Genomic DNA, 60,267 nt, shown 5'->3' on the forward strand with positions numbered 1-60,267 from the left:
CCTTTTCTGCTGTTTATTTATAGGCAGCAAGAGCTTGCCGTGAGAATGATGGTGCAGCTCTTGTGGGAAAGGTCGAAAATATGCTTTGGTATAAGATAGTATCTGACGTACCAACTGGGAGTGTCAACATTTCGATTCAATTTGTGTTTTCAAGAAAACCAAAGCAAAGCAAAACGAACTAATAAGATATGAACCTGACCCAAATTGAATATGAATTGAATCGAATATGAATCGAACAGAAAACTCGATTCAATTCGATTAAGTTTGGTTTAGTTTTTTGATTTAATTCAATTAACTGAACTGATGTGAAAGAAGAGCAATTACTTTTTAGTTATCTAAATAGAAAACCAAACCGAATCAAATCGAAATTGCATGAAATTTCGGTTTGGTTTTTCGGTTCGGTTTTGACACCCATAGTACCAACCATGATACTTATCAATGCCACAATTGTCAGGAAGACGAGAGAAGAATTTCAAGCATGAATGGATGATCAGTGCTCGATTTTGAGAAGCGAAGTCGGTGTATATTTGACATGTTGCGATAAATTTGGAATTCTGATTAAGTTTGAGCTTTCAAGCGTGTACGGTCTATTATTGGCTAGACTGCATATTCCGTCATAATCGAATAATCGAAAAGTAAGTCCAGAAAATTTATTCGAGGACACCACAAAAAGGCAAAAAGAAAGAAATAAAGCAAGCAGCGGCATGTTCACTTTATCTCGTGCATGTTGGCAACCTCACCCCCAATTTTGCACGATAACGTGGATGGACATGGCATGCACGCACGTAAATGGGTCCCACCTCGCAAAGTGCAAATGCAAAATTTTAATCTCTTTATTTTCCAGGCTTTGAATTAAGTCCAACAATAATCCCACCTCGCAAGCTTGAGCTAATTGCGACTCGTGAGGCCTCCAGCCTAGCCTCGCTGGCTTCTGGCGAGGCTCGAGCTTACCGATCTAGTGAGGTCTCGAGCCTCATTGGCTTATGACGAGGCTTGAACTCGTCGGTTATCATTGTGATCTACCATCAGTCAAGGAAAAAGTAGAAACTAACGAACACTTAATCACTTTAATTTTTCAAGCTTTGAATTAAGCTCGGCAACAATCCTTTCTAGGCATAAATGTTGGAATTTTGCAAGAATCACAACAAAGGCACCATTTATTTTATGAAAATATATATTTTTAAATTGTTTGTATCGTTTGAAATAAAAATTTAAAGAAAAATATTAAAAATTTATATTAATTTTTAAATAAATAATAAAAATATTTTTCATTCATTAATTTTTCTAAATGATACAATCGACGTTAAAAGATATGTCTCAGATTAGCAAATAAATGGAGCTCAAGAGTTCTAATTAACCAAAGGGACTCGGGAACAGCCGGGCGTAGCGGGTCAAAGGTCAAACCCGCGGCTTGCTTCCCGAAATAAAATAGACGTCCACAAAATTCCCCGGCACGCCGCTCGGCCGACCCTCGGCCCCCGCGCGTGCGCGACACGTGAAGATCCAACGGCCGACCTGACCCCCTCGCGTGAGGCGAACGCGCGCGTCATTGTACCGATCCGTCTGCTGCAAGGAACGAATACGATGTCGCCCCGGTTATATCTGGCGCCAAATGGAGGCGTCGTGCGCGAAAGCAACTGTCGGGGGGAGATGAGCTGGTTTGGTGTGTGATCCTGCGAAAAAGCGAGTCGCTAAAAACGAATAAAAAAATATTCCGAAAACATCTCGATCTATGATACGACCGGATTTTATTTTTTATTTTTTATTTTTTTAAATTAGAGAAATAACTAATTGGTTCGTGACCCTTAGCTGTATTCCATACTCCATGATGGAAAATACGCTTCTCTTTGCTTAAACGCAGCACAAGTTGTACAATTTAATCAAAACTGAAATTCCACCATAAAACAAACAATGATCACTTCTCTCTCATGCAAACTCGCGCGATTATATAAATTAATGACATCTGTAGCTTCAGCTCGAGATCAAATGCAATATAAAATCCCCTTTAAGTTTATTGATAATAAAACGCGTTACAAATTAACGTATTAGCATTTCAGAACTCGTAAATTAAATTTGATGCTATGTTTTTTACCTAATGATATTACGAAAAGATTTTTCAATGCATGTGGGCACATATCAATCCATACGGGGAATTGTTTTAAAAGTTCTGTTAATAGAATTTGCGACGAATTTCAATCCTAATCCTATGCATCTTTAGTAAAAAAAATCATTGAGCTATTGGAAATTGTAATTAACCCAGGCTACGCTTCTTTTGGATAGGAAAAAGGTGAAACCCACGTGAGGATAATGAGTTCAACTAAGTCACGGCGACAGTTTATTAATCGATTAATTAATGATTAACGCAGGAATAAAGGGAAAGGACTCAAAAGATCTTTTCGCTTTCCATCAGTTTTTGATTCCGGGCCAAAAAAAAGCTCTTTCTATTTTTATTTTTTACACTTACCTTTTTCACGTTAAGAAAGGAAAATAAAAATAAAAAGACAAGAAAAGGAAAAAGAAACTTCTTTTAAAACTATCATCGTCATCGTCATCATCATCATGATGGTCTCTAAAGACTTCGATTACCATAAAAATCCCAGCTTTGAGTTTCCGCAGTTTCTCCTGTTCACCGAGCGTCCCAAGTCCTCCTTGTCTCTCTCAGCTTTTTCCTCCTTTTTTGCTGTGTCGTGGTTGTTACGAATTGGACGCCATTCAATGCGAAGGAATGTCGCTCGATGGGGGAGTGATTGACGCTTGACTTCCCCCCACAGCAATGGGAAGAGAACGACTCTGCTTTTGCGGCCATGACAGTCATGGGTTCTCTGCTTGTTCTGATCTCTGACCCCTCGAGGTACGTCGAGAATGAGGACTACCCGTTTCTTGATTTGCGAAAATGACGTGCTTGGTGGCCTGGAAACAGGGAGAAAGTGAGAGAGAGAAGGAAAAGATTCCAACTTTTTTCCTAGTCCTGCGCTTTGTCAGACAGAGATTTGGCTCTGCATTAGCTGTTGGAGGTCTTGGAATTTCGCTTTCTCGCGTTCTTGCCATTGCGTGCTTGCCTGATTCATGGGTTTACTCCTTTTTCCGGCCTGAGGCGTCTGGTAGTAACACTGTGTTCATGGGTTTGATGTTTTCGTCTGTATTTTGGCCGACTTCGTGCCAGTTGATCATGTCGCTTTTCTTTTCTTTCCCTTGTTTTACTGTTCGGCATGATGATATGAACCGGATCTTCTGGATTAGTCCCTTCATTGGTCGTGGCTCATCTCTTCCGTAACATGCTTCAGACATAACTTCTGTAGTCTCTTGGGGTCTTTATTCGTACCAAAGGCATGTCTGCAAGCTGCATTGCGACCGAAAAACTGAGTTTTTTCCGCCTTGACCAAACTGAGAAGGCTTTAGCCCCCTCTTTGTTTATTTAATTTTTTTTTCTATTTGCGATCCTATGATTGTAGAATTATTCGGTAAATCTGCCGTATGACACTACTTCTTCATAAGACGGTTGGTATATAAGCGATCAGGGCTATCGTCATTCACCAATATGTTTTAAAATTTGGGCAGATGCACCTAAATGTTGCAATTCTTACATCATACCGGAAATTCGTTTCACTACAGCTGAAAGGATTAGCCAAAATTAACGGGGTATCATGACCATCTGCTTACACTGTCTATGTTGTATCCATCAGTGTCTCTTTTAGTGGCTGAAATCTTGAGGCAGATTGTTAAGTACCCAAGCTTGTGTGCAAGTGCTATAGCCATTTCCTTCCTGTTTTCTTCAGTTTATTATGCATTTTTTGGGGGTTCAGGATTTGTTTTCACAAGAGAGTTTATACACAGTTTTTCTTTTATTGATTGCAAAATTCATGAGCGAGTTGATGCATAAACCGTCCACGCTGCTAGTTATTCTGTTAGGTTTATTGTGTTTGAGAAAAATCGTGCTCCTTTGCATAACTCTGACCTTTAACTGTTTCTGGGTATTCTGTGCCTTTTAGGACTTAAGTCAAAGTGTGAGAGTGTCTTGGCTCGTAATGGGACACTTTGGTGATCAGTGAGGCATAGATGGAATAGGAATATCATTTGTTACTGCAGTGGATGCTCTAGCTGCATGGGAGGCTTATCACATGTTTTTGATCAAAGAAGCATGGCCAGGAAAGTCTTTTCCCAAAAGAAACATGTCGGAGGTAATATGTATTTCCTCTAGACAAATCCTTAAATTTTATCTTGAAAGAGGCATACTCTGGGAAGTCTTATTGTTTTGGGTGGAGGCACATCTTTCTGACTCTCTCTTCAAGGCTTTAACAATTACCAGCAATAATTTTTATCTAGTTTCTGAGATGGAACAAATCTGACTGGCAACATAACAGTTTGTTTTTCTCGTCAATCACCTAATGCGTTATGGCAGTGATGTTTGACATGGATAGAGCGCAGAAGAGTGAGGGAGTTCATTGATGCTAAGTTTAATTTCTGTTAGTCATTGGGGAAGTCACAATGTTTGACGCATTATTTACAGAGATCCTATTTACACTACTTTAGTCATTGAGTCTTGATTTCTGGGGCCATGATGTTTTTGTGAAGACTGGGCTCCCACTATTTACACGAGAGCTTTGGTCATTAGCCTTATTGCAGTTTTTGACTTCATGAGAAAGTTATCTTGTGTGAACTCTGTCCTGTTGGTCCTGATGAAGGGTGGACATCAATCGAAGTAACAAACTAATTCTACGATTTCTTCTTCTTTTAGGGAACTAATTCTTCTGAATTGAACCATTTTGCAGGTCATGAAGCACCCAGGAATAGTTTAGAGCTGCAAGCAGAAGCTTCTGAGGGCTGTTGTGCTATAGGCGATATGCCGGTATCGAACTTACTACAAAATCTTGCTGTCACTGTGATGCATTGACATATTAATATATCCTGTTTTTCCATTGATTAGGAAGCTTTTCATTTGGCCAAACATTGATTAGGAAGGTGGTCTACAAGTGTTTCAACTTTTCTTTTGTCATATCTGAAAATTTTTTGACTCACTTGACTGGCTTTATTTAATACATGAGCCTTTGCTTGGGATTCTCATGAACCTCTTATAGATGTCCTCAAAACTTCAATATTTGGTGGCTTAAGCTGCGATTCCATAGTAGTGAAGAACATTAACCTTACCATTTTCTTCAATACCTCTCTCTGTTTCTCGAGTCAAAAGTGGTGTTTTATACTCCCTATTTGATCAAACTGGTGACAGTCTTTGATTTCTTTAAGGTTCTTGCCCTGGAAAATTCATATGGTGTCTTAGTGATACTACAGTGAGATGACTGCTTTATATGCCTAAAGATAATTTTTCACTCTCTTGACATTTGCATCCCCTTTGTCCGCTAAGCATGTATTGATCCAATAGCTTTGAATACCAGTATTCTTATGGCATGGATCAAGATCGGTATAAGATGAAGCGTCATCCAGTTGAGGCTCCAATGAAGAAATTGATAAGTGAGGAGATGTCCAGCAGATCATTTAACAGACAAAACTCACCAAGCATCGTGGCTCGGCTAATGGGGATGGATATCTTGCCACCAGATAACAATTCTCAAGCCCATTCAACTGAGAAGAAAAAAGAGAGCATGAAAACCAACTTTTCAAGAAAAGAGAGGAAGGAAAGGGGCTTGATGTCTCACAGTTCATCTAACTCTGGTTCTTTGGGGCACATGGAGCTTTGCTCATCCTCTCATAATTCAGATAGGGATGTTGACAGAGGGAGAAGCGTCCAAAAATCAACAAAACAGAGGCGCCGAGAACATCCACAAGAGGAGGAACTGCAGAAGTTCAAGAAAGAATTTGAAGCTTGGCAAGCAAATAGGCTCAGGGAATTTACAAAGTTTGTCGAGCTTGATGATGCTCCTATGCAGTTGGCTGGTGGTCAAGAGAGCTGCAACTTAAAAATGATATCACTTCATGCAAATCATGAAAAAAGCATGATTGAGAAGCCCAGGAGAACTGATATAGCAAAAGCGAAATCGATTGAAAGAGACCCTTCATTACACAGGGAAAAAACTGGACTCGTCCCGGCTAAGCAGTACGAGTCTTGTTCTTTGATGAGCAAAAGTCTAAACAAGGACATTGAACAATGTAGTGCAGTGATTTCTGGTGAGAAACTGGACTCTTATCTTGGCCCTACGAGGATAGTAATATTGAAGCCTGGTCCTGATAGGTTCTGGCATGAAGAATCATGGCCCAGTTCCTCCGGAACGGATGAAAGGGGCAGCATAGAAGATTTTCTTCAGGAGGTGAAAGAACGGTTGAAAAGTGAAATTCAAGGAAGGGCAGTTAAAAGGAGTTCCGTGGTCAGAGGAAGTGGAATTGAGACCCCTTTCAATGAAAGACCATCTGATTCAAAGCAAATAGCACAGAACATAGCAAAACAAGTCAGAGAGAGTGTTACTAGGGATCTTGGGGTGAATTTGCTCCGTTCAGAATCAACTAGATCTTATAGAAGTGAAATTCAGTTGAATCCACCAGGTTCCCCAGAATTTATTAACCGAGATACAAGGAAGTTCTTGACAGAGAGGTTGAGGAATGTTCTGAAGAGTGATAGTCTTTTGGATTTGCCCAGAGAAGCAAGTGACAGCTCCAGTTCGTCCTTGTTAGGCGATGAAAGGCCTAGCATAAAACACGTGGACAATGCTTTGAGAATGATAAATGAACCTTGCTACTGGGAAAATGTAAAAGATGAACATCAAATGCAAGCTAGATCATTCAGACATGGGTCAGATGATGATCGTGTTCTCCACAGGGAATTATCCCCAAGAAACCTTGTAAGATCCTTGTCCGCTCCTGTATCAGGAACATCCTTTGGGAAACTTCTCCTTGAAGACCGCCACATTTTGACTGGTGCTCATATCAGAAGAAAGCATGAAGTTGTTGAAAATGTGCCAATAGATGCCAAGAAAGTGAAAAAGGAAAAGCTCAAGTTCAAAGAGAAGGTCCATAACTTCAGATACACATTCACTCTGAGAAGGAGGCTGTTTGGCAAAAGGGTCCAATCCGTAGCAGAATCATATAACTTTGAGACTGACTTCATGAAAGACATTATGAGTGGGCCAACAGTCGTCATGAACTTTGGCGAGTGGCATGTAAGAATTTGGTTGTCCTGTCGAAACATTTCCATACAGTTAGTGCTAGTTTCTTCCGTCTTTTCTTATACTGTACTGACTAGTTTTTGCCTTCTCGTGTCATCCTAGGAGAATTCTACTGAAGTGCCCCCTAGCCCTGCGTCTGTGTGCAGCAGTTCTCAAGAAGAGCTTTGGAGACCAAGTAACAACCTGAGCCCTATGTCAACGCCAGACAGGACTGTCGGAGAAGAAGATGTGGTGCCACAAGTTTTCAGAGAAATCAGCTTGAATCTGAATGGTATGAAACAATCCTCCCGCTTCCAGGTTCACGGACGTGCTATACAATTGTGCAGCTGCAATAGCGTGATCATGTTCAAGTAGTGGCACAACTCACCCTTTTGGTATTTATTTAGCCAAAGCATGTAGGCTGTTTGCTTTTCCTCTTTTATTGCATGATATGAAGGAGCAGCATGGTCTCTCCAGGCTGTTGGGAGTGTCAGTCTTTCATTTTTGATAGATTGCAGCTTCGACTACCTCCTTAGTGTTTAGAAAATCCAGATAGTCAAGGCGGCTTTTGTCCCAAATTGATTTACTTTTGTGGTGTTGAGATAAATATATATTTACTCAGACAAACTGACAAATATGTAAAAGTTTGAAAATGAATAAGATAAGAAGTCATATTCCTGAAATTATGTATGGTACTCTAGAAATTTTCCGCCAAGTGGTAAGTTACGCCGTATCTGCAAACATGGTGCTGAAGGGCTTCTTCACAAGGTAGTCATGAGCCTATGGCTTGCAACATTGCTTTTTATGAGTAACTTAGATTGTATATTGCCTGGACTAGCTGAAATGACCAAATTCTTAAGCTGCTAAAACACGATAGGGTTTCAGGATTATGTTGATATTGCCTAACAACATCATCCCATAATGTGCAGAGCTGAGGAGGCAACTAAATCAGCTTGGATCTGATGAGCCTCTGGAGACAACTGAAGAGCAGCCTATTGAATGTAAAATGGTCGAGTTAGAGGACAAGATGGAAGAATACATAAGAGATCTGCTTGTTGCTTCTGGCTTGTACGACGGATCATCTAATGTGTATCTATCCAGAGTAGACACACTTGCAAAGCCTATCAGTGACTTGGTATTTGAAGAAGTGGAGGAATCTCATGGGAAGTTGGCCAACCAACACGGCACTTCAGTGAACGACAAGAATGAAAAAGGAACAGAGCACAAGTTATTACATGATTTGTTAAATGAAGCACTTTCAACAATTCTTGGACCACCGAGAAGAAAGAATGCTGGTTCATTCAAAGTGCTACATCCGCGAGGAAGGGAATTGCTGAGATCGGTTTGGGAGATCATACGAGTTTGTGTTTATCCTCCAATTGACAGGTCATATTACTCACTAGATAATATGATGGCCCGGGATCTCGAATCAATCCCATGGCTCAGTTTGTTGGATGATGAAATGAATCAACTAGGGAAAGAGGTGGAAAGTCTAATAATTGGAGATTTAGTTGAGGAAATTGTAAAGGACATGTGTTAAAAATGTGCACGAGGAAAGATCTTTTTCTTTATATATAACGCGAGACAATTCTCTCCGTCAGGTCAAGCATTGATAGGAAGGAGAATGCGGAGGTGCATAGCTAGTGCTGTTGATTAGTACGTGATAGTGTGGGATTTGGGTGTTGCTATGGGCATTGCGTGTGCATTTGTACATAATTTTCGTCGATGCTTTTGACGTTGGAGTTGCAAAAAGAGGTTCGTAGCCAGGGCAAACTGTATATGATTTACAATGTACGTATTTAGACCCTTTTTGATAATTTGATGATATACCTGGAAGTCCGAAGGTCTGGAAAGTCACTGTCCATTCTTCGGTAAGGAGCATATTGAACTTGCTCAGCCCAAAAAAGAAGGAAATAAAACACACTTCACCCGAAATACATAATGCTTTTGCCGCTCTGATCACTCATGTTAATGGTATACCAAACACAATCAAGAGAACTGCAATATAAGAACTGAATTATGCAGTTGCATCCAAGCCATGGATTGTACTATTATATCGCACTCTGGGATCTAATCTCAGTTCAAAGATATTAGTACGTTTTTCTTATGAACATTTTGCCCACAATTAAGAAGACGTGTATTCAACGCAGGAGAACAAGCCCTGTCACTGAGGAAGCGACAAGGAAGTTCTAATTTTTTCCAGCCAAGAGAAAGGATAAATAAGGTTGAGTTTGCAAGTGGCATTATGCAAAATTCGCAGGCCGTCATTTTCTTTACAAAGAGGAGAAACTATACTCAAAGCTACCTTCAACCAATGGCTAGACAGTTCAATTAACAGTCTTGATGTTGAGAATTGAAATGATGCATCCACTTGATCATTAGACAAAATCTTCATTGAGCAAATACAAAATTTATTCTAAAGGAAAACTGAAATCCAGCTGCATCACAATGAGAACACCATTGACATGATTTCAACTTTATTGCATTGACAAATGCATAAGGGAACTTAGCGGGTGCAAACCGTTACCCCGCAACTTTATGTTGATTGGTACAGTTAAATTGATTGTGCTGTAACAACAAATCTATACGCTATACGTATCAACTAATATACAGAGTAAACATTCTCGTCTAGTCATAACGCACTATCTTGAAGCCACATCTAACCGCTTTGCAGCACGTTCCAGACTTATTTCACACCGACGCAGTCCATGCCACAAATCATTTGGACAATCATCTGGCAGGCACAGTCTCTTTACCTGCTTATGCAATGCCTCCAAGTCGACAAGGGGAACCGTGGTAGGTCGTCCATGAGCACACTGCACACAAACTCTAAGCTGTCATGCTAAAAGGAACTTGATAAAAAGGATCTTCCCAGACCACATTACCAGCATATATGCCAAGAAATGACTGACTCACCTGGAAACAGAGTGATGTCCCTTTAAGCTCCTCTACGATAAGGGAACACTCTGAAAGAAGCAGAGTGTCCCCAAACATAATTGCTCCTTGAAGATCACATGAAAAATGGAGTTAGAGAAGTATAGGTGAAGATCCAGAATTCCTAAAGCATAATTATACATAATAGATTAACCAAGTCAATGCTGTTCCCTTATGTAGTGGGAGAACAATCAGACCCCACAAAACTCATAAATGAAGACCAACCAGTCCATCTTCTCCATAGAATATGTATCCATATTGCACATGTTTTTTTGTTAACAAATTATATCATGCATAATCCCTAACCTGAGCCTTCTGATTTACTCCAAAATCAATATTCACTAACAAAAACCCCAGTGCTCAACAAAGCAGATAGATATAAAGGGGATGGTTGGAGCTTGGAGATTGCTGCCTGCGGGCTTGGAACACCATACCCAAAAACTAATCTAGGCAATAAATTAAAAGAGAAAAGAACAATATCTTATACCTCTGCATGCTTTAAAGTTAAGAACATGAAGAACGGCTGGAGGCATAGTTGATGCTCCATCTGTGTCAGCAAGCTGCACATTAAATCAAAGAGGTAGGTTTAGCAGTGCACCTGCATCCAAAAGGTGCATAGACATGAAACAAGAAAGCCTAGCAGGACGGAGATATACCTGTTGAAGATATTCCAGGAGATCCACATCATTCAGATCTACACCTAGAATGCATGGTACCTGCAAGGATATATATGTAATTTATCTGTAAATGCATCTTGGAAAATAAGTTAGCATCACACCTTCAAAGTCACAAAAAAAGACAATCAAGAGGCTGGTGGAACTGGGGAACGGGGTTTAGCTTGTTGGGGGTTGAGTAACATCCAACTAGAACAGAAAGATAAGATTAAGAGAATGATACTTCACCGCAAAAAGAGTGACATCAGTTGGCTGCCTCTGGAGAAGGTTTATATTCCTGCAATCAAGACTCAATAAGATCAGGTGAAATTAACCAATGTAAATAACTACGTGATGGCAGCTGACCTATGAGACTCTTAATCAATATCAACTCTGTACTTTTTCCACAAACTTTCACAGAATAGATGAAGAGGTACTTGATATAGTGCTTTGAACCTCAGGCTATTATAATCCATATCTTAGGTCAACTTTGATTATGAGGACCTGATGTGCAAATGGTTAAGAAAAAGTCGCACAAATGGAACCCGATAATTACTTGCTAAAGGACCTTGAACCTTGGCCATTGATATTACATATCCATCCCCAATCTTTTATCTGCTCACCATAGTTGAGCAAAAGTTGACATCCAATCTCTGGCAACACCTGCACTTCAGATGTTTAAAATGGTAAAAATAATAAAATTGATAATTAATGCCATAAGTAGAGGTCCATCACGGAACATATCAGTCGATAGGCCAATACCAACTCTTTTTCCGACTCCAAATAGCTAATTGTCTTCGCTTCTCCAGATAACACCTATAGATCAACCAGTCTTAGGAGCTCGAAGTAAGAGGGATTGTTCAATCTCGAAAGACAAGCACCTGTTTACCTTTCGGCGCAGTTCTTCCAGCCGAATCCTTTCATCTGCAGCATGCTGTTGGAAGAGAAAGTAAAATAAAATGCTGTTAGAAAGAACTCTTGGTGCTTCATCTTTGCAAGGGCTGGATATGTCAGTTTGTGTTATCTCAAGTATTCGCTTGTTTGGAAGCATGCATGCATCTCTTGAGTATAAAAGGGGCATTTTGAATTCTTGTTTGAGACTCTTAATCACCTATATAAATACTATACTACTTTGCAGCTAATGGTTAACATCTCTAATTCACCAGCTAATGGTTAGATCGTCACCATATACCAAAGAAAGGAAACTCATGTCAAACCACAGAACCACAACAAAAAAGAAAAAAAGAAGGTTGGCAAACTGAACCTGGTCGATGACAGCAAGAGTTCCACCAGCTACCACTGGGATGAACTTTTTATCAACCTGCTGAAGGACTCTGGCATTCTCAAGGCAATTTCTACTGATGGATGTTGGTACTAATGAATCACCAGCAAGATGCAAGAATCCTGATGCGATATCCAGCACATGGGTCTGGCCCAGAATCTCAGATGATCCGCACTTTTTCTGCACGAAAAAAGGCATTCAATCACTGAATAATTAAAAACACTAGACGGAAGAAAGACTGCCAAGCTGCTCAACCGTAACCTGTAGACAACTATCCCGCCATTTAGTCCCGTAATCTCTTGAGTCTTGAACACTCCCAGAGATAATATCTGAAACGTAAAGCACAGAAATAGCAGTAAACAACAATTTAAGATGGTGTCAGGTTCAATTAAAGCTTAGGCAGCCAGCTCTCCATGGTGTTTCTACTGGATCCGTAGATACTAAGGTAGAAGGCATTTTGTCTTTTGACCATATTCACATCTCTAGGGACCCAATAGACGATAAAATGGACTAAATCCTGCAATCTTACATTTTAATTTCCATGTGTGCTCCTTCATTTCTCAATGTTCACATGTTAGATTTGACACAAGTATCAACAGATCACCATTGACAAAGGTCAGTGGGACCCTAACAAGCACAAGCATAATTAAAGCGATTGCTCAAAACTCCCAAAGTTTAGATATCAAATAGATTGAAGTTCAAACCTTCATGAAGTTCCTTGATTTTAAGCTCATTGTCATGCATCTTGTCAATATCTATCCTGGAACGCCAATCAGAGTGAGTATTTTGTCAACCCCACATTTTACAGAGTCAAAGTCAGGTGGGACATACATAGAGTACCTGTTACCGTAGAATGGGAGCTCTACAGAACCTTCTTCTCCAGAAGACAAATGACATAAGCTACTAGATAGTTGGGAATGTTTCAGTTCACCAGCTTCTGCACAGATCGGAGGAAAATCAGTTCACATTCACTTTACTCTTCGCACCATTATGCTACAATCAAGAGAGTTGCCTGTGCAGCAAACCTAGATAAGCCTTAGAAGCATGGTAGGTCTCAGCATCAGAGAAGCCTGGGTCTGCCAGTGGAAGATGATTTAAGGAAATGAAACTCCTCCTCTTTCTATAAAATGGAGGAGCAGAATGGCTTCTTGATCTTTCTCGATGAACATTATTTTGCCGAGCGTTGTTATCACAGATCGGTCCTTTTTGGGTTGCATCATCTCTTGTTGCTTTGTAATGGTAATGGCACAACTCTTGACAAAACTGTGCTCTTTCATCAGCTAATATATCATAACGTTTTGAGGGAGTCTTTAGTGAACTGCTAGCTTTTTGTTTGCTTGGATCTACACTTAGACTAGTAATGTTTTCTATGCCACATTCTGCGGTCATATGGGTTGTGGTGCACATCTTGTTGCTGGGGCTCTTTGAGATGCGATTGTACGTGCCTACATTCTTTCCTTCATTAAAAGGAGACCTGTAACTAGCCTTTTTGTGGCATTCTGAACTTGTTTCCAGTACAAAATTGTCAATGCTGTGTTTCCCACGAAAAGGCTTTGTTTCGCCTAAGGGGCTCAAAATATCAGAAAACAAATCAAAATCTGAAGACCAACAATCTAAGCCAGGATTTTGCAATTGAAAAAATCTCTTGAAGAGAGACCATCCTCCTCAATGAAATCATCTGTGTAACATGGAACTGACTTATGAGAGGCAGCATATGGAAAATCAGTATCAACAGGCTTTCTCTCCTTGGCTGTATATTTGGGAACAGGGTGAGAATCACTGCATACTTCATCGGGCCACAGAGCCCCAGAAAAGGAACTGAAGCTTTGTTTACTATGACTATATCTCCAAAAATTGGGGTCATCATAAAGGCTAGACTGTTTTTGTTTGATTTGGAAGATGTCACTTTCAAATTCAAATCCTTCACAACTAGCAAACTTCAGAGGACTGAATCTCAAATTATCACGTGAGGAGCAACTCTGCAGGCAGGGTCTCTTTCTACAAGATCCAACCTCGAACTTGTCACTTCCTTCCAGGATAACAGAAGATACCAAGCTCATTTTTGCTCCATTGCAGCCCAGAGGATCATTGTTAAAGGATTCATTTTCAGATGTTGAAGTAAATATATCACCCCCTACAATATTTTCAGATCTTTCATCTAGGCTAAAACACTTTACCAAAGTATCATCTTCTGCATACAAGACATCATTTTGAGTGTGCTGCATACCATTATCTGGTGACCACTGATAATCATCATCCTTGGAGATCACACCCAAGACGTGATCAGAAAAGGAATTGTCTGATTGTGGTAGAGGATAACCATCTTGTAGAAGTGAATCTATTTCATTTTGTTGGGTATTGAATTCTACACCTTTATGGCGAATCTTTCTAAATTGAATTTCTCCCTCAGTCACCGTACAGTTATGATGGCTCTCTTTGCCTGGCATCTCTAGAAGGAATGATGGAAGATTGAGAATGCCCTCCTCATTGAATCTGCGCTTTTTCCTTGCCAGTGCAGAGTAATCTCCAACTATAAGTTTAGTTGAGGAAGAAAGGAAACACTTCAGACACGATCCACGTGACATCATAAAATAATGTCATCAGAGTCATATGTCGTTCCAATTCTAAGGCCTATTTCAGTTAGGTTATATGCAAAATCAGGTCACTCGTGCGGCTGAGGGGAAGGTAACTCAAACAGGTCGAAATGAATCAGGCTAGAAAGCCCAATACCTGGTTTTCCTGAGAGGCTTTTATGTTCTTCCTCAAATTCCACATCTTTTCCTAGCATATCAAAATTTTGCTGAGAGCACATTGCTGCAAACAACTCAAGAAAGTCAAAGAACTTCAGAATCTCATACATAACATCACCCAACATTAAGTTCATGGAATGCCCTACCTCCACTTGAATTTACTTTCCAGAAAAGCTGAATTTCCTTCTCAATAAAAGCAAGTATGGCAACCCAATCCTTTTTGCAAAGAGAGAGAGACATATATATCAGCAATGGCTCCCGAAAAATCTCATAGATGTAACATCTGACTATTAGAAACTGTAAAACGCTGCCAGTGCCAATAAAGAAAAGGAGCCATAGACTTGGACTGATGGCATAAAAAACAAAGGCATAGAGCATTACCCTTCTGGCACTTCTATAACTTGCACTAGGGGAAAAAAAAAAAAAACATTTCCATCCTTACTAGTGGCAAACCAATAGAAACAGAAGAGTGCTTGAAGTAAAATCATCAAATCAGTTGCATGGAAAGAGAAGCAAGGGTTCATTAAAAAGAAACCGAAAAAAAAGAAAGAACAATTGTGTCAGAAGCCACAACTTGCAGGGGGACAATCATTAACTAGTATAAGTAGAATGGAGATAACAAGACCATGATTCACCTTAATCAGAAGCCACAACTCCCAGGGGACAATCAACAACCAGTATGAGCATAAGGGAGATAACAAGACCATGATTCACCTTAAACTGAACAGATGTCTTTGATGGCTCGAAGCTTAAGTCATAGAGGGAACGAGGACAGCTCAGCTTCAAAATGTAAGCTGGACCTGCGCAAGACCTACTTCTCTTGCCCTTCTGCAAACCGTCGATACTCCTTTGTGCATTTACATACTCAAACTCTTTGGCAAGTTGATTGACCAATTTATGAATAGGGCTCTTGCAAACAAACCGTGAGTTTATGTCTACTCCAGTCAAGTTCAAATCAAATGTGTCAAGTGGAACAATGCTTGCCAAACCATCTCAGATAAGCTAGTAATAACACTACACTATTTACCAATACACAACGGCTGGATACATACATACTGGAAGGCCTGCATCAAACATGATATAGAATGAGGTCCTAAGAATAGAAAAAGGCCTCTCACAGAGAGAGAGAGAGAGAGAGAGAGAGAGATTAGAGTAACCTTAATTGCAAAAGAGTCACATGGACCAGACAAGTAGCCCATAAGCTTTAATGATCCTTCACGAGCATTCATCTCATGAAGAAAACTGACAACCTCATTTCCAAAAAAGCTTCTCAACATTGACAAAGGGGTGGTGGAAGCACGCGTACAGAGCAGCTGGTCGTCACTGTAATATTTCAGAATCATGTGAGGACAAGATGATCTCACATGATAAAAGTGATCTATGTGATAGAAAGGTACCTTTCAATATCAACAACTTGAAAGGATATCTCTGAGTAAATGATCGCAACATGGAATACAGACTTCTTGATGGACTCCAAGACCTTCTTGGGACTTTTAGTTTGTAGAGAAATTAGAGGTTCATCAGGCAGATGGTAATATTACGGAAATCATATACCTTACGAGGCCATTCGGTATCTACTAAATAAACTGAAAGAACTCAAGGAGAAGGGAAGTTAAACCTCGATTGTATAGACTTCCTCCGAATAGGTTGATTGTAAAATAAATCACGAACTACAACTGCAAGGAGCCAATGTGAATCAGAGTGAAATCTGAATATAATCAAACAGCCCAGACAATCTACTTAAGCAGACAAAATCTGGTGTATTATCCTATGTGCACGCAAATGAGTAGTAAGCAACAAATGCAAGTAGAATAGCAAGTCAATTAAATGGGGTTCTATTGATAATCAAGATTAAAATTCTTCTAGATAGGCCACGTAGCTTGGCCATTGCTCAACACAGTATTGATGCCTATGATCAATGAGGTCCATCAAATGCAACTGGAGGCTGGGTAGTCTAAATCCCTATTAGATTAGTCAACTTCTAGCATCCCAAAATGATATTGACAAGGAAGTACATTCCAGGTGATTTCCATTTGCAAGGAAGGTGCCCATCCTCCAACTTTCTTATCTGATGGCAAAGCCACCTTACCAATTAATGTCTTACCCGATGTGCCTGCATCTTTTCTGTCGTCATCAACTCCAAGATGCAAACACTTGGATCCCTAAAACAAGAAAATCAACAAAACTCATAATCTTCAACAAACAAGAAGGAATTAGGTAGCATCCTTGTAAAGTTCCACATTTAACCCATTAATGAGCTATCAATACCTTTAAAACCTTGCGATATCCATTCGGTTTGCCAGGAGCTTTGGTTATAATTTCCAGTATGGCAATATCAGAAATTGAAGCCAGTGCTTCTCCCCGAGAACCAAAGCTCCCAGAACAAGAGTCAATGTCATCCAGTTGATGATCTTTGGATGTCACTAAAAGCAAATCATAAAGATCAAACTCCGAACTAAAAGGCTGGCTACTACAATTGGAAAGCAGAAAATGCACTAACCCAGCATACTCCTATCTCTCACATCTAGAAGGCCCTCTTCACACAGCTCACCTACAGCACTTAGGTACATCAATTCTAGCTACTAAGTCTCCAGATGACAGCCAGTATACCTAGTCTTAATATCTAGATATCACTGTTCATCCTACACTTACTTTTGACAAATTTATGGAACAGGCAAAGGATTCAGAAGATCCACTGATGGCGTATTAATTAGGATTTTGGTACATAAGGTTGATAAAAGAATATAATGAAAAAGATCATTTTGTTTTAATAGCAAATATTCCATCTCGGCCTATGATATGATAAAGATTAAGATCAATAATTCAAGTTGTTCAAGTAACCATGATTTTAGCAAAACAAAACACCAATGTGCAATGGAAGTACGTACTATCATCTACCCCACATTGATCAATTGCATGCAAACCTGTGACATGCATAGACCGTTCAAATTAATGTGAAATCCACAGAAAAGTAATGAATAGCTCACCATATCTTTCTCCCAATAACACCAAGCCATCCCGAGTAATGCCAGATCCTACATGTGTATCAAATAAAAAGCAAAATAAATTGGGTAAAACAGACATGGTATACAAATTCAACTCAAAAGAGGAAATCACTACTAACCATCATCAACCACTTTCACAAAACAGTTGCTGATACCCACAAAAACTGATACCTGGAACCATGCATAATGTTAAGGATCAGCTTCCGACTTAAAAAGACCTTTATATGCTATATAACCAATGGTAAAGTGCATTCACATGGACAAAGGGTTTTTGCAACCAAACATTATGTATTTCATGCTATCATTGCTTCTACTTCTTTTCTGGAAATATACTCTCATTCTCAATATGTGAACCTCTCTCAACAAATATATGCATGTAAACATAAGAATGACAATCTGTAGATCACACACTTCAACATAGAGTTACAAATTAGTAGTCTATCCCATCTTGGCATTTGGAACAAGCTAACTAATTTAGTACGAAATCGAGTTTTCCCTTAATTATTTGATGAATTATCATCATCACAACAGGAACATGATAAACATGATCTTCATTGTACCAATCAAGCTGTCATAGTCACTAATGAATTTTTTTCTCTTCAAAATGAGATTATCACCATCCCAGCCATTGTGTGCAGAATGAACAGTTCGATTTCCTCACTTATAGAGGAAAAATCAAAATACACAAGTATGCACAGGTTCACTACGTCAAAGAGACGGAGAAGGAAAAAAGAAAAACAAATCATGGACGACAATGTCCCTTTTCTCTACCATCCTAGATGGGACGTGGGAAAAAAACAAGAGCTTGTAGGTAGAGATATTCTGAATTAGTGCTAATAACGAGTGGTTCTGGAATGGTGGGAAACTGGCCCTATCCTAGGACTAGGATTGCTTTTTTTATATTTTGAATTTAAACCCATCTTGTGATACCTTGGAATCTCCCAAAACCTGTGGAACGACCTCCCGGGTGGGTTCCCGGTTTGGAAGTAGTTGCCGAGTGGGCATCACTCGGTGCCACAGATTCTGGAATTCTAACAATCCAAACATACCATCTACTCTTCTCCCTAATAAACAGGTTCAGCAGAACCTCTGCTCTCTCCCGAGGAGGGCTCATCGGCACACCCCGAGGGTCCACCGCTACAGACATTCAAGCGAAGCAAATTACCTTCTTGGCACCGGCATCCACGCTGTTGAAGACTAGCTCTTCGACCACACTCGCCAAGTCGAACAAAACCACCCCAGAACGCATCGAGCTGTGGACGGCACCGGACAGGGGCTTCACGGCACTCATCAGTCCTCAAGCTGACAAATTCAACCAGCAGAAACTGACGTAAACACCACAACCATTCTCCGCAACAGCTCGACAACCGTAATGTCCAAAAGACCATCGTACCTGTAACCGCGACCGCGCTAAATCACGGCAATGTCGCATCGACCCCGACGCCAAGTTGAGATTTTGCTCCCGAACGCGAATTCTGGAGGGAAAAAGAAAAAATGGGTCGGTGGATATTCAGGGTCTTGATGACGAAGACGATGCGATTATAGGGTTTCGATCGAACCTCTGTGAAGTGGAGAATTCAGGGGGTTTCGAAAAACCCAGAAACGCAGGAGGGAAAGATGGCGGTGGCAACTGCATCTCCCGCGTCCCGCCCAGCCGCCGCTCTAGTTTTTAACCGAACCGTAGAAACGACGATGCTCGATCGGTTAACGCATCGCGCGATGCCATCTTCGACCGACTCTCGCGGATTGAAATTTGCAGCGCCATTGAAGGGCGGTAAATGGTTGAATGAAAACTATCACTTTGCAGTCTCGGAAAGGGCCATATCGGACGGCCCAGACCGGACCGGCCGATTTGGTCCGGCTCTTAGGGTGCCGGTCCGATTTTCAATTACATAAAAATGAAACTAGTGTTTTTGATCCAATTCTGATTCTCAGGGGAACCAGACCAGATTGAACCGATGGATCAAACTGACTTTTTTAAAAAATGTATTTTTAATTTGTTAAAAATAATAATAAACTCTCTGATTTCTAAGTGGAACCAGATTAGATCGAGAACCAATCACCTTTCGTTTCCACTAACACTTAATGTTGGGACATTTAAGATGGGAGATAAATAATTCTATAATTAGATACGTTACTCCCATTTCCCTTTCCTTAATCCAATCAATCCATGGGGCTATGAATTCTTGATCAGTCATGGTTGGTTGAGTTAAATGGGTTTGAAAATGGATTCGAATGGACATAGGTAAAGACATAAAATGATGGAGTAAAATATCTCACTCGATTGATTAAGCAACAAGATAAGCACACTCAGCTTGAAATATATAAGCATTTCCTGACAAGTGATTGCCATATGCATGTATGTGCATATATATCATGTGAGACATTGATATAGTATTGCTGTACATCTTAATCGTAATGCACTTTCAAATTTGCTGTAGAGGAGCAGTGTATTCAAGCCTTTTTCTTATTTGTCTATTTGAACATTCTTATCTTCATTGCGGAATATAATAGTCTAATAGCTTGAAAAACTTATAACCTTGAAATCGTGAGTTCAAATCTTGACTCTTCATTGTTGTTGCAAAAAAAAAAAAAAAAAAAAAAACAATTTTCTCTCCTCATCATCTTTAATATATATATTGGAGACCGGGCAACAAGTTAGACCCTTTCATCCAATTATCATGTCAACCTTTTGGGTGGGCTTATGCAATTTCATTTAGGAGTGGAAAAACTCAACCTGACTTGATCCTAGCCCACTTCACTTAAAAAAATATTGTTTCTATTTCCATTGATAAATAATGTATGGACCTGAATGATCACCTCCATCCCATTACTTTAATATTGTTACATTCTCAATAGCGTACAAATTATAGAGCTGATCACGAGCCCCATAGTTCGCTAGGCTTGCCTATTTAATGTTCAATGTCTTTATCTCTATTATATTTTCAAATCAAATATCTCCATCACTCATTTCAGTCGACTAAAGTAAATGTGGCTGACAAATCATGTTTCAGTATGTTGCGGAAAAAGCTTCTCATGTTGGCTCATCTAGCAAGGTAATTATGAAGGTCATTTTCCACAATCGCGTGTCTCCGGAAGTTAACTTTTTTTCCATGTCACATTTCAATACCTTCCAACACCCGTATCCACTCAAACCGTCAAAGTTAATGCTAAGATTTCATTAGAAAAACTTACAAAAAATCGAAGGATCTAGATAGATAAATTCAAAGTCCGAAGATCAAAAGTCGGATTAAAGAAAACGACGTCGCACGTCTCGAGAAAATAAGAAATCCTAAGCCGGACCAAATATAAATTCAGCCACATTTGCATCTTGCAGTTCAACCCACAAAACCCGACCCAACATCTTCATCACACTCCATTGAAACCAATCAAAAAGGAACAGAACAAGATCTCCATTTCCTCCCTCTACAAGGACCACCACAGCCATCTCTCTCTCTCTCTCTCTCTCTCTCTCTCTTCTCTTCTGCAACCTCCAAAAACCCTAATCGCCTGCCCTCCTTCCCGACCCCCTCGGCACCTGTTGACCGCCTTCACCCTCGTTGTGGACAGGGAGAAAACCGAGACAAGGTAATCGTGGCCCTCCCCCCAATCCTAAGTGCGTCTCGATCGCATCGCGATTCCGAGCGTGTGAATTCCGTTGGATCAGCTCCGTTCCGTCTTGATCGTCCGTAGTTTCGACCGTCTGCGCCCACGTTCGCGACAGGGGCCGGAGCATTGGCCGGCTTTGGCCCCATGCTGCGGCTCCCGGTTTCATGTTCCATCGTATGGAAGCTATCGTTTTTAAGATAAATCTGTTGTTTTCCGGAGGTTTTCATGGATTGTCTATTGGTTTTGGAGTCTGGTTTGTTGTTGAAGAAGTTAAATGAGATGATGTGGAAGAGGACATTCATGTCTGTCACAACGTTTTTGTTGAGTTTCTAGGAAGTAGATTGCGAATGCGAGCCGAGCTCGATGAGTGGAGCTGGATTTGGTTATCTGTTGATTGTTTTTTCGTGCTTTTTTCTTTGCGCCGGCGTGAAATGCTAACGACGGAGGAACGCATTATCGTTAATCATGGTGATCATGTGATCTGGCTTGGTAGCAACTGAGTTCTTGTATAGGAATTGCATTGAATCTAGAAATGTGACTGAATTTTGTACGTGCATTTTATGGATCAGACCCCCGTGACATGTTTGTTTGGCAGATTGCTGCGAAAGGTTTAGATCTCGATGTCGTTGGTTACAGCACCGATGTGGATGGAGCGGTTCACATTGTCTGAGTTTTGATTGTTCGACTGAAGAAGGAACCATGGAAGCTAACGGATGTGTAGTCGAGCGAGCGGATGCTGATGTGTTGTTGCCTCCTCGGAAGCGTTTGCTTGCCGGAATGAAGAAACAGAACTCAGATACCAAGGGGGCCTCGCTTGTTTCTTCGCCTGCTGAATCTCTATCGCCGTCGTCATCGTCAAGTGTGTATGATGCGCACCTGAACAATTTAATAAGCATTCATAGTGATCCGAACCTTTCGCCCGAGGAAATCGTGGAGGCCTCAAGATTGGCAGCTTTAGCTGCTGCTGAGATTGCAAAGGCTGCTAGAGCAGCTGCTGAAGAGAAGGCGGCCGTTGCAGTTAAGGCAATTACCGCGGCCAAGAGCGCTTTGGAGATAGTGGCCTCTTTCTCTGGCGAGGGAAATCAAAGTCAGATGTCTCTCAAGAGGAACAAGCTGAAGAAGCGCGTCCCGGTTCACTCGCTGTACAAAAGGAACAGGCTGATTGCGAATTGCAAGACGGACGAAGAACTGGCTCGGAGACTGCACCAAGTCATGAACAGCTCTTCGAGAAACAACAATGTACCAACTGCACAGAGAACTAAATGATCGATATGAATCTCGAATTAAAGGAAAACTAGTCTTTGTGTAGCGGTCCTCCAATGTCAGTTGCTGTCTGTCAGGGTTGCTGCTTTATCTTTGCTTTTACAATTTAGAGGACCTAAGTTTCATCCTGATAGTAAACACTGGGTGTAAACAAAATCAATACCCAGTCCGTATTATTTCCATGTTATTTTAACTTTGTGGAATGATGATTACCCAAAAGAATTTCTAGACTATGATTGAGGAGATAAATTGCCTGAGAGGCTGCAGCCTAATTGATCAAGGACCCATTTGATCACATACCTCAAGAAGAAAACGTCAAATCTTGAACATATTGACCGCAAAGGTACTCTGCAAAATTCCAAGACGCCTTTGCTTGGTTTCGAATTCTTAAAGAAGGCAATTTCCACGCTGTCGCGATACCAAATCGAAAAAAGATTTATCGAAGATTAATCCAAAGCTAGGATCTTTGGTGAATAATCTGAGGAGCAAGATTGAAGCTTTTCTTACATCTCAGAATGACCCAACATTTTCTCTGAATCAAACATCAAATCAACATCAAACCTCTATGTCCTGCATGACGTAACACCTCAGAATCAAGAAGAAAACACGTAATGGAATCTCCCCAATTCATCAAACTTAAATTACATCGAAACAGTTCACTCATGCACTCCTCTGTCCCCGACGAATTCCAGCAGAAACGCAACCCCAGGAAGGTAATTTTACCCCGACCCATCTGGCAAAATCACTCACTCCAGCTCCTTCACCACCTGAATTCCCATGGAATTAGCAGTTCCGATGATGGACTTACAGATGGACTCCAGGGACATGTACTGGCAGTAGGGATCCGACTGCTTCACCTTCGCGATCTCGTACGCGTGCTTCAGGGTGATCTTGGACGCGGTCTCGTGGCCGGGGCGGCCGCTGCCGGACTCGATCCCGGCGGCCTTCTTCAGGTACCACGTGACGCTCGGCGACTTGACGGTGAACTCGAAGGTGTTGTCCTTGAAGGCGGTGACGGTGACGGACATGGGGGTGTCCTTCTTGTACTTCTGCGTCCGGGCGTTGAAGTCCTTGCAGAACGCCATCAGGTTCAGCCTGTACTGGCCGAGCGCCGGGCCCACCGGCGGCATCGGCCGGGCCTCGCCGGCAGGGACGGTGAGCCGGATCGTCGCCGCCACGGGGCGGCGGGTCAAGATCTCCTTTAAGGTCGACATGGTGGTGGCGAACGGGGATTAGCGAGTGCAGAGAGAGAGAGAGAGAGAGAGAGAAGGGTTTAGTTGAACCCTGTGGGCCTCAAGATTTTCGTTGGGCCCATTTTGTTTTCTTTGCTGAAACGGCCCAATGTAAGAATTAATTATGGTTTTTTTCTCATCTTTTACTTCTCACACTATTTTATCTTCTTTTTTTTTTTTTTTTCATTTTCGTGTAATTTTTTTGGTCAGAATATTTTAATCTCGTTATTTTCCGTGTAATTCATTATTTTATAAAATGGATTATCTTAATGTCATTATTTTCTTTACTATTAAATGAGTTTGTTGAAATTTAATACAATTAGAGATTAAAATGCAACATGCATGTGTTAACTATTAAATGGGTTTAGCGTAGCACACTAACATTTTCATTTTTCCGATTACAAGATGAAAATATTAACTTAATCCCAGGAATTTTATAAAAATAAGTATTGCTTTTCCATATTCTAGTTGATGTAATAACAAAATTTATTCACCTATGATATGATATTATTACAATGAAAGACTAACGTATAACACATGATATAACATATAGAAATGCGTATGTATAATTTGATAAGGAAAAATAAAACGAACTAATTTGGTGAAGGGAACTAAATTTTATTGGCAAATGAATACCTATTTTTGGTTGATGCTCATTATCAAATCAATTCCCCTTTTTTTCTTTCATTTAGTTTGATATAATGAATTAATTTGACAAGAAAATAAATCAATTGCATGAAAATAAATTTACTTTCTACAAAATTCTGAACTTCATCTTGGTATTCAAACAAAATAATAGATGTAATTTACGTTTCATAGTAAATAGTGTTAAGAGAAATAAAAAAATAAATATGTGACATAATACGTGACAATACTTTTTTTGCACACCTATTAGTGTAATCTTTGGATAACTAGGGTGATTATTACTGTGACAAAAAAATTGGCATATTCTCTTTTATTGTCGTACATTTGATTTGTGCCATAATAGTACGTTCAAGATAATTGAAATGATTTTTTCACAATTATATTCAATTAAAAAATATTTTACTAAGTAAAATAGAAAAATATAAAATGAGACACATGAGTGGATTGATTTGATAATTTACAGAAAAAGAATCACAATGTTATACTCCATTTGATAAGTTGCAAAAAAAAAAAAAAAAAAAAAGACGATTTATCTTTGATTGGAGGGGGAAAATCAAGAGAGAAAAAAAAAAAGTGGTAGGAATTATCCTGTCAGTTGAGGAAAAAAAGAAGAAAAAAATAACAATTTTACGAGAGAACAAAGTTAACAAAAAAAAGGAGGTCCGATACGGACACGTCCAGATTAGAAAAGCGGTCCTAGAAGACCACTTACTATTTTTTGGTACTTTAGAATCTAAAACAACAAAATAAATATAACACTATGTTTTGGTCATTATCAAACATTTTTTTTCTTAATTTTGGTGTGGAAATTGAGAGAACAGTTGGTGGAAATAAAAATAAAAATTTTAAAAACGATTCCCCCAGGGCCACATAATTGCTGATATCGAAAAATAATTTTCACCTTAATGTCCCTCACACCTATTTAAATGAGTAAGACAACGGGGTCATCCTTCAATCGATAATTATATTTTCCTCCGCACCATTTCCTTCAATTTGCTTCTTAAATTGCCAAACACACTGTAAAAGTAAATCACTTGTCCTCATATTCTGGTTTTCGACCCATCTAAAATATACATAGGCTTTGCTGATTTGAGAATCATCACTGAACTTTTTGAGTGATTAAATTTCACAAATAAACACGGCTTGGCGTTCATAATGCCGATCAATCCTCAAAGAACACGCCTGAGATTCATCCAGCCTAGGAAGAATTTGCAGAACACTCGAGAAATCCTCCGACGCATGCGATGTGAAAAAGATTACATGGTTGGATCATTAAAGATGGGACATAAATTAGCCATCCGCGTATCTGATTTGCAAAACATTTTCGCGTGGCGTGAAAATCAATCCCTGAACCAACCCAGGACCGGTGCAAGCGAAACATGAAATATTCAGAGAATGTTCATTTAGTTAATTATACGAGTTTGTTGCATATACATACTATACTGACACACACTATTTTACATGCTTTTTGTACAGGCTATCTGCTCCCACCATCCACTTGCATCATTGCAAACTTACCTTGCAAATGAGCCCATTTTGATCACCGGTGGAGTGGCCAGATGGTCAAAGCTCATCACTTCGAAAGTACTTCTGAAAGCATTCCTCGTCTTTGCAGAACTTGGACACCACCTTGTATGACTCAATCAAGAGTCTCGGGAATCGCTTAGCGAAGTAATTGTCGTAACCCTCAGGAACTGGTCCGAGGAGCTCCTGCCATGACCATCAAAGCAATGACAGATATGAGCCACAAGTTCACACCATTCAAGATGTAGAAAGTCACCAAGAAAGCCTGAATATGCATTCAGCTGCAGAATTCATCCCAATTCCACTCAGAGAGAGAGAGTACCTGGACTCTTTCAGGAAGTTCTCTGTAGTGGCTCAACTTATTACGCACGACTCGCAATAAGTCTCTGACACAACTATAGTTGTAGCGCCTAAATCTGCCTATGTCAGCCATAAATTCAGGTTCTATTTTCTCATCCCATTTCCCACCGAAAACCATTGGTGCAGTGCTCTCTATTGCTTTCAGAAGATCAGAATTGAGTGCCCTATCTTCCAACTCTACTCTATCGCTGACATCACGAAGAAAGGACAGTCTCATCTCCGAACTCCAAAATAATGGATGGTGAAGCACCTCCAATGCTTTTGGCCTGCCAGTAATCAAAAGCAAATTAAAAGTTATTACGAAAAATAAACTATAGCCCAGGATGCTAAAAGAAATCAATTACACGAACAACACCAAGATGGACCAACTTCCTGAATTCATTAGCATCGCAAATACAAGATTGGTGCAATCTCCATAACAATTAAAATTGCATTAGCTCCATGAACTTCACAACTCATAATTACAGGATGAAAGCAGTAGTTTGACTATAACAAGAAGCCAGGAATGATTTACTCCAAGTATCTTAAATTAGAAAAATAATCATTCAGTCCCTACGATCTTATTTAAAGTTAAGGCAATATGCTAAAGCTTCGGAATCTCCACATGAAATCCTCTTTGGTGTATGTATAGCAACAATACTCTAAATAGTACGCTAGGAATGATTGTAATTTATATATTCATGGGCTGGTAACAAACTTATAGCCAGAATAACCAAGCCACCAACAATGATCATCTTACACTAGAAAATCACAATTGTCAAAGGCATCTATGCTATCACAAGGTCAACCTTTTCTGCAGCTTCTATTGTCATTTGACAAAAGAGATTAAGGGGATGTACACTTTTTTTTCTCATCAAGTGGAGCAAAGTTCATCGAATTTCAAGCCACATTTAATATTCATGAGACTTTAGTGACATAGGAAATTGAAAATTAGTCAACTAACAACAGTTACAAATTCTATCCAATAGCAAAATGAAAATGGCTGTGATTCAAATTATAGCTAACAGTATTCTCACCTCAATTCAGGATTTGGGTTTAGTAAATGCGAAAATAGATCCACAGCTTCTGGTATGAATTCGACCAAGAACAAGTCCATTTTATTCTTCACAATATTGATGTCACGTTCCAGACGTTCACCAAATGGATGCCTTCCACCAGTGATGCAAAAGAACAAGACACATCCTAAACTGAACACATCTACTGTGCGTGTTTGGCGCCCATGAAGAAGCTGTTCAGGTGCCTGCCATCCTGAGCTTCCACAACCTGCAAGACAAATATCAGAGATCAACCAAAGAGCCATAATCACTTGGACCATGTTTAGATAAGAATGTTAGATTCAACTGGTCAATAAAGGGAGACCATTAAATCTCCACAGAGTTTACACGATATAAAAAACGATTTAAAGCAACCATACTTCCGACAAAACTTATCCTATGAAAGAAGAGATTGCTTTAACAACTAAAATTATTGGCCTGAAGTTTTAGTCAGGAATCTGAAAATGATTACCATCTTATAGATTTAGATTTGCATAGATCAGTCTCGAGGAAAAGAAGATCAAAGGTCTGGTTAAGCTGTCATTAGCACTTACCAGTGGCATGATATCCCAAGGAAGATGTATCTCCATGAAGGCGTTTACTAATGCCCATATCAGATAGCTTAGCACATAATGATCGATTCTTTGTAATCAAGACATTTTGGGGCTTTAAGTCCCGATGAATTATTCCCAAGTCATGCAGATGGACAAGTCCTGATACCACATCCCTGTATTATAATGTAGAGTAGACGTTATGACTTAAAATTAACAATATATCTAGAATCCAATAGTAACTGGGCCACTTCAAGTCATCAGATACATAAAATACTAAGCCATATCCTACTGGAAATTAAGGAACTTCTATAACATATTAATACCCAATAAGGATGCCAGAAGTACACTAGAGAATCAAACCTGTTGCAGGTTATTTAGCAATAACATAATCATTTACTAATTTGAGTGCATAAAGTTTTTGCAGCATTCACGAATCACAAAGAGAGAAGGTATACCAGTTTATCCAATACAGGAAAATCTATGTTTTGTCACTAAGCAATTGATAATACCCAATTGATTTCAAACTAAGAGTTTAGCCTCGATAGTGACATTGAACTTAAACCTACGACTCTAGAAAGGAAGCTGCAAGGTTCTAAACTCAGCCCATGATATAAATCGGATTGGGCTAACCAAAGTCAAGGTAGTCGTCTAACAAGTCCTTCTTAACATGTATCACTTGGAAGTTTTTTGCAGAAGAGCTTAAGTCCTTTGATTAGCACCTAATACCCACATGCACCAGCGAAGAAAAGTTTATGAAGGTAATGATCTCTCTGAGATGCTTCCAAGTCATGTTAAACATATGGAAGCAAGCTCAATACAAATTCAAATCTGTGACAAGATAATTTTAGGAGTGTCGAAAAAGCAAGATATGCAGTCATCTCTCAACTCAAACCCTTTTGGCATGGCTAAACATAAAAGTTACCTCATCAGTTTCAGTAACAAAGGTGAGGGATGTCCATCTGCCCTCCACAAATTAACATCTTCCACCATACCCCTAACTGAATCCAATTTGATTTTATATTCAACCATCGATGCTGGATCATTTGGGAAGACAGAATTATTTGAAGCATCTGACTGTACTTGAATTAAATCATCTAAGCTGCAAGTACAGCGTTCTAGAGCAAGATACACGAAATCTTGGTCATACTCCACTCCATACCACCGAACAATATTTGCATGTCGGTCAGATGCTATCAAATTCTGAATCTCTTTCAAGGCAACATCATGATGAGACTGGACAAGGCGTTTCACCGCAACAGGTCGACCTTCATAGATGCCCTCAAGGACAATGGTCCCATTACTTCCTTTAGCAATTTCTGTACTTAGTACGAGGAGTTTTCCGATTCTACGCCCTGCATTGCCACCATCAAGAAGGTTATTGAGCTTCATCCATGCGTCATCATTGCTCCTACTATTGTCAAGCCTGCCTTCATTTTCTGAAGAGACATGATTCTCCTTTCTGTCCGGACTTCCATTACCCTTCCCATACTTGCGCATTTTCTTCCGCTTGGAAGGTGTTTTCAAACTAGAATCGCCAGCCTGCTTAGCCTGTTCTTTTGGTACTCGAAAAAAACGGCGGACGATCAAACCAACAGCCGCCATAAAGACCACTAATATAACATATAAAGTCGCTGACCACTCAGAAGACGTATTACGTGAACCATCAGCATAAACGGTTGCATTGTTATCCGAACGAACAACTACCGTATCGTGGATCTCCGGTGCAGGCAATGGCAATATAACCCCAGCAGCTTTACCATCATGCGAGTTGAACATATTGTCTATCTTCGTTAGTGGCGGAAGCATGAGCTCTGAAGAAGGATTTTCAAGCTGAAAGTTCAATGATGGATTGATTTCATCCTGGGAAGGTAGTAGTTGTTGTTTTGGACTAGGAGATGGAAGTTTCCTCCCATCATGAAGCTGAGGCCTAGAAAATGTATCATACACATCACGTTTGCGAAATCGGTAGACAATAGCTCTTGATTGACAAGAAAGTGGCATTGTAATGGAATTTCCAGATTCCAGACCAAGTTGATGTCTTGAGTTGACGGAAGATCCACTGAAAGAATTATCATCACCTCGACAAAGTAAAGCGGCCCCTATTTCAGCCACGGACACATTCCACAATACTTTGTTGGATGTTGCAGCAAATGATTGCAAAGAATAGTCTGTCCTCATAATCTTCAGGCGCGGCTGAGCAGTATCAGAGTTAGATTCCGCCAAATCATTGGCAATTTTATCTTGTAAAGCAGTCTGTTCTATATCATTTGGTGAGGTAGATGGAAAATCCGATAAACCATAAGTACGTATGACTCTTCCGGTCAAAGCATCGACTTCAAACACCGTGCTTTTCCGAGATCCAAGTGTAACTGATCCATCCTCTGAAACCAATGGTGTATTTTTTACGAATTCGTCAATGTTCATCCCCAGCTTCTGCATTGCATGGGGCAGTCAGTTCATAAGATGTATACAGCGGGTAATAGTGGCAGCAATTGACTTTTTTTACAGTTAATAAGAAAAACAGCCACTATGATCCGGAGACTTCTCCTCAATTTTGGAAGGAGGAGAGATGACATTCGAAGTTCATGGGTCTAAAACATATAGATAAGGGCATTTTCCATTTAAGTACAAAAGGCAAAATCTGGAAATCCTTTTTACAACCTTTAATAGGCAAGACAAGTCCAAGTAAAATCTTAAGGATGAAAGAAATACAGCCATTTTTTTCCCTGAACAAAGCAACACACTATACGTTTAAGTATTGCAAACTCCATATTTCCTACCATAAACATGCCTTGCTTTCTTGGGTAAAGATCACCTGGCATAGAAAAACCTTTAAGCAGCAAGGTATTTCACAGAAAACAGCATTGGCAGTATCAAATAGTAGAATGCATTCATCTACTCTGTCTTACAAACGTAGGAGATAGATCTCTCCCACTGATTGGTAAAATTTTTTGCCACCATCGAGGCAGCCCTACCAACCATGCACAGGGAAGTGATGAAATTAGTGATATCCTTGATTAGACAAATGATCAAACAGTCATTCTAATTAGACAAAACCTAAAAAGATCTTGAGTTTTTTGTCACAAATAGAAGTCTTAGCCATACCATTTTACCAAAGTGCTCGTTGTGTATATACAGCTCCCAGTCATCATCACCACAGTCTATAAAGTAACCACTGCTGGGTCCAGAAGAACTTTCATTCTCATTATCTTTGTTGATTGGAGCGTGATATGAAGAGTGGATGGGAGGTCCTGACGTGACTGACCAGATCACCTTCCTAGAGTCGCTGTCCACCAAATGTATTGTCCCATCTAGGGCGGCAACTAGGGCAGTGTCATGATTTCTGTCCAAAAGTAGAATCGACAAGCAAAGGCATGCAAAATAACAGAGAAATGGTAGAGTTATTTCCCCAATACACAGGAGAATGGCATGGCAAGTCACTGAAAAATGGACTCAAACTGGTCACTAACTCATGGCTAGCCAGTAAAGGCCAACAAGACATATCAGAAGCAGAAGCTAGACCAAATTATACATTAAAACAGCACAGTTAGGGCGTGCTTATCAGCAACTTCAACCACTGAATAGAAAGTACTTGTCATAAGCTCCAAATGGATATACATATCAAGGCTTTCCAAGTTCTTGGCAACACTATATGACTATGCTGCAAAGCAAAGCTGAATTTCAACTGATCCTAGATTTCTAAATCAGGAGTACACAAATCATGCAGCCATATCATGCATCCATTAGACCCCAATTTGCTACCAAACAATGAGGAAGAAGATACTAGTAATGAGTCCCGACAAGACAAATTAGCATGCAGAATACCAAATTGATGTACATTGGACATCGAGGAGACCATTTCTCACATGATTTCCACGGGTAGACAGCAAGGCAGGGACTTATTATTCAATACATAAGTCACACTTCTCTGTCCCTTTCTGTTCTCCCCCCTCGTACGCAGGGACTTTATCCTTGCCAAATTCAATAACAAGACAACTAGGTGCCTCTAAACAAGCAAAATAAGCAGTTTTTCCCCACTGCACCCATGCATATCCGAAAACTTAAACTCTGTTCGAACCTTTTATTAACCAGCCGCATTATGCCATTTGAACATACAGATTTTCACAAACTTCGACAGAACTCCTTACTACCAAAAGAACCAAGCTCACAACCTAGCACATGCCACACCGAATAGCCACTAAACTAAACTCGCACCATCGGAATCACGGCACGGAACTGCACACGCTCAACTGGCCAAACGAATCACAGCTCCATGGCAAAAAACACTACTTCCTTTGGACCACAAGAATTACAAATTTTTCTTCCAAATCAATCACGAAGCGAGAAATCAAAGCCGAACAGCAAGAGACCAACTCACGGTTGAATCGACTTGAGCGATCTCACGGGCAAGCGCGTCAATCCCCTGTCCCACGGCCCAGGCACCGACACCTCCGAGCTCTCCGACCTCGAGAGGACGGCGCTCAGCCCCAGCAACCAGCCGACGATCGACAACGGCGCCCATAGCCGCCGCCGAATCCCACCCCTCATGAATCGCGCCCGAGAAGCCGACGAAACGACGAGATCGAAGCGATCCTTCCCTTTATAGAGCGAGGGGCCGCCGTTCGAAAGGTCCGGACGGACGGCAATCGAAGGAGAAGAAGATTCGAACAGCAATCAAGGGAGATTCGAAGCTTCCCGCGGTCGCCGCGGGCTTGGGATCTCCGACAGATTGCCGCTGAATCCAGTCGCCCAACCGGTACACGATTGGGATTCGGAGATTGCGTTGTCGTGCGGCCGCGATTCTCCGTTCGAACGGCACGGGATTGTCCGCGTCCTCGGAGCTGATTGTTTTGTCTTTTTTTTTTTCCATGGGTAAAAAAGTCCATTTCGGCGTTTACTTGGTCCGGCGGCGTCGTTTTGGTCCTTTAAACTTTAAAGGGGGCGCCTTTGACCGTGCGGCGCTCGCTGGTGGCCCCGGGTCGGGTCGGCTCGGCTCGGCTCGGCTCGTGCACTGAGCTCCGACACGTGCGGTGTCGACCCGATCGCACGCCTGACTCCCGTTGAAGCACTGACTCGAAGCAATTTCTTTCTTGAGGTTAAACCGGTCCGGTAAGACTTGCTCGGGTCAAGACTCGGTCGTCATTTAGGACTGATAAGGTCAAACATTGGATCACGTGGGGATTCAAATATTCGAAATCTGTGGTATTATTTAATTTATAAACGTAAATAGTCCCACGCTATTTGCACAATGTATAGAGGATTATAGCACTTTTTAGCTAATTGAGTTGATGAAAATAATCTCAAGAGAATTGACAAAGATTAAAAGTGGATATTTGTTGAAAATATAAAAACCATGCGTCGAGTACAAGATTCTTCATATTATTTATATACACTTATTGGATTGACACCAATTCGGTTATTATTTTTCAATTAGATCAATTTAATCCTAAACTTTTTACATTTTGTTAATTAAGTCTATTCGGGAGAAAATTGCTGATGTAGACAACTATCATTGTATGTGACATGCCCGCACTAATGTGGACATTTGTAAATAATAACTTAAATGTTTTATTGATTTTTTTAAAACTTTTTTTGTTCTTTTTATATTATGTTATTTTATTATTTTCTTTCTTTCATTCCTTTCATTTTGGCCGGCGAGGTTAAAGGAAAAAAATTCTTGTTCAATTAAGTGGCGGTCGTGTCACGTAAGACTATAATTTTCCGTATCAACGATTTTCAATCAAAATTAACCGAATAGACTCAATTGACAAAATATGAAAATGTTTAGAACTAAATTGATTTAATTAAAATGTTTGAGACTGAAATAACAATAATGCATTAGGTTTGTGACTTTTTGTTATGTTCAATTTGTTTTTATATAGATTAAGTTTCCTCTCTTTTACTTACTGTTGTGCTCAAGGTGATTTTCACAAAGTTTTTTTTTTTTTTTTTTTTTTACGATAGTTTTGAACAATGTTGACAATAATTGTTAATTAACATATTACAAATATAAATATTGTTCATAAATTGTTCACAACTTTAACCAAATAATTTCTCTAAGTAAACACTTGTACTAAGAATTGTATATGACAAGAAATTATTTGAAACTGAACTTCAAAGAAATATAGATTACAATCTTGATTGTTAAATTTACTAAAATACTCAAATTTTAGATAATTCCCATAAAAGAGCAATGAACGAGTAAGCTTCTATGATTTGAATAGAAATAAAAAAAATAAAAAATAAAAAAGAAACAACTATTCAGATAAAGGTTGATAAAAATCATTAGATTGATAGATCAATATAAAATTTCATTCACTCGGATCTCTTCCCTTTCATCGATTTTGTCCGGATCCTCCTTTTCTTCCGAAAAAAGAGAAGGATCTTCTTTGGTGGATCCCTCTTGTTCTTGTTGTACAGTTTTCCTCTTTTATCAATCTTACCATTAATAGGCCTCAGTAAGAGCCATTTTGGACCATTAAAATTTTAGGACGTGTCTAAGGCTATTTAAGGAATGAAAATAGTGTAGCCCTTTAAAAATATTCTAGTTATCAATAAATTTTATTTTTGATTACGTCCATTTTTTGTTCTTTATTGTTGGGAATAATGGATCCCCGAAAAAACCGGATTCGACACTAAATCGAACCCCTAAAGTAATACGGAAGACGAAGCCCGGGAAAATCACGTATCACCGATCGTAAAGCACACGACGGATTCGAGCGTAGCCACAGATTAGACACCAATGCTGAAGTGAGGAAGAGAAATTGGCTCTGTTCGATCCGATGACGCATTGAAGGGAAGAAAAACACTTACTGTTTTTCTTTTCTTTTTGGAGAGAGAGAGAGCGTGCGGGAGAAGACGTACGTACGTTATTTCCAAGATGTGTCTTCTCCCTCTTTCTCATCCCTTTTATACGTCCCTCCATCCACGGGCCCTATTCCTGTGGGCCGGGCTTTTTGGGCCCAACATGGGCGGACGGGCCTTAAGCTCATCTCATATAAAACCATCATCCCCCACTCGCACATGGTGGGCCGAACAGAATTCTCTTTTACCTCTTTTCAACATTCATACCGGTGAATAATCCGTGCGACCAGCATATTTTGAGAGCTCGTTGCCATACATCTGTTAGGAATATATAGCAGCTCATAAATGGGCATCACACTCTGAGTAGATTTAGTATGCAGTACCCTAGATCGATTGATCACATTTATATCTCTCTTGATCTCTTTTAAATAAGGATATATATATATATATATATATATATATATATATATATCTATATTGTATTCATAATTATGATTATCACAAAGACAGTCATAATTGGTTAACCGGTGAATACCAAAACTATAATGTGATTCTCCAAATTCGATATTCCTCTTTCCTTCAAACTCTCAATTTCAGTTCAGCTTGCTTTTCTAGAAATGCCCCATTAGATCGAATCAACTCATGACCATTGGCAACATCCTAAGATATCAAACACTAAATAGAAATCTTGAAAATAAGTAAGAGTCATGAGGGGACTAAAAAATTGAGGAACTCTTTTCCTCAAGAGTCTCACACGTCATAAAAGTTGAGATCAAACTTTTTGCCACTCTTATTAGTCGGCTCATGCATACGTAGTATGAAATACGTATTACGGTATTAACTCCTTTTCCATGGAGCGGATGTCTACACATTTCAATACCGTACAGATGATAGTTCAGACATACCCAATGTCTAACTTGAGTTCACGTATCTACTCATTCACAAAATTCATCAGAACTCACATATGGCATCATAGACAGATAAAGTAAAATATATGGGTTATTTTACTTTCGGACATAGTAAGTATTATGTCATCATCTTAACACCCAGTTAAGGCGACATACGTATTTTAAGCTTGAGCTCTTGATTATCACCTAGATAATAAGCTTAAAAACAGTCTCATCTCTATTTATCACACAGTAAATAGAGGCGATTACCTGTGTGAGTGGGCTAATCTTATATTTGTCCGACATACTTTCTCAAGTTAAAGTAATGCACTGAGCATTAAGATGCATAAAAATCAAACAAAGATTCATAGGCATCAATGATGAAAACACAAATTCATCAAATGTGAACACTTAGGGAAATTACAATATTCAGTATATCAGCCTCTACGCAATCCTAGAGATTTTACATGGCCATAAAACACATATCTAAGTTTTGGCTTTGTCATAGGATCTGCTACCATTCTATGTGTAACATGTACTGTAAGTTCACATCTTTTCGTGCAATCATATTTTTGATAAAATTATACTTGGTATATATATGTTTGGTATTGCCATGATATTTTGGATTTTTGGTATACGCTTTTGCTGCTTGGCTATCACAGTTAACCAACAATGAATCTGCAGCACTTCAAATAAAACTTAAATGATCAAATAATCTCTTAAGCCAAACATCTTTTTTTATTGCTGTTGATAATGCCACGAACTCAGTTTCCATCGTGGACAAGGCTATATACTTTTGTTTCTTACTGCTCCAACATATGGTGCCATTATTCGGTAAGAAAACAAACCCAGAGGTAGATTTTCTTTCATCTAAATCTCCTCTCCAATCAGCATTTGAATAGCCTTAGAGTTGCAAATCCTTTCCTTAATACTCAACGTATAATCAGCAGTCCTCTTTAGATACCTTAGTATTCATTTAACGGCTTTCCAACGTGCTTGACCTGGGTTGGATTGGTATCTACTCACCATTCCAACTGCATAACATATGTCAGGTCTTGTATACATCATAGCGTACATCAAGCTCCCAAAAGCACTAGCATAAGGAACATGTTTCATTTGTTCCTTCTCCTATGGAGTCCTTGGACACAGTCTATGGCTCAATCCTTTACCTTTTGCAATAGGAGTGTCTATGGGTTTACAATCCCATATCCTTCAATTCAAAGCTGGAAGACAACCAACTCTTGACAGTATTAACAAGTGTCATATTGCTTCCGGCAATTAGTATATCATCAACATATAATGATATGATCACAAATTGATCTTTGGATCTTTTGATATATATATAATGATCCTCATCTATCATTGTAAAATCATATACCATTATGGCATTATGAAATCGAATATACCATTGTCTTGACGATTGCTTAAGGCCACATATCGACCTCAAAAGTCGACATACCTTTTCTTTTTGGCCTTTCACTATGAAACCAGCAAGTTGTTCCATATATTTTCTTTCCTCTAATTCTCCATTGAGGAAAGCAGTCCTTACATCCATTTGATGTAACTTAAGATCCATACTAGCTACTATTGCCAGAATTATGCGAATCGAGGTAAATTTCATTACAGGAGAATATGTATCTTCATAATCAATTCATTTATGTTGATTATACCCATTCGCCACAAGGTGAGCCTTATGCCTTTATATCGAGCCATTAGCCTTTCGTTTTATTTTGAGAACCCACTTGTTCCCAATAGTTCTGCATCCTTTTTGGAAGATCAATCAGTTCCCAGATTTGGTTTGATTTCATTGACTCCATTTCCTCTTTCATTGCATGAATCCATTTTTCCTTACTAGGGCAATTTAGAGCCTCATTAATATTTATTGGCTCATCCTCATCTTGTGGAGCAACCATAAAAGTTTCCTCTTCAATACCAAAACTTCGACGGGGAATACTCTAGCGACTTGTTCGCCGTATGGGAGATTGTACACTTAGTACATCATTCCCCATAATGCTTCCACTCGGATTAGATAATGACAATATCATTTCATCATGTGATTGTAATTGAGAATGAGTTGAATTCAATTCATCACTTCTCATATTACTCCCACTTGGACGAACTCCACTAATATCATTATCTTGATCCAAGGTTTCAAATATGAAGTAATCTTCTCTTATTTCGCCCCTCTTAGGAAATTCATCCACTAAGGATGTGACATCCCGTGATTCAAATTCAGTTATACTCCCACTTTCCTGCTCACCTATGAACACATATCATTTCGAGTGTTCGGAGTATCTCATTAAAATACTCTTCTTTCCTTTGAGACCCAATTTCCCAAACTTGTGAGAGGACTCATGAGTAAAGATAGCACAACCCCATGGCTTAAGAAAACTTAAGTTCGGTTTTCCACTTGTCCATAACTCATATGGAGTGGAACTAACTGATTAGGAAGGCACCCATTTAAGTATATAGGCATCAGTTAACAACGCATCACTCCAAAAAGTAATATGTAAGTTAGCATGCGCCATCATGGACCTAACCATTTCCAGTAGAGTTCTGTTTTTTCTCTCTGCAACACCATTTTGTCGAGGAGTATATGGAATAGACAACTATATTTCTATTCATTTTCATCACATTATTTTCTAAACTCATCAGATAAATATTCTCGACCTCGATCGGATCTCAATGCTTTTACTTTATTGTCTAATTGATTTTCTTCCAAGTTCATAAACCTTTTGAAACAACTTAATGCTTCAGATTTATGAGAAATCAAATAGACATCCGAATCGAGTATAATCATCTATAAAAGTGATGAAATAAACAGTCCCATACCTTCCTTTCACATTCATTGCACCACAGACGTCAGAATGGGTTAAATGCAGAGGAAATTCAGCTCTTTTACCTTTTCCAAATGGTTTCCTTGTCGTTTTCCCTACTAGGCAATGCTCATATATGGGCAAATCGACATTTTCAATGTTGCCCAACAAGCCCTCTTTGGCCAGTCTATTCATACGATGTTGGCCAATATGGCCAAGTCTAGCATGCCACATAATCACATCTTTATCATATGAAGTAGAAGACGTGAAACAAGGGAATAACAAACATTGACATCACCACAGTCAACATTTAGTGCAATAAAACCATCTAGAAAGTGACCACAACCATAGTAGTTTGTATCCAAATACAAATCTACACCGCTATTACGGAAGTTCACACTAAAACCAAGCTTAACCAACATCAAAACAGATACTTAAATTTCGACGAATCTCCAGAGCATATAGAACATCATCTAGGAACAAGGTGCGTCCACCACGCATGTTCAATTGGCAGGTGTCAATCCCTTTAACTTCATCTCTGGAGTTATTTCCTACATAGATCCACTTAGTTCCAGTTGGTACTCATCGAAATTCCACGAAGGATCCTCTATCCTTCGCTATATCGTCTGTTGCTCCTGAATCTACAGTCCACAAAGGATTGGATTCAGCTAATAATGCAGAACTTGACACATAAACAAAGTTCTCAAATGTACAAGAGGTGTTTACTTTCTTTGGCTCACGACAGTCGCGAGCATAGTGACCCTTCTTGTCACAATTGTAACACCTTACCCTTGACATTTTCTTCACTTGATGACCTTTTCCTCTCTTGTGTTGGTTAACTCTTGATCTCTTGCAATAAGGACTTGATCCTTTGCATTCCCACATATTGAACGAATCAATACGTTTGCGCTTAGAGCTCAAAGCCCTTTCCGAGCTAGAACAAGCATTGCAAATATCTATTTTCGGCTCACATGCCGTCAAGCGGTCCTCTACCAGCTTAAGGTGGCGCACAGCATCCTCAAGATCTTCCATAACATGGTCAAGAGCTTCTATTGCTTCTTGTTTTTCCAGCACATATTGAATCTTCATATTCAATATTTCACAATTGTTGCCGTTCACATCAGCAATTGCGTTCTTAGTTGCTGAATCCATCAATCTGAACACATTAGACATATATGCATGAAGAATTAATGCCTATCATTTATGCATCCACTTTGCACAGACCCATCATATCAATGAATAATTTCAAGTAAGGTTTCAGAATCAAAAGGTCACTACGTTTCCAATCATCCTCCAAAAATCCTAACTTAAAACTATTATTAATATAATTGTCTTATGCAAAATAAATTCTATGAAGTTATAAAAACTTCTATAAACTACCCACAGCTAACTACCCAAATCAATCAGCAATAATAGAAAGCAATAGATAATTGACATCCAATAAAATAATAATACTTTCAACTAATACAACAATCCATTACACTAAGTAATATATCCAAAAAGAAATATCAACATAGAAAGAGATATTCAACACTAAAAAACATCTCAAACTAATCTAAGAAATAAATAGGGAAAGTCCCTTCTAATCTATCAGTCGAAGTATCTGAGAAAACTGAAGGCACATTTGCCAACCATGGAAATTTTTTTGGAGAGCTCTCATGTCGCCTCCAAGGGGCATTCACTCTGCGCCATGTGGCGCTCAATCTAAGGGTTGAAGTTCTGGCCAACTCAATCCTATAGTACTCTCTTACAAAAGCTTCTACTAGCCTGCTATAACCCAGGATTACGTTGACCTCGCATAGCCAATCTAACACTGTTTGCCATTCAGGTGAAAGAGTGTTTATCAAAGCCGGCACCTTCTCAAAATCCAGCATAAGATAACCATTCCAGATGATTTCTGTCATCATCGATTGACCTGACCACGTGTGATATTAAATCACCGTCATGCCACCGATAATCAGCTAACTCTTTCATCAGCCTTTTTAGTCTAGCTCTTCCTTCGTCCGTTCTCGGGATTGCAGGTATCCATGCATAACGCATCATAATTCCTGTAACAAATGTAGAACCAATAAATGGATCACTTATAATCCACAATAAACAAAATGGAAAATACATAATTTTTCATAATTCATGCAACAAATGCAGAATAAAGAATGGATTACCTCTAACCCACACAGACATAATTGAAAAAGAAACAAATTTTTTTTTTATATTTTTTATTTTTATTTTTTCGGGTCAACGGTCGGAGTCGTCGGTCAATGGGTCAACGGTCAACGGTCAGGTCGTCGGTCGTCGGACCGGTCGGGCCGGTCGAGCCGGGTCGGACGAACCGACCGCACGTGCCGTGCGCGTGCGCGGGATGACGTCACGCAGACATCAGCCGGCACGTGCCGCGCGCGTGCTAGGCGTCCGCGGTCGGGTCGGGTCGGGTCGCCGGTCGGTGACCGGCCGGCCAACCGTCGTCGGTGCGACGTCATCCCAGCGGTTACCGACTGTTGGGTGACGTCATGCTAATGTCAGCACGCGTCAGTCCATTGACCGGCGCGTGCCATTTCGCCGGCCGACAACGCGCACGTGCCGGTTCGTAGACCGGCGCGTGTGCCACACGCGCTGGCCGAGCCAGCGCTTCGGGCGCGTTGCGCCCACGCGCAGCGCCTTCTGGCCGTGCGTGTGAGCGCGTGCGGCATCTCCCGGCGGCGCACGACATGTCGCCGGACTCGCCTCGACGAGCCCTTTCACCCTATGCATTTAGAAATCGATTTTGAATCACAGAAACTCGAAAAAATGGACGAACAACGCTCGGGTGTTGGGATTTCTCACCCCGATTTGTACGGCCGAAAATTTTCGCAAAAAATCAATCAAAAAACAATAAACAGGTCGGGAAAACGTGAACTAGAGTTCTGATACCAATGTTGGGAATAACGGATCCCCGAAAAAACCGGATTCGACACTAAATCGAACTCCTAAAGCAATGCGGAAGACGAAGACCGGGAAAATCATGTATCACCGATCGTAAAGCACACCACAGATTTGAGCGTACCTTATTAGCCACAGATTAGACACCAATGCTGAAGTGAGGAAAAGAAATTGGCCATGTTCGATCCGACGACGCCTTGAAGGGAAGAAAAACGCTTACTGTTTTTCTTTTCTTTTTGGAGAGAGAGAGAGCACGCGGGAGAAGACGTATGTACGTTATTTCCAAGAGGTGTCTTCTCCCTCTTTCTCATCCCTTTTATACGTCCCTCCATCCACGGGCCCTATTCTTGTGGGCCAGGCTTTTTGGGCCCAACGTGGGCGGACGGGCCTTAAGCCCATCTCATATAAAACCATCACTTATAAAAGCACCTTTACAGCGGAAATTGTTGTATTCAGGCGGTGAATCATTGCCCTCTAGATAGCAATTTAAGCATTGGACGTACTAGTAGCTGCGAATGAAAAGAGAGACTTTATGTTTTGTAGCTGATTATACGTCGTAATTATCAATTACCACAAAAGCATATACACATAGATTTTCTAAATGGCTACGTTTCATAAACATGTAATAACATCTTAATATGCACTATGCCGAAATCAACCACCCTGCAAATTGTCGTCATCGACCCCTCATCGTCACAGCTCATGGAGACAAATATGTATGTTTCAATCGAAAGTCTAAGGAATTGTTTCGTGAAATAGTGTCTAAATCTTCAGGAGATGATCCGAAGATCTCCTCCCAGAACCTACCGTCAGAACAATATTGAATATGAGCCACGAAGTCGACACCGCTGCTCGTGGACACATTTGAAATTAAATGAAACAGGGTAGAAAGTATAAGTCCCCACTGGGACCGACCACCGGGCCTAACTTGCCATGAGGGGGATAACCAACAACTTACTAAATCACATTGTTAATGCATCTTGAAAATAAGAACAATACATCATATGTTCAAAGAGAGTCCTAAGCCTGTCTGTGGACACAGCTAAAAAGAGGAGGGATGTTTCGCAGGAATTTCTGGTTCATGGCCACCACCAAGAAGTCACTATGGGAAGTGGCTGAAGGGTCCGCAACCCGTCATCGCTTGGGTCGCGCAAATCGCCTTTGGATCGCTGGATCTCGGTCCGCCGAGTTGTCGAGTATGTTGAGCAGGTCGCTGGACCAGCTAACGAACGCGGGAGAGATGCAGGCAGAGAGGGCGAGGGAGGAGGCGGAAGTGGAGAGGGTGAGGGAGAGGGCAGATGTGGAGGAGAGGCGCTTTAAGGTTTCAATTTTCTATCGCCAAATTCGGTGAGGTTGGCCCTCGCCCAGGTCGGGCGTGCCCAGCCTGTCTGGTCATGACCGGTGGTTGGCCACCGCCTAAAGAAAGAGGAAAGGAAGGAAAGGAAAAAAATTATAAAAAATTGAAAAATCGTTAAAATATTATTAAAATTCATTCACGTTAGTACTGATAGTGTCACGTTAGTGCGGACAGTGTCACGTAAGTTGACTGACATCTACGTTAGCAAAATCTAACCAAAATTAACCAAAAAGACTGAATTGATACTAAATCAAAAGGTTTAGAACTAAATTGCACTAGTTCAAAATGCTTAAAATTGAATTTACACTAGTCAAAAGGTTTAAGACTGAATTAGCACTATTAAAAAGTTTAAAATTTAATTGATTTAGGACTTTTCTGATATTTTTCCTTGATAACTCCTTAATACGAAAAGAACCAAGCTCACATCCTAGCAACAACGTGGGAACATACCACGCCGAATTGTCACTGAACTAAACTTAAAGACTGTCTAAATTACCCACTGAACTGGCCAAACGTATCACAACAGAATGGGAATCAATTTTCTTCGAGCCCTCAAGCTAGCTCGCTAAGTCTCACTCAGGTCTGATCGTTTTTGTGAACACAATTTAAGGTGAACATGACAACAATTTTCAAATTAATATAACCACCTCACATTTATTCTAAGTTAATTTTTGTATAACAAAATATTCTAAATAAGTGTACTCAAGCCACAATTACTGCCAAATAAATTTTTGTGTCACAAAAATCCAATACTAGTATAATTGTGACAAATTTACAATAATCTTAAGTCAAAATTAGAGATTTTAGCTAATTTTTGAGACATGAGAGAGCTCTTAGGCCAAATTAGCATATCTTAGCAAATAGGCCAATTCAAGTTCATTTCATTCATATTTGACTTATACAAAACAACATCCTTTTAGAGACTCATTTATGTTGAATTTTCACATTGATTTCTCGTCACACATCAATAATCTAAGTCGTACATGTGTTTTTTCACATCACTAATTTATAGGATATTGAATAGAAGTTAGCGGAGGGCAAACTTATCACATGTTTACCGATTTGGAGTTTTTCATAATATGAAAATTAGTTTGGACTAAATGTGTCACGTATATATCAATTTTTAATTTTTTGTTGCACAAAAATTAGTTTGGGGAGGAGACTCTCAGTTGGGCCATTACCTTGCTCAGCGGCAAGGAGTTTTATAAGCGTGTTGCCCGGTTCTCCTTTGGGGCGCTGTGTCACATCATTTGGAGAAACAAGAACAATATTCTGTTCAGGGGGGAGCCGTTATCTATTTCGGCCATGAAGAAGCATCTCCTCAAGGTTGTTAAGGATAAGGCCCTTACCTTTGAGAATGTTGAGGACTCTCCCAGGAACAGGCGGATGCAACGCTCGTGGGATGTGGACCCCATTATTTTCGCTTCCTCTGATTATAGTCTGACTTAGGCTTTTCGGTGGTTGTTTAGGTGTTTTTGCCAGGCTTGTTTTGCCGTTGGCTTGCTGTAGGTCGTTTTGTTTGCTTGTCCGCGGCTTCCTTTCACTCTTAATGAGCGTGTTCATTTTGAGTGTAAGCTTTTGGAGCCGTGTTGTTTGTACAGTTTGCCCCCTATTAATATATTGCTTACTCTTACCAAAAAAAAAAAAAAAAATTAGTTTGGGGTAAATGTAATACGAAGATATTAGTTTGGGATGGTGATATTATTTATATTATTCATTATTTTTAAGCTTGGGCTCATCCCAATCCAAGCAATCGGCCGATACTCGCACGATCTAAGTGAGTCCACATGTATCACTCGGTAACTCGAATATTAGAAATCTGTCACATCATTTAGTATATTAACTTATATGTTAATTATCACTCAATTTCATTTTGGATTAAGTCCATTTTGTTCCATCAAAAAGAACATTTGCAAGATATTACGGTATGATATATCTTACGCTAATGGATAGTGGGTCAACATGTTCTGAAAATTCCGCCTTCTCTTTTAGGCATATACACGCACGAATCCATCACCTCTAGATAGCAATTTAGTACAAACCATACACATCATATACACATGTACATACAGGTTTCTTAAATGTGTACGTTTCCTCGTGACATGCACGATGCTGAAATCAACCTTCCTGCAAATTGTGGTCATTGCGAAGTTCGTTGCTGATAAACCATTGTGATCACCAGCTGAAGTACTCTGGAAAGGGAAAGCGTTCATCATCTTTGCAGCACATGGAGACGAATCTGTACGTTTCAATCAGAAGTCTGGGGAATCGCTTCACGAAATAGCTGTCCATATCCTCGGGAGATGATCCAACAATCTCCTGCCACCACCCACCATCAGAACAGTACTGAATATGAGCCACAAAGTCCACACCACTGCTCGCGGATACATTCACTCCTTAAGCCTTGCCCAGATTCAGTTGCAGTAATCGTTTATAACCTTACAGCGATAGTTCACCGGCGGACGTGTTTGATGATTGTAAAGCAGATAAATAAACATCGAACATGAAATAATGACTTACGATTGGTGATGGTGATGTAATCTGCAATGTTTATGTCATCATGCATGCGAAATTTTCCTGCAGTAGTTGCACTGGAAAGTAGAAACATACCTGAATTTTCCATGGAAGTCCTATGGCATGGCAAAATGTGTTTCGCACAATTCGCAATAAGTCTCTGGCTTTTTCAAACTTGTAGACCCTGAACCTACGCATATGCTTGATGACTTTACAATCTATCTTTCCATTCCATTCCTCATCGAAAACTTGCTGAGCAATGCTCTCCAATTTTTCCATAAGATCAGAATTAGTTCGCCTAGCTTTCAATTCTACCCAGTCGCTGGCGTCTCGGAGAAAGGACAGTCTCGTCTTTGAATTCCAAATCAGTGGATGGTGAAGCACCTCCAATGCCTTTGGCCTGCCAGATTTTAGAAGAGTTCAGAATGCAAATGTCTTTGTTGTTTGACCGCAAGAGATAGACCGACTTCAGCAATTCCCTATGCGTCTTCGATGAAAAATTGGAAGGCAAAGACAATTTTCTCTAACCTCCTTTACTAGCAAGAAACATAGTTATAATCCCTGAGAATCATTCAGTCCCAAATATTACATTAGGAATAATTGGCATGTGCATCTTTGAGTACTGACCAGTTAAAGCAGCTAGCTGTTCCATGGTTTTACCTGTAATCGGCCTATGTGGGAATATGTACAACTATCAATGGCATTTACGGTTCAATATTGTTCGGTCGTTGCACCTCCAGAAGAAACAGATACACAGAAGATTTGAGCGCCACAGGGAATTGAGAGTCAATAAATGACTTGCAGAAAATTTATTGAAGAATAGAATGAAAAAGAGATCATGCATATTACATGTCGGTACTCTCACCTCAGGTTGGGATTGGGATTTAGTAAACGAGCGAACAAATCTGCAGCTTCTGGCAAAAATTCCACGGGGGACAAGTCAATCGAGTACTCCTTGATATTATTATCGCCCTTTAGACCGTCTCCGAATGGATGTTTTCCGCCAGTGATGCAAAAAAACAAGATGCAACCAAGACCAAACAGATCGACTGAGCACATTTGGTGCGCAGGAGAGAGTTGTTCAGGCGTATGCAATGCCAGGGTGCCACAATCTGCAAGATAGACATCAGGCATTCACATTTGTTAAGGAGCCATTGTCACTCGGACACATACGGATGTGGTATTATTGATTCGACAGTCAATCAAAAGGGACAGCAGCAGAATCAGTTCGATCTCCAAAATCATGCCACAATCTAGATTGCAAAATCGTCGCATGGTCCAACTTTCAATATAAGATCTTCTTTAGAAAAAGAAAGACATCTCTTACGGCCAAAATTATACAGCTGAAGGTTTTCGTATCCCCAAACAGATTCAGAACTGCATGTATCAATCTTAAATGCAAAGCAGATCTAGGGTTCAGGTAAAGCTGTCAAGAGCACTTACTGGGAACATGATATCCGGAGGGAGACGTGTCCTTGGGGAGGCGTTGACTACTGCCCATATCAGATAACTTGGCACATAATTCCTTAGTAATCAGGACACTTTGAGGCTTTAAGTCTCGATGAATTATTCCTAAGTGATGCAAATGGACAAGCCCTGAGATCACATCCCTATATGATAATATATAGTGGATCTTAGGACTTAAATCAACAAGACATCTGAACCAAACGATGTTTTCCATTAATCAAACAGACTTTCAAGATCAACAAAGGCAAGGTTTGTGAACAGGCTGGTCGTGTGTCCTCTACCTGTAATTGATTAAACAGCAGCTAGAAACAGAAACCCTACTTGAAGACATTGGTTGACAGTTATGACCCGATTGATAGAAACTTCTCTGACACAAAATGAAAGGAGAGATGAAATAATACAAGACAAAAGTAAAAAAATAACTGTTAGGACTAACTTTAAAAAAAAATTGGAAATGATAATTCTGTATTGTGATCAACTGCTGCAAGACGCTGGCTGGCGAATTTGGAGATGATGAGAGAAGAACTCATTCTTGGGGAGAGACCTGAATTTGGAACAACACGTGGACGAGTAATTCAAAACTGATATTACATGACCTTTTTTTCAAAAACCAGTTCTTTCATACCGAAATTGAATTTAAGCTGTTTCGGCTTAACATGAAATGAAAATGAAGACTGAGATGAACAAGGTAACACAATACGAATTGCCACCCCATTGAGTCATATTTAATCAAAATGGAAAATCTCTCACTTTATCACTAAATGGTTACTGAGTGTCATAGTAAGAGACCGCCCAGTTCAGCCTAGATAATAACAGTGACCTTAATTTATGAAATGGAGACGTGTGAGATTAAAAACATAATCCCAGATATTGAACTCATCAGGGTAACTCAAGGCCAGTTAGTGGCCTAATAATTGCCTGTCTCCTGTATGACTTGGAAATTGCTGCCTCAGAACTGATTCAATTCCAGCAAAAGAAGAGGTCTAAAGGACTCAATTTGATTCTTGGAGATTGTCTCTGTAAACACGCTTCAGAGTCATGTAAAAGTGAAACATTGGCAAGCAAGCACAAAATTCAATAAGAGGTCTGCGACAGTCGATTGTAGGAGTTCCACCAGACGCAAAATACTGCAGTAATCTCTGAGTTCAAACCTTTTTTTCACATTTCACGACATAAAAATTACCTCATCAGTTTGAGTAGCAAGGGTGAGGGATGGCCATCTTCCCTCCACAAGTTAACATCCTGCGTCGTCCCCTTAACTGAATCCAATCGTATTCTGTACTCGATGATAGCATTTGATGCTAGGTCATCAGGGAAGACAGATTTCTCTGAAGAATTTGAATGTGCTCGTATTAAGTCATCTAAGCTGCAAGCACAACGCTCCAGGGCAAGATACATGAAATTCTGATCATTCTCTACTCCATACAACCGAACAATATTTGGGTCTCGATCAGATGCTCTCAGAGACTGTATTTCTTGTGAAGCAACATAATGATGAGCTCGGGTGAGGCGCTTCACTGCGACAGGTCGGCCTTCATAGAAGCCCTCAAGGATGATGGTGCCCTTACTTCCTTTGGCAATTTCTGTATTTGATACAAAGAGTTTACCGATCCAACATCCAGGAGTGCCGCCACCAGCAGGTTTCTCTAGGTTCATCCAGGCATCATCATTGCCCACACTATTATCAGGCCCGCCTTCATTCTCTGAAATTACATGATGCTCCTTTTTGCCAAGACCTCCATTACTTTGTCCCGACTCACAGCTTTTCTTCCTCTTGGAAAGTGTTTTCAAATAAAAATCACCTTGATCACCACTCCTACTGTTACCATGCCTGTCTTCTTTCTCTGAAGAGACATGCTCGTCCTTTCTGTCAGGGCTGTCATTTCTCTTTCCAGACTCGTGTGTTTTCCTTATCCAGCAAGGCACTTTCAGTTTAGACTGACTCTCATCATTGATCCTATTAGTATCAAGCTTGCCATCAATCTCTGAAGGGGCATGCTCGTCCTTTTTGTTAAGACTTCCATCACATTCTATTGAGACGTGTATTTTCATCTGGGAAGGCATCTTCAAACTAGAATCACTCTCATCGTAGCTCCAACAATCACTAATCCTGTCATCGTTCTCTAAAGAACCACGCTCATCCTTGTTGTCAAGACTTTGATTTATCTTTCTAGACTTGCCTTGTTTCTTCTTCTTGGAAAGCACCTTCAAATTAGGATCAGCCTCATCATCATCCCTACAATTACCAAGCCTGCCTGCATCCTCTAAACAGGCATGCTCCAATGCCTTTGGCCTGATAGATATTTGAAGAGTTCAGAATGCAAATATGTTTTTGTTGTTCGACCACAAGAGATATATTGACTTCAATGATTCACTAACCATCTTTGATGAAAAATTGGAAGACAAAAATGATTTTCTCTAATCTCCTTTACTAGCAAGAAACGTAATTACAATCCCTGAAGATCATTCAGTCCTCTAAATATTACATTAGGAATGATTGGCGTGTGCATCTTTGAGTACCGACAAGTTACATTTCACCTGTAATTGGCTTGCGTGGGAACATGTACAACAATCAATGGCATTTGCGGTTCAATAGTATTTGGCCATTGTACTCCTAGAAGAAACGGTTGCACAGAAGATTTGAGTGCTACAGGGAATTGAGAGTCGATAAATGACTGGCATAAAATCCATCGAAGGATAGAAAGGAGATCAAGCAAATGGTACTCTCACCTCAGGTAAGGATCAGGGCGTTGTAAAAAAGTGAACAAATCTGCGGCTTCTGGCATAAATTCCACCGAGGACAAATCCATAACATTCTCCTCAATATTTCTATCGCCCTTAAGACTCTCTCCAAATGGATGTCGTCTGCCAGTGATGCAAATAAATGAGACATGATTAAGACCAAAGACATCGACTGAGCATGTTTGGTGCGCATTACAAAGTTGTTCAGGCGCTTGCGATCTCGAGCCGCCACAATCTGCAGGATACACATTGGGTATTCACATTTGTCAAAGAGCTATTGTCACTCAGACATATACAGATGTGGCATTATGGATTCAACAGTCGATCAAAAGAGAGCGGCAGAAACTGTTTGGATCTCCAGAATCATACGACAATCTAGACAGCAAAAAATCGAGTGATCCAACTTTCCATAAAAGGTCTTTTTTTTTTTTTTTGAAGAAAAAAGACAGCTCTTACTGCTGAAATTATATGGCTGAAGGTTTTGGTATCACCTAACAGATTCAAACCTGCATGGATCAATCTTAGATGCAAGGAAGATCTAGGGTCCTGGTGTCTGTCAAGAGAACTTACCAGCGACATGATATCCTGAGGAAGACGTATCCCCGAGGAGGACTTTACTGCTGCCCATATCAGATAACTTGGCACAGAATTCCTTAGTAATCAAGTCCCGATGAATTATTCCTAAGTGATGCAAATGGACAAGCCCTGAGACCACATCCCTGTATGACAATGTAGAGTAGGTCTTAGGACTTAAACCAACAAGACATAAGAACCCAACGATGTTTTCCATTAATTAAACAGACATTCAAGATCAACGAAGGCAAGGCATGTGAACAGGGGTGGTCGTGTGCCCTCCACCGATAATCGATTAACCAAGAGCTAGAGACAGAAATCTGGCTTGAAGGCATTGTTTGATAGTCAGACCAGATTCATAGAAACTTCTCAAACACAGGGAGAAACCCGAATCCGGAACAACATGAGGATGACTAACTCAAAGCGTGTACTACATGATCCTATTTGCAAAAACCAGTTCATTCGTATTAAATTGACTTTAAGCTATTTCGGCAAATATGAAATGACAATAAGGATTGAGATGAATAAGGTAACACAACACGAATTGCCACCCCTATAAGTGAAATTCAATTAAAATGGGAAATCCGTCACTTTATAACTAAATGATGACTAAGTATCATAGTAAGAAAACGCCAAGTTCAGCCTAGATAGAAACAATGACCTTAATTTATGAAACTGAAACATGTAAAGCTCAAAACTCAGCCGGCTCGTATCCGGGATTTCATTAATCTCGAATAATTTCCATTCATCGGTGCAACTTTCTCTTAGTCAATTACCCAACTCCGATATGGTCAACGTCAAATTAGCCATTTGTTGTCTATTTGGGTCATGTATTATGGAGAGTAAGCGTTTCTCAACTTTTGAATGTTGATTTAGGAGATTCGCAACTTGCCTTTTCCTTTAGCGTTTGGGTAGACATTAGTTAACAGCTACATGATTATATACGAATTTTATACGAGGGAATGTCAAATTAATTCGGTGTCTTTGGCGCTATGACCATCATCATGATTCGAATGATAAAGTATGTTGGCCTCTTCTTCACATTGGGTACGTGGGGCCTGACTCAATTCTCGCAATAGCTAATCATGATTGTAATCGGTCATTTCTACATTTTTGGAGTCAAATTGCGACCATTGTCTTCGAAAATCCGTCGACGTTGTTTTAGTTGCCTTGATGGAAAATTTACTAGTCATTGTTTTTATTGATGGTTATTCTCTCGAACTGAAAATTCATAATCGTGTGAAGACTATTTTATTTATTTATTTATCATAATCATTTTTTTTTTTTATACCCAGGGAACCCCGTCAGCCATTCGTTGCCTTACGGCGGTACATAGCCGCCAAGTAAACCCTGGAGTGACGCTAGCGGAGGACCCACCACCCCGACGTCACGCTTAAATCGCCGATGCTTCCCCTAGGGTTTGATCCCCTCACCTTTCCCCCAAGGCAAGGGGTTCTTATCTAGCGGAGCCACCAAGGCCGGTGGTTATTTATCATAATCATTTGGAATACATGTAAACTAATAACTTCATAATGTGAAAGGTAAATTTTGAAAAATATGAAGTGACACTTACCAAACCGAAAAATCGGGATCGCTACTAAAGGTTACCCATGAATTTCGGCGACTGTAATTTTTGAAAGGATTAAGGAGGTCTGTGGACGAATTTCATAGTTAATAGCATAAAATAAGGAAATTTTCATTTAAGAGTTTGACATTGAGCCATTTTCTAAAAAAAGAATACGAAATGGACATTATTCCAAATAAAAGTTTGAAAAAATAAAGTCAATCTTGAATGAGTGTCCGCACTCACCAACTGACCAATATGTCACATAATTGTTCCGACTGCCAGAGTAGGGGCAGTTTTGTTCCCAAAAAATTATAATTATCGGGGATCAAAAGTGTCATTTCTTAGATGGCTAGATCAATCACATTACACGCTTGCCGACCGGTGAATTTAGACCATTTTTTACTTGGCCACATAATAAAGATTATTATGTGAGACAATAATAATTTCACTTTAGATTATTATAATGTCGACTTGGAATCTTTTTTTTTAAAGAAAATAATTTCACTTAAGATCTTTATTTAAATTTCTGTTAAAATATAAGAGCAAAGAGAATAGTCTCTCCCTTACTTCTTTGGTAAGCAAAACCGGAAGAAATTGTTAGAATAGTCCCTCCCTTACCTCTTTGCTAAGCAAAACCGGAAGAAATTGTTCTAAGTTAATCTCACTAATTCTTTAGGAGTTGTACCCAATTTATTACTAATTAAAAAGAAATCGGAAGAAATTGTACTTACGGGTGAAGAGACTCGACAGACCCAATGGGCAAGTGCATCGACACTCCGTCCTGTCCGATCCGAACCGCCGCCGCCGCCGCCTCGGGCTCGGACCTCTCCAACCCCGAACTGGTGTTGCTCGGCCCAAAAGAAAGATCGGTGGCGGCGACGACGTCCATAACACTCGATCGGCTCCAAGCTACATGCTGTCTGATGAAACCACGAGCGAGACTGAGGAGAGCCCAAAAGGCACTGCAGCAACCCGTGGAAGGAAGATCTGAAGCTTCCCGCGATTGCGGCATCGTTGCAATGTAACTAAGCAAGAGCAAAAATCAATAAGAAAGATTCCTTAGGACGATGGTGAGATTACTGAAAAGGGAAAGATTGCCGATGGATGCACATGGTGTAATATATGGGCTTTAAAAGAATAAAATAAAAGGAAAAGAAAGAGTTTGAAAAGTCAAAAGAAGGAAGCGGAAGAGAACTGTGAAACCTTCGGCTGGGTTTTAAAAAGAGAGAAAGAGGGAGAGAAAGAGAATAGCACGGGCAGAGGGGAACGAAAGAAACAGGGGAGAAGAGAGAAAGAAGAGAAAGGAAAAAGGGAAATTTTTTTTTTTGGCACGCTTGTAATCGCTCATCAAGCTGACTCAAATGTGTTTTGCAACGCCGGTAAGAAGTCGAAGCCTTTAATCACTTACTTGAAACAATCGCCGCAATTAGGGCTCGAAATTCGGATTTCTTGGATATTTGTGTGGCGAAGCCTGATTTTTGAGTCGTTGAGCTGTATATTTTTGTAGAAATGATACGTTGTGATGTTGTGAAGCTATAGCATCATGGATCGTTATTTGAGCATGCGGATTCTCCGGAACAGAATTTTGAAGTTGGGTGCGCATTCTGGTACTGTAGCAAACAGTAACTTGTTTTGGGGTGGCTGAGTTTAAGTTGTTGTTGTATGTTAAGAGAGCTTTTTAAAGACTGTAAGCTGGCTTGAAACGGATTTTTGTGGAGAAAGTTATGGTATGACGATGTTAGTGCATGGGCCGCGCCTAGTGAAAAATGATGGGTTTCCGTTAAATGCGAGCTTTTGTGGCGCATAGGTGTCGTTTTATCGACAAATAGGCTTAGTATAGATGAGTCGTTATGCGAATATCATTTTTACTCGTCATTTTGATATTGTTTTTCCGTTAATGGTTAGGAATCCGAATGCATTGGTTCGAGTGAGCATCGTAGTTGATTTTTGGCTTTTCCCAGGTGAGTGACACTATTTCTTATTTGTATTTTAAACTCATGTTTTGAGAAATGCGGTCGATTATAAAATCTATGAGTGACACTATTTCTTACTGCCATTTTTATTGTTCGAATGGAGTTATATTCTGATTTTGATTTGAATGGTCATTTGAAAAAGGATTTGTGATGTTTTGATATTTATATATCAAATTTTGAGTTGTGATATGACTTCTTCTTTTTTTTTTTGATGTTGGATTACTGGATATTGTGATTGGTGGTTGGTTCAATATCTCTGTAAACCCTGAGTTGTGTGTGGGTATGCACACAGTAATTTAGGATATCCTTATGAGTCGAGCCATTGGCTAATAATACGTGGAGACCTTGCCAATGGGAAAATCTTGGTCGTCTTGTCATGGGCGTTATGCATGACTATGGTTAGACATTTGAGCATGAATTGATCAATGGAGTGGACCATTGACGTGTGATTTGAATTTGGTCAATGGAATGAACTATCGATGTGATTTGATGAGATTAATAAATGGAATAGACCTTGATGCATGTTTTATGTGATTGACTAATGGACTGGTCCATTGGTATCTTCGGTATTTGAGTTATGATTATGTATTTGACTTATGTTTTAAATGTGCATAGCGATTTCTCAATCCGTTTAGAAGAAATGTGTTACTCACTAAGCCGTGGTAGCTTTCTTATATTTGTTTTTCAAATTTTTTAGCGAGTTGCAAGTAGGCGTGAGCCTTCGTTCAGGGAGGACTTTTGTGGTGGAAACTTTTTGGTATGACTTGTGCATAGTTAATAGGTTTATAAATTAATCTTTATAGAAGGTTTATGTTTTGATTTTTTTTTGTGGATTATTATATATACTCTAATATTGTAACCAAGTGCCAATTTTTGTCAAATATATATGTGAATGTATATATTTTGATATCGGGTTGAATTTTGGTTACGTTGAGGCTCCGTCCTTTGGTAAAAGGACAGCCGGCCATGTCATGCCTCTTTTTTCTTGTGAATCGCAGTGTGACACAAGGGTCCTACTGGCCTAATGAGCATCGCTAATCATCATTGCTAAGCACAATGCCCTTTCATCATGACAACGAGTTGGATATAGTACGACGAGGAATGATGATAGGGAGAGTACTTTCCCGAGAAATAGCGGAAATTATCGGACCTACCCGTTTCGTGAAAAATACATTCATAGAAGCGGTCATGGCATGGAAAAAAGTAAGAAAGCTTAGGGTCGGTTTTCCCTTTTGTCCTATGACACTGAATGTGAGTCTCACCTTTTCTTGATATTCAACTGGTTCGATTTATCGGGCTAAGTTTGCACGCACGATACTTCATCGTGAGGAAAAGAGTGGAATCTTCGTCCAAGAATACCGAGGCTTACATGGACCCATAACATGGAAAAAAAGAAGAAGAAATGGGTGGGGTTTTGGTTGAATTGCTAGTTGAATCTAACTGTACAAATCGCTTCAGAAGTCAGCAAAGAGAATACTGAAGAAGCACGTTTGATGCCAATCTAGCACAAGCGACGGGACATTGAACGGAATTAGGCCTTTCCCTTGTATTTTCCAGGCTATGTGGTATCCTATCCGCCATCTAGATCGATTCGTACATAGGAAACAAGTTTTTCTGGTAGAAACCAAGGCAATGTCTTGTTTGTCATCTATCTCGTATAAGATGAGTCATCGCACGAACTAACCAGCTGTCAATGGTGGGATTCAAATTGAAGTGGGCATTATAGTTGATATTAATTGAACTTCTGAAGAAGTTCTTTTAGATTTTTTGGAGTAGGATACGCAGAAAGAACCTCGACACAAGCTTTATGACATTTTGATTCTAACGTCATTTTTTGTACATAAATTTTAATATAATAATTGTCGCTCAATTTTGTTTAGGATTGACTCCATTCTATTACTTCGAAAAGAATATTTACAGCAGAAATTGCAGTTATTGCGTTATTGGGGGATCATAGATAATAGATAAAAAATTCTGCCTTCTCTGTTAGGCATATTTAGGCATGACAGTTGCCTCAAGATGGCATTTAACGCATTGGACTTATATCATAACCTACCCATGACAAGAAAGACTTGATATTTTGTAGCTGAATGTACATGCTAATGATAATCTCTCACATACCATATATTCATCACACAAACATGTCTGTACAGATTTGCTTAATGTATATTCTTCCAAGTGTGTAATGACATCTTTATACACGATGCCGAAATCAACCATCCTCAAACTGCGGTCATTGACCTGAATTATTGCAAAGTGCCCTGCCGATAAACCGTTGCAGTCACCGTTGAAGTACTCTGGAAAGCGATCATCTTCGCCACACATGGAGACGAATCTGTATGTTTCGATCAAGAGCTTGGGGAATCGTTTTGCGAAATAGCTATCCAAATCCCCAGGAGATGTCCCAACGATCTCCTGCCACAACCAACCATCAGTGCAATATCATATATGAGCCACAAACTCACACTATTGCTCGTTGATGGATTCAATCTAAAGGCCTTGTGGAGATTGAGCTGCGGTAATCATGTACACCTATACGGTGATAGTTCAGCACAGAAGCTGTTCGATCTCCAAAATCATACCACAATCTAGATGGCAAAATTGTTGAGTGGTCCAACTTTCAATATAAGATCTTCTTTAGAAAAAAGACAGCTCTTACGCCCGAAATTATACGGCTGGAGGTTAGTATCCCCAAACGGATTCAGAACTGCATAGATCAATCTTAAATGCAAAGCAGATCTAGGGTCCAGGCAAAGCTGTCAAGAGCACTTACAGGGGACATGATATCCTGAGGGAGACGTATCCTCGGGGAGGAGTTTACTACTGCCCATATCAGATAACTTGGCACATAATTCCTTAGCAATCAGGACACTTTGAGGCTTTAAGTCTTGATGAATTATTCCTAAGCGATGCAAATGGACAAGTCCTGAGACCACATCCCTGTATGATAATGTATATAGGAGACATCTGAACCAAACTATGTTTTCCATTAATCAAACAGACATTCAAAATCAACGAAGGCAAGGTTTGGGAACAATGTGGTCGTGTGCCCTCTACCTGTAATTGATTAACCAGCAGCTAGAAACAGAAACCCTACTTGAAGGCATTGGTTGACAGTCATACCTCGAGTGACAGAAACTTCTCAAACACAAAATAGAAGGAGACATGAAATAATGAAAGACGACAGTAAAGAAAAAAATAATTATTAGGACTAACTTTAAAAGAAAAATGTGGAAAGGATAATTCTTTATTCTGATCAACTGCCGAAAGAAGCTGGGTAGCAATTTTGGAGATGACAAAAGAGAAGAACTCATTCACGGGGAGGAACCTGACTCTGGATCAATAAGTGGATGACTAACTCAAAACTGATATTACATGGCCGTTTTTTTCAAAAACCAGTTCTTTCATACTGAATCAAATTTAAGCTATTTCAGCTTAACATGAAATGACAATAAAGACTGATATGAACAAGGTAACACAATATGAATTGCCACCCCATTGAGCCATATTTAATCAAAATGGGAGATCTGTCACTTTATCACTAAAAGGTTACCGAGTGTCATAGTAAGAGACCGTCCAATTCAGCCTAGATAGTAACAATGCCCTTATTATGAAACCATGATGTGTGAGGTTCAAAACTCAGCTCATGATATCAAACACGTCAGGGTAACTCAAGGCCAGTTAGTGGCCTTATAATTGCCTGTCTCATGTATGACTTGGAAATTGCTGCCTGAGAATTGATTCAATGCCAGCAAAAGAAGATGTCTGAAGGATTCAGTTTGAACGAGGCATGGAGATTGTCCCTGTAAACATTCTTGAGAGTCATGTAAAAGTAAAACATGGGCAAGCAAGCACAAAATACAATAAGTCTGCAACAGTCGATTGTAGGAGTGCCACTGGAAGCAAAATACTGCAGTAATCTCTTAGTTCAAACCATTTTTTCACATTTCACGACATAAAAATTACCTTATCAGTTTGAGTAGCATAGGTGAGGGATGGCCATCTTCCCCCCACAAGTTAACATCCTGTATCGTCCCCTCAACTGAATCCAATCGCATTTTGTACTCAATAGCATTTGCTGGGTCATCAGGGAAGACCGATTTCTCTGAAGAATTTGAATGTGCTTGTATCAAGTCATGTAAGCTGCAAGCTCAACGCTCCAGGGGAAGATACACAAAATCCTGATCATTCTCTGCTCCATAATACCGAACAATATTTGGGTCTTGGTCAAATGCTGTCAGAGATTGGATTTCTTGTGAAGCAACATAGTGATGAGCTAGGGCAAGGCGCTTCACTTTGACAGGTTGACCTTCATACAAGCCCTCGAGGATGATGGCATCCTTGCTTCCTTTAGCGATTTCTGTATTTGCTACAAAGAGTTTACCGATCCAACGCCCAGGAGTGCCCCCACCAACAGGTTTCTTTAGGTTCATCACCGCATCTTCATTGCCCAGTGTTAAAAATATAAATATACGCGGAAGCATGGTATAGTTTATATTTGATAGAGGATAGACAAGGGACAATATGTGATAGTTGGAGGATATAAGACACGGGATATGGGGGAAAATAGTTTCTTTAGTTTATGAAAGTAATTTTACAATGGTTGAAGGAGGTGTTGGTGGAGGAGCTTCATGATATGGAATATATTCTCATGCTCCTCTCACCCTCTTATCCACTTAGGCTTATTCTAGGAAATTCTAGATTGTAGTTTTTCCAGAGACTTCTCTTACATGTTGGACATTTCTTATTTCTTCTAGAAAATGTTTTCTTATTTCTTCTAGAAAATTCATCTAGGGAATTCTAGAGAATTCTAGAAGTTTAGCAACTCTAGGAAATTCTAGAAAATGGATCACAATTTCCAACACCCAGACTATTATCAAGCCTGCCTTCATCCTCTGAAAAATACACGACACTCCTTTCTGTCAAGACTTCCATTACTCTTTCCAGACTCGCATCTTCTCTTCCTCTTGGAAAGTGCTTTCGAATTAAAATCACCTTCATCACCACTCCTACTGTCACCTAGCCTGTCTTCATTCTCTGAAGAGACATGCTTGTCTTTTTTGTCAAGATTATCATCTCTTTCCAGACTCATGTGTTCTCTTTAACCAGCAAGGCACTTTCATTTTAGGCTGACCCTCATCATTGATCCTATAAGTACCGAGCTTGCCGTCGATCTCTGAAGGGACATGCTTGTCCTTTTTGTTAAGACTTCAATCACTCTCTATTGACCCGTGCGTTTTCTTCACCTTGGAAGGCATCTTCAAACTATGATCACCCTATTCGTAGCTCCTACTATCACAACTACTGTCACCATTCTCTAAAGAACCGTGCTCATCCTTGTTGTCGAGACTTTGATTTATCTTTCTAGACTTGCCTCGTTTCTTCCTCTTGGAAGCGCCTTCAAATTAGGATCACCCTCATCAACGCTCCTACAATTACCAAGCCTGCCTTCATCCTCTAAACAGACATGCTCCAACGCCTTTGGCCTGCTAAATATTAGAAGAGTTCAGAATGCAAATATTCTTTTGTCGTTTGGCTGCAAGAGATAGATTGACTTCAGTGATTCACTTAGCATCTCTGATGAAAAATTGAAAGGCAAAAACGATTTTCTCTAACCTCATTTACTGGCAAGAGACATAATTACATCCCTGAAAATCATTCAGCCCCCTAAATATTACATTAGGAATGATTGGTGTGCATCTTCAATTACTGACTAGTTAAATTTCACCTTTAATTGGCTTGCATAGGAACATGTACAACAATCAATGGCATTTGTAGTTCAATAGTGTTTCGTCATTGTACTTCTAGAAGAAACGGTCGCACAGAAGATTTGAGTGTTCCAGGGAATTGAGAGTCAATATATGACTGGCATAAAATCCATCAAAGGATAGAAAAAGAGATCATGCACATAACATGGTCCTCTCACCTCAGGTAAGGATCAGGGTGTAATAAACCAGCGAACAAATCTGCGGCTTCTGGCATAAATTCGACTGAGCACAAACCCATTGTACTCTCCTCAATATTACTATCGCCCTTTAGACTGTCTCCAAATGGATGTCTTCCACCAGTGAGAGAAAAAAAACAAGAAAAAATTAAGACCTAACACATCGACTGAGCATGTTTGCTGCGCACTATGAAGTTGTTCAGGTGCTTGCAATACTGAGCTGCCACAATCTGCAAGATAGACATCGGTATTTGCGTTTGTCAAAGAGTTGTTGTCCCTCAGACACATACAGATGTGGCATTATGGATTCAACAGTCAATCAAAAGAGAGCGGCATAAACTCCTTGGATCTCCAGAATCATACCGCAATCTAGGCAGCAAAATATTGAGTGATCCAACTTTCAATATAAGGTCTTCTTTTTTTTCTTTTTTCTTTTTTAAAAAAAAAAAAAAGAAAAAAAGAAAAAAAAAATAAGACAGCTCTTACAGCGGAAATCATATGGCTGAAGGTTTTAGTATCACCTAACAGATTCAGACCTGCATGGATCAATCTTAGATGCAAGGAAGATCTAGGGTCCAGGTATCTGTCAAGAGCACTTACCAGCAACATGATATCCTAAGGAAGACGTATCCCTGAGGAGGAGTTTACTACTGCCCATATCAGATGACTCGGCACACAATTCCTTAATAATCAAGACATCTTGAGGCTTCAAGTCTAGATGAATTATTCCTAACTGATGCAAATAGACAAGCTCTGAGACCACATCCCTGT

The 60,267-nt window shown here is 39.9% G+C and overlaps 6 protein-coding genes across 18 annotated transcripts; 2 read left to right on the plus strand and 4 right to left on the minus strand.

Annotated features, from left to right (window-relative positions):
• Positions 1–2,593: 2,593 nt before the first annotated feature.
• LOC104422840 lies at positions 2,594–8,807 on the plus strand. Of its 3 annotated transcripts, none has more exons than XM_010035284.3 (6): positions 2,594–2,851; positions 3,990–4,178; positions 4,770–4,846; positions 5,391–7,106; positions 7,215–7,383; positions 8,021–8,807. In XM_010035284.3, exons 2-6 carry the CDS (start codon positions 4,103–4,105, stop codon positions 8,629–8,631), a joined length of 2,649 nt encoding a protein of 882 aa, XP_010033586.2. In that variant the 5' UTR covers positions 2,594–2,851; positions 3,990–4,102; the 3' UTR covers positions 8,632–8,807. The 3 variants fall into 3 exon arrangements, with proteins under 3 accessions (XP_010033586.2, XP_018720074.2, XP_039159134.1); XM_039303200.1 differs by lacking the exon at positions 2,594–2,851 and adding an exon at positions 2,885–3,101; XM_018864529.2 differs by lacking the exon at positions 3,990–4,178.
• A 727-nt stretch (positions 8,808–9,534) lies between these two features.
• On the minus strand, positions 9,535–19,508 carry LOC104422841 (DNA mismatch repair protein MLH3). Of its 5 annotated transcripts, none has more exons than XM_039303202.1 (27): positions 19,275–19,506; positions 19,109–19,190; positions 18,881–19,017; positions 17,835–17,886; positions 17,698–17,745; positions 17,211–17,261; positions 16,979–17,133; positions 16,815–16,872; positions 16,329–16,386; positions 16,108–16,200; positions 15,868–16,033; positions 15,759–15,774; positions 15,425–15,645; positions 14,857–14,926; positions 14,691–14,774; positions 12,801–12,897; positions 12,665–12,720; positions 12,222–12,289; positions 11,943–12,140; positions 11,568–11,612; positions 11,441–11,494; positions 11,247–11,341; positions 10,928–10,976; positions 10,682–10,741; positions 10,513–10,585; positions 10,008–10,093; positions 9,535–9,907 (listed from the first exon to the last, which is right to left on the minus strand). In XM_039303202.1, exons 3-27 carry the CDS (start codon positions 19,004–19,006, stop codon positions 9,734–9,736), a joined length of 2,253 nt encoding a protein of 750 aa, XP_039159136.1. In that variant the 5' UTR covers positions 19,007–19,017; positions 19,109–19,190; positions 19,275–19,506; the 3' UTR covers positions 9,535–9,733. The 5 variants fall into 5 exon arrangements, with proteins under 5 accessions (XP_039159136.1, XP_039159135.1, XP_039159137.1 ...); XM_039303201.1 differs by having other exon boundaries at positions 11,235–11,341; XM_039303203.1 differs by lacking the exon at positions 17,211–17,261 and having other exon boundaries at positions 11,235–11,341; positions 19,275–19,505.
• Positions 19,509–21,044: 1,536 nt separating this feature from the next.
• On the plus strand, positions 21,045–22,820 carry LOC104422843. Its single transcript, XM_010035292.3, has 2 exons — positions 21,045–21,303; positions 21,920–22,820. The coding sequence occupies exon 2, from the start codon at positions 22,024–22,026 to the stop codon at positions 22,588–22,590; it is 567 nt and encodes a 188-aa protein (XP_010033594.2). The 5' UTR covers positions 21,045–21,303; positions 21,920–22,023; the 3' UTR covers positions 22,591–22,820.
• Positions 22,821–23,011: 191 nt separating this feature from the next.
• LOC104422844 (50S ribosomal protein L11) lies at positions 23,012–23,844 on the minus strand. The gene has a single exon (XM_010035293.3). The coding sequence runs from the start codon at positions 23,799–23,801 to the stop codon at positions 23,334–23,336; it is 468 nt and encodes a 155-aa protein (XP_010033595.1). The 5' UTR covers positions 23,802–23,844; the 3' UTR covers positions 23,012–23,333.
• Positions 23,845–25,844: 2,000 nt separating this feature from the next.
• Positions 25,845–32,784, minus strand: LOC104422845 (serine/threonine-protein kinase/endoribonuclease IRE1a). Of its 3 annotated transcripts, none has more exons than XM_010035294.3 (7): positions 32,315–32,784; positions 31,042–31,279; positions 28,859–30,369; positions 27,937–28,109; positions 27,365–27,611; positions 26,311–26,614; positions 25,845–26,174 (listed from the first exon to the last, which is right to left on the minus strand). In XM_010035294.3, exons 1-7 carry the CDS (start codon positions 32,482–32,484, stop codon positions 26,028–26,030), a joined length of 2,790 nt encoding a protein of 929 aa, XP_010033596.2. In that variant the 5' UTR covers positions 32,485–32,784; the 3' UTR covers positions 25,845–26,027. The 3 variants fall into 3 exon arrangements, with proteins under 3 accessions (XP_010033596.2, XP_039159358.1, XP_039159357.1); XM_039303424.1 differs by having other exon boundaries at positions 31,042–31,247; positions 32,315–32,448; XM_039303423.1 differs by having other exon boundaries at positions 32,307–32,432.
• An 11,860-nt stretch (positions 32,785–44,644) lies between these two features.
• LOC104422847 (serine/threonine-protein kinase/endoribonuclease IRE1b) lies at positions 44,645–52,838 on the minus strand. Of its 5 annotated transcripts, none has more exons than XM_039303776.1 (9): positions 52,311–52,835; positions 50,010–50,158; positions 49,428–49,674; positions 47,881–48,990; positions 46,979–47,059; positions 46,674–46,888; positions 46,096–46,342; positions 45,327–45,630; positions 44,645–45,035 (listed from the first exon to the last, which is right to left on the minus strand). In XM_039303776.1, exons 1-9 carry the CDS (start codon positions 52,589–52,591, stop codon positions 44,892–44,894), a joined length of 2,778 nt encoding a protein of 925 aa, XP_039159710.1. In that variant the 5' UTR covers positions 52,592–52,835; the 3' UTR covers positions 44,645–44,891. The 5 variants fall into 5 exon arrangements, with proteins under 5 accessions (XP_039159710.1, XP_039159711.1, XP_010033598.2 ...); XM_039303777.1 differs by having other exon boundaries at positions 46,674–46,840; positions 52,311–52,834; XM_039303778.1 differs by lacking the exon at positions 44,645–45,035 and adding an exon at positions 45,891–45,964 and having other exon boundaries at positions 45,508–45,630; positions 52,311–52,838.
• Between the last annotated feature and the right edge of the window lie 7,429 nt (positions 52,839–60,267).

Source organism: Eucalyptus grandis, chromosome 10 (genome assembly GCF_016545825.1).
Source record: "Eucalyptus grandis isolate ANBG69807.140 chromosome 10, ASM1654582v1, whole genome shotgun sequence".
Taxonomy (NCBI): Eukaryota; Viridiplantae; Streptophyta; class Magnoliopsida; order Myrtales; family Myrtaceae; genus Eucalyptus; species Eucalyptus grandis.

Bases quoted from the DNA above. Each gene is read 5' to 3' on its own strand.
- LOC104422847 (XM_039303776.1), bottom strand. From the start codon at position 52,591: ATGCCGCAATCGCGGGAAGCTTCAGATCTTCCTTCCACGGGTTGCTGC. The intron at 46,343-46,673 runs GTAAGTGCTCTT...TCTATCTTGCAG, and splicing joins CTCCGGATATCATGTTCCCA to ATTGTGGCACCCTGGCATTG. The intron at 45,631-46,095 runs GTGAGAGTACCG...AAAATCTGGCAG, and splicing joins AATCCCAATCCCAACCTGAG to GCCAAAGGCATTGGAGGTGC.
- LOC104422841 (XM_039303201.1), bottom strand. From the start codon at position 19,006: ATGAGTGCCGTGAAGCCCCTGTCCGGTGCCGTCCACAGCTCGATGCGT. The intron at 17,134-17,210 runs GTTAGTGCATTT...ATTTGCTTTTAG, and splicing joins GAGAGATAGGAGTATGCTGG to TGACATCCAAAGATCATCAA. The intron at 11,613-11,942 runs GTTCAGTTTGCC...CTCTTCCAACAG, and splicing joins CTCTTGCTGTCATCGACCAG to CATGCTGCAGATGAAAGGAT.
- LOC104422840 (XM_010035284.3), top strand. From the start codon at position 4,103: ATGGGAGGCTTATCACATGTTTTTGATCAAAGAAGCATGGCCAGGAAA. The intron at 4,179-4,769 runs GTAATATGTATT...ACCATTTTGCAG, and splicing joins CCAAAAGAAACATGTCGGAG to GTCATGAAGCACCCAGGAAT. The intron at 4,847-5,390 runs GTATCGAACTTA...TTTGAATACCAG, and splicing joins GTGCTATAGGCGATATGCCG to TATTCTTATGGCATGGATCA.
- LOC104422845 (XM_010035294.3), bottom strand. From the start codon at position 32,484: ATGAGGGGTGGGATTCGGCGGCGGCTATGGGCGCCGTTGTCGATCGTC. The intron at 27,612-27,936 runs GTAAGTGCTAAT...TTTGTCTTGCAG, and splicing joins CTTGGGATATCATGCCACTG to GTTGTGGAAGCTCAGGATGG. The intron at 26,175-26,310 runs GTACTCTCTCTC...TGGTCATGGCAG, and splicing joins AACTTCCTGAAAGAGTCCAG to GAGCTCCTCGGACCAGTTCC.
- LOC104422843 (XM_010035292.3), top strand. From the start codon at position 22,024: ATGGAAGCTAACGGATGTGTAGTCGAGCGAGCGGATGCTGATGTGTTG.
- LOC104422844 (XM_010035293.3), bottom strand. From the start codon at position 23,801: ATGTCGACCTTAAAGGAGATCTTGACCCGCCGCCCCGTGGCGGCGACG.